The sequence below is a fragment of the Festucalex cinctus genome, chromosome 1, assembly GCF_051991245.1.
Source record: "Festucalex cinctus isolate MCC-2025b chromosome 1, RoL_Fcin_1.0, whole genome shotgun sequence".
NCBI classification, from domain to species: Eukaryota; Metazoa; Chordata; class Actinopteri; order Syngnathiformes; family Syngnathidae; genus Festucalex; species Festucalex cinctus.
The window spans coordinates 30,956,621-31,017,568 of NC_135411.1; the positions used below are offsets into that span (position 1 = coordinate 30,956,621).

Genomic DNA, 60,948 nt, shown 5'->3' on the forward strand with positions numbered 1-60,948 from the left:
TTGACTGTTTTTGGTTACAACAGTGTGCTGTGCGTTCCTCTTAAAATAATGTGCAATGTGCAACAACAACAAAAAATATATTGTATCCAAAGTCATGGAACAAATACAGCCTGAACAAACTATATCCCAACATTTACAGTTGCTGGGCATACTGTAGCGTGGTTCAAGTACACTAATTAAATGTTTGAATCCAGCGTTTTCCAAGGCTGCAGGTCTGCTGCTATAAATAGACCTATGGATCTGGCGTTTCGCGCGAGCTGAAGTGTGTGGAAGTTTCACTGTAAATGAGGATGAAATAGTTGGTTGGACCGTTGTTTTCCCACTTCTAGTTGAATTTGATAAATCTAAATCTTTGTGATGCCTGCGTAAATGTCCCGTCATGTTTGTCGTGTTTCCCGTTGTTACGGCTGGCGGCTCGGGCCCGCCGCCGGCTCCGTTCCCCTAGTATGTATGTGTGTGTTTGTGTCGGCTGGTGCCCGTATAATGGTACTTCAGTTTGAATGCGCCAGCGCGACACTCTGATTGGAGGACTGTGCCAGCGCGACACTCCGATTGGACGACTGTGCCAGCGCGACACTCCGATTGGACGACTGTGCCAGCGCGACGCTATTGTGTATCCGTGTATTATACCCCTATTGGTTATTGTTGTTTCTCCTCCGTTCTGTCAGTTCTGTCAAATGCGGTTATTATTTGTTCACCTTCCACTTTCACTCCCTTGTCAAACCCCTGCCTGAAATTTCAATTAAAACTACTCAGATGTTAAAGTCGACCCGTGTTTATCTACTCTATATTTTCTGTTATTGTGTTACTTCCCTTCCCCTTGACGAGCCGGGCGTAACACCGTGGCCGAGTACAGTACGCGCACATAGCATATCTTGCAACTGTGGTCTTTTTATCGACAACGTGAACGTTGTCGACATAACTCACCGGGAACGCAAAATGTTTCCAAACTGGTGACGAGAGAAGCGGGAGCGGCTTGAAGCACCATTGCTGTGTCTGTCCGCGCTTGCCATCATGACTGCAGGAGAAGTCAGCTAACAAGTGCCGTTAGCTAGTAGCTGAATGGCTGCGTCTCATTTGCTTTCCTGGGAGGTGGCGGTGGCGGCGGGCGCGGGGGGGGGCATCGAATCGTGTGTCCTCTCTTCTATTTCGATGCTCGAAATCGTGACGTAATTTCGATCGATTTCGATAAAAAATCGAAATCGTGACACCCTTAGTAATCACCATTTGAAAATGCAGTGTGGCACCGTGCCACAGGGTGGCGCTTCTTTATTTTTGTGTAGAAGTAGTTTTCTTTTTCCTTTTGAAATGTTGTTTTGTATGCCGTGAACGGCATTGTAACGCGCGGTGGCATCGAGCCTGCACTGTTCTTTTCTTTTTGTTTCTTTGGATTAAATGTTTACTCGCGGACTTCAATTTTTTATTTTTTATATTTTTTTTTTTTTTTTTGCTGTCCCACTACGCATGGCAACTCAGCCTCCGCGTATTACAAGTGACATTGAGCGACAATTGAAAAGAAAGGAGAAAACAAGCTTTTTGTAAAAAAGATACATTTTCTCCACAACAGGGACTTAGAAACTAATATTTTTTGTTTAGTGGTGCTCTGTGAATTAGGTTTAATGTGACAAAGCCTTTGATCATTCGGGTCATCCTTGAAAATGTTCTATTTCATCAGATTCCGTCATGTTTCATTGTAATTTCATACACTGGCAGCCAATTGAAAAGAGATACAATGCTGCCATCTGTTGGCCATAGTTAGTGGGTGTTTTTGATTCCACAAACCATTGACCAGCATTGCTGCACTTAGACGTTGCACTGCCATTGAGTTTAAAAAAGAAAAACATAGTTGACGTCATTTCACGTTTATGGTGGCATACATCGTGATTTTAGTAATCGTTATTAAACGTTTTTGGTGGTCAAAGAGGGCAATAACCGCCCAGGGTAATAACGTACATTCTAGTTTGGGATTATAATATGATCTGCTTCAGCCATTCAAGGGCACACATTAACATTAGCGAACAGTGTTAGCATCTGGTAAGTCACAGTTATATTTGATAGCCTGTTTGGTGATGGTTACATACTGCACATGGTGTGGTATATGAAGTGATGTCTAAATAAGTGAAAATGATTTGATTTTCTCTTCAGAAGCATTTCCTTACACTCTGTGTGCGTGTATGTGTGGTACTTGCATCCCACTCAGCTTGTTGTGTAACAAATCTGCTGCTCCATTCAACCAAATAACAATGCCCTTATTGTTTTGCAATGACAACAAAAAACAACAACACACCCTCCATCCGGCCCATTAGTGGCAGAGATTACATGGATTTATCACAGGGTTGTGTCATTTCCACTGCCAACGGAACGTCCGGTGTCAGGCTTATCGAGCCCATGTATGCAAATGACAGATCACATCGCGCCTCACATGGCTTTGCCACTGGCAACTGCCAAAACACACTTGCCACGACATTAGGTACACCTCAGCTGTCTTTCATGAGATCCAGTAAAAACGCTGTGGCATAGAATCACTTTTGAGTAAAACAAGGCCTCATAATTATCTGACAAAAATGTCAGACACCTTTTAATATGGTGGGAAACCGAACATCTATTTTTATATAGACAGAATTTCTGATTTGACCATAATATGCAGCCAGGTGTACCTAATTAAATATCTTTCCAACAACTCACAATGGCTTCAAAATGTGCACTGTTTATATGGTCATTACATAGATTATTATTTCAAGGCACTGTGACTACAGGATAATGTGGCGTTCAAGGAAAATGAGATTAACAACACCATAATCCTACAAAGGCCTCTTTCCTCACAGCAAGTACATTTCATAACAAAACACAACAGCAAAATCATAACCTCATGATTGTAATAATCCAAACTTGTGAATAACAACAAACAAGAGAAATGTTGAACCAGCTGAATTGAATTGCTTCAAGTGGTAACACAGGTTTGAATTAAGTTACTCCAAGTCAATATATTAAGTTTAATTAATTAAGAGGTCATTTAAGTTTCATCATTTTGAGTTCATTAAACTTCAATTCAGTTGGTCAACATTTCTCTTTTTCGAGTATTAACTGCCATGCAGCAAGTCCTTGGTGCCAAAAAAAGATTTCCCACTTTGGGATTTTATATATATATATAATATAAAACAAACAAACAAAAGAAAACCCACAACAAACCACAGAGGAGATAACCATCTCGCCAAGCTGGTGAAAGCAGGCAGGCTGCTGTGAACTGCATCCGTGCGATATGGTTGCTAAGAGGCCAAAGAGCCCGCCGAGCGATCCAGTGAGCCGCTGCTGCTTTCGCCGGCGTTCAAAGAGGCGGCCGAAGCGCGACGCATCATCGTGTCCTGGTCCATCTGTGTGAGCACAGCCGAGTGGTTTATTGAAAGACAAATGCGGGCGTTGATTTTCAAACAAAAATCACTTACCTTGGTCAGACCTTTGGCAATCAGGGCGATTTCAGTGGGCTGGTAGACGCAACTTCGCAGCTGGCCGTTATAAGCGCCGTATGGTGACACCGGCTTTGATGGTACTGATGATCGATGGGAGCAGAAGGAAAATGTGTTTAAAACAGTCCATTATTAAAGTCAAGTCATCCTTATTTATATAGCGGTCCCCAAACATCTATACAGTGCCATTTTGGGAGACTCCAACTTCTGCCACGTCTTTCAACTATTAACTTAAAAGATATTTCCACTTTTCAGTTCAATCTATCTATTCACCTATGAGAACTGCCGGGCAAAATGAACGCAACAAAACAATCTGTTGTTAAGCAGGCAATTGCATTGCAGTAAAACTAACATTTAATTGAATTTCCCACAAGGCTCACATTTCCCAAATAAAGTAGAAAATGATTTATAAAATGAACAAGCAGGGTTGAAAAAGGCTAGAATATTTCTGGTAGACATGGAAAATTTATGGTAAATTTCCATTGGAATTTAGTTGTGGAATTCCGGTATACAGTATACCAATTTGGGAACTGGCAAATTTAAGGGGCATGGAATGGGGATGAAAGGAAATGGTGAAAGGTTTATTCAAGCTTAAAAATAAACATTGTGTTTTGTCACGGTGGATAATTGGTTAGCACGTTTGCCTCCCAGTACTGAGTTTGCATGTTCTCCCCGTGCCCGCGTGGGTCTTCTCCGGGTACTCCGGTCTCCTCCCACATTCCAAAGACATGCATGGCAGGTTAATTAAACGCTCTGAATTGTCCCAAGGTGTGCTTGTGAGTGTGAATGGTTGTTCGTCTCTGTGTGCCCTGCGGTTGGCTGGCAACCAGTTCAGTACCCCGCCTACTGCCCGAAGCCATCTGGGATAGGCTCCAGCACCGCTGCGACCCTTTTGAGGAGCAAGCAGTTAAGAAAATGGATGGATGGATGAGTACACCCCTTTTGGCTATTCATGGAACTACAGTGAAGTAAAAGAATTTTGAGTTAATTTAAAGTTCCTTTAACGCCACAAACGCGTGATTAATTGCCGCTGCTTACTTGGAAAGGCTGTACTTGGGGAATTCCAGTCGCAACGCAGAAGACATGTCCATGTCGAAATTGAGCATATATTTGTGGAGACTGGGGTCAAATTGTATTTTACAATTTTAAAAACAGATGCAGCCATATTTCTATTTAACATTTTTTTTTCACCTTTATGTTAACAAGATTATGAAAACTTAGAAAAAAAATTTTTTTTATTGTACATGTAGAACAGATAGAAAATTTTAGATGAATCATTAATTAACTATTGAAGTCATGCGATTAATTACGATTAAAAAAAAAAAAGATCGCCGAATACCCCAAGTCAAAAGCAGACAACCATTGCTTAATTGCACTAACATTACTAAAAATCGGTATTGTATTTGGGGGCGACTTTGCGATCTGTCTTTACACAAGATGTGTTTAATAGCTACCAAAGATGGCAGTCGCAAATATTTAGGCTTTGTTTGCGTTTACACATGCATGCATGCATTTGACTTTTGTCCAAAGACACCAGCCATCAAGAAAACAAAATTTTAGCAAGTTCTGCAATCATGTCATCAACCCGTTGCTATGCTAGCATCAAGGTTATCGTTAACAAAAAAAAGTACAAAAACTAAAATTGATTTTTTTTTTTTGTTAAAGTGCATTGCAGAGTTTACAATGTTAATTTTTTTCTACATCATGCACACTTCACCAATGCCCAAATGAGTACAAAGATTCCTGACGTTTTAACTGCGACTGTGCCTACCAGCTGCTATCTTTCTGTCCGTTCGTCCCTACAAACATAGCGTACGACACAAGTGGGATAGAATCTGAAAAAAACAAAAGGAGGCCGGCTTCGAGCACAGCCCAAACTCCAGCTCAGACTCCAAGAAAGCCGACTTCATTCAAATGCACGTGCACCATGCACAAGATTGACAAAGGGCTGCAGTTATGCTTTAGGCCAGATGTGGCAGTCATGAATAAAAAAGTGACAAACTCCATAATGCATCAACAAAATAAAATAAAAAGAATAATTAAAACCGAAAACTAAACTAATTGAAAATACATTCTAATTTTATAAAATTAGCTATAACTACAGTGAAAATGTCCGTTTTTCATTTTGTCAGTACTATACAAAAGCTTTTGGGGTTCATTTATTGTATTTTATTTTGGTATACTGTTTAGCTGGACACAAGAAGGAAAGTCGAACAGTTGTCTGTTTATTGTAGTTTACATTATTACAAATTACTTAGTGACCTTTTGTTTTATCTTTCACTACATATAGGCCACATATTTAAAAGAAAAAAGCTAAAACTAATACTAAACTTAAAATCTAAACCGAAGCATTAAAAAAAATAACAAACTTGCTAATTAAACTACTAATAATTAAAAGTATGTTAATTAAAGAAATCAAAAGTCAAAACGAAATAAAACTAACATTAATAATTAAAAAATAATAATAATCCATAACTACTTTAACTCCTGTCTAGCATGCAAAGGAAGCCCGCTAACCTGTTTTCTGGGTTTCGTCACGTGATTTTACACTCTTAGCAGTTACTCCTTATTTTATGTTTAGTTTGACAGTACAGTAAAGCACAACTTGTGGGAATAAACAATCTGAAGGCTTGTTTATGAAGAATTGTTCACCATCTGTCAAACTTCTGCCTGATGTCAAGTGAGCTGAGTTGCGCGCCTTTCCAACATACAATGGTTGTATGTCAAATTCTTGCTTGCAAGTCAAAGGAAAAAAATCCACCGAAAAACTGAAGTTGAGTTATTCCTATGTCAAGGCACAAATGTATCTCCAAAGTACTTCAAAATTGAACTCATTCATTCCCATTCATTTTCACTAAAGCAACCCCCTTCGCGCAACCCTATTTAACTGGATTTTGACTGTTTTTGCAAGGCCCACAGAATATTGTGTTCTATTGCTATAAAAACATGAAACCTACCAAAATAAAGATTAGAGTCTCTTGTTTCATCAGGAAAAAAAAATATCTTTGTATCTGTTTCCGTTTTGAAGCAATTAGCATTAGCATATAGCTAAGTTTCCTCATTATTCATAAACCTGTTGAAAACACTGGGGGAAATCAGCTTGTTTTCAACATGGGCCTGGTTGATCTCTTATACACTGCTGTTGCGTTTTGTTTTGTTTTGTTTTTTGTTTGTTTGTTTTTTTGCAATAACTACCATTGCTTTAAGCGACCTCTTGCGGTCAGAGGCTGCATAAAAGCCTCTTCTGTATGCTCAAGCATTTAAAAAACAACAACAACAAAAAACAAAACAAAACAAAAAAACATACAAATATGGTTTTGGGACCACGGCAATATTTAAAATAGAAGGTGTTTATACATTTCTGGGAGCAAGTGAGTAAGCGCTCCTGTTACCTGTTGGAGGCTCCTCCATTGTGAAGGCTTTATTTTCCATGTACACCGTCTGGTGGGGTGGCACCTGCTCCTTGTGAATGTTGTCGAACACCAAGCTCCTGGTCGGATAGATGTGGTCGCTATCGTGGGGGGGCTCCAGGTCCGGGTCCTGCTGCGTCAGTAAGCAAATCTCCGGGACGGAGTACAGGAGAAGGAACACCCAAGCATTGACCACCACGGCCACAGCCATGGTGGGATCGTCCCAGCTGACGTCTCCCACCGCTCGGTTGCCGCCGACGTACATGGAGATCCAAGCCACCCAGATGGCCGCGGTGAAGAGGCCCGAGACCAGGATGAACGCTCCGTCTCGGCGCCACCGCTTGTGCTTGTGCGTCAGCGAGGGCACGACCATCAGTACGGCGGCGAGCAGCAGGACCATCACGTAGATCAGCGCCATGACAAAGTCCTGGTTGGCAAAGTTGCAGGACAGCTCGGAAGCGTCCGCACCGCTCGGTGGGTTCCGGACCACGGTGATGAGGAGCCACTCCGTGTTGATGATGATCTCCACCAACCAGAGCCCGAGCGCCCCCAGGCAAAGCATCCAGCTCCTGGGGGCCCGGCCCCGCCTCTGCAGCAGGATGAGCCACAGTCCGTGCATCACCAGGCAGGCCAGGCATCCCGAGAACAGGACGCCGAAGAGGAACCTCCGCGCCACGCAACTGGTGGAGTAGCGGCCCACCACGAAGGCGAAGGCGAGACCGAAGAGTCCCAGGGTGAAAACGAGGACGCCGGCCTGCAGGGCCACCATGCCTTTCCTCTTCTTGTCCGTTACCAAGGGCAGGCAGGCCATGAGGATGACGAACAGGACGAAGGAGGTCACCACGCCGGTGGCGGCGATGGCCTCCACCACCACCCCCCACACGGCCGTCAGGTCACACAGGTTGTAGTATATTGAGCCGATACTGGACCCGCATCCTTTGGGCGGGCCTGTCAATGCCATCGCTGGTAAAATGCTGCAAACACAACACTACTAGTCATTTATCCAATATACTTCCAAGGGGTTAGGGTCACTAATAACATTTTTTAAAACACTGAACTACATTAACCCTGAATTCTAATATTTGTTCCTTCACATTTGTATTAATTTATTTTTATTTTAGCACATTTCTTCCCGTTCATGTGAATGTGAGATTTGTTTGTATCCAATCAGATTTCAGCGTCTGTGTTGCCATCTGAATTCAACTATCCGGGGCCTTCAGATTCAGAAGCCCATGTAACAGACTATATTCGCAAGTCAACTGGCTTTTTATTTTTTATTTTTTTAACGAATCAGATTACTGATGTGTCCTCGCAGGGTAAATCTGGCCTTCCATTACATCAGAATTTTTCTGTCCTCTAATTCATTGGTCAGAGCAAAACTTGTTTGAGCCAGCCTTGACTAGCAAACTGCGATTATCGCACAATGTGACAATAGCACGGTTATCGATATAATGGTCAGGAAATAAATCCACGATAATCTACGATAAAACTACTCAAGACATAAACTGATGTTTTTTTAATTGAGAAAATACTTTCTTTTTGTACCATCACTGAAACACAATATTAAAACTGCTGTCTTCTTCACAGTATTTAGTGTACTTTTAAAAAAAAATTAAATAAATACAAATGTCTTCTTAACAGAGCCCACTTTCTGTGAACAAATTTGTGTCTTTTTTAAACACTATTGTCATGCAACATGTCAGTCAGTCACATGCATAGTCAATTGTTTCATTTATAAACTGTGACAATTTGTTGTATAACATTGCAAAAGTAAATAAATAAAATGATTGAATCCAATTAACTCAATATTAATATTCCTCAGAAATTGTGTGTCTCAAAAGCCGAAACAAAATAGATTTTAAAACTTTAAAACTGAAGATATAATACACATTTTTCATAGAAAGTATGCAAAACTGAGTCTGTTGCTGGACAGATAAATGTCATACTCAGGTAAAAGTAAGCTCATGAGTCTTCTTCCCCTTCCATACATTTCCCTGCCACTCTTATCAGGTGCTCCCCCTAGCGGCCCGCCAAGTAATTGCTCAATAAGTAATGATATAGCCATTATAGCGGCTGTATATTAACTAAAAATATCAATACTTGGCGTAGGGATATCAATAATCTATCGGGAGACAAAGTAATCCCGATTTATCAAAATATTGAGATATCGTCACACTCTTACTGCACACATGCATGAATCTCTGGTGAGTACTTTATGTATTTTATTGAAATTGTCTTTCTTCATGTTGAATTTGTCATGTTATTTGGTAAATATTTTCATTCTATTTTGCTCAAGAAGGTACCAAATACACAGCCCACCACTGTATACTACTATATTATAGAACTACAGGGAGGTCCTTGGTTTACAAAGGTCCTGACATATGACATTTGGAGATCATTAACAGCATTAGAATATGCCATTTTTTGTTTTATATTTGCCCTAAACATGTTTTTTATACAACTGTTTACTGCAATTATGACATTAATACTGCATTAGCGTAGGTTAGAGATAGATTACAAATTACGATGCATACTAATTGGCTGTTGATGGGCACATTTGTACTGAGTATGATATCAAGCTCAAAATACTTTAAACAAAGCGGGTTCTGGTGGTATCCAAGTTCTAAATGTTTTTTTTTTTTTTTTTTTTTTTTTTTAACCCTATGGGATCTTTTCTTCAATGCCAATCAATCACATTTTTATTGCGATGCCAGTCTCCTAAATGTCAACATGCAACATTTTGACATTTTAAAATACAAAACCATAATCATCCTTGCAGACAGTGTTGCACTTACTCATCATGTGCATTCTGAGAATTGTTGTCTTTTTGGATTTTAAACACACATCTATCAGAAATTGTATTCCATGAATCAGAAAGAAAAAAAAGGGCAAAATATTACGTGTTTGACAAAACATTTTAAATTCCTATCCACTGTTGATTTCGGGGGTGAAAAAAATCAAGTAACATTTATAATACAGTAAGTATCAATATATGTTTTTAGAACCATATAACATGTAAATAACATTAGGAACATCATTTTTGACCAATATCGTCCAAGAGGAATTAATGAAGCCACATTAGTTAGCACATTTGGTGTCCTACCTATGCAGCTCCAACAGGTGATCCAGGTAGACGTTTGAACCAAATGTCTGAATTGTTTTTATGGCAAGTCCTGAGCTTCTCAAGCAGATAATCCGACCAATTTTCTGCTCACTGACTCACTTTCCCGGTGGAATCGTGCAGCAGTGCCCCAATCCGCCCACTCCTTCCCAGCGGCTATTGCACCATTGTGTCATCGGCCCACTGCTGGTCCCGAGCAGGTCGCGTTCCGTCAACTGGAGCCATCCGAATAGACCTGCACTTCACCACCAGCGCCGCACTACCGCCACCCTCTTGTTAAGCATCCGACCTCTCCTTTGTTGCTCGCAGCTTTGCATATTCTGCAAGATTAGGAGTCGGCCTGCTTATTTGTTCCAGGAGGTTTATGGGGCCAAACAAAGAGGCCACTCAACTCCTTTCGAGTGGGTCGTTTCCACTCGAGTTCGCCCTGCACAACCTGGGTCAGAATGCATCGTTGTCACACACAGACTGATGCTGATTAATGGCCTTTTATTATTAGCCTGATTAGATCACTTTTGTGATGTGACTTCTCTGCTGATGCACACACTTCAGGTATGAAACCTAATAAGTTGTAATTTTGTGTGTGTGTGCGGGGGGGGTTGGGGGGGGTTGGATGAAAATATAATAATAATTTATATTTTATATTCTATACATACATAGAATATGTATATACATACAGCACTGTATATACATACACATGCTTGCACTATTGTTGGATACTATTTGGAATTTTTCACTTTAGGGTGTAGTCAGACCCGTCACCAGAGCCCAGGCTTAAGGTGGGCACATGAAATGCATGGGGGGCGCATTTATTATGAATACCCTCTAGACAGCATTAACTTGCCCCATATATTTGGATAAATTCACGTAACACTGCCCTGCATCTATCCATTGAATGGCGCCCACTGACAAGTATTATCATGGACAATCATTGGATTAATAAGGAACCATTACCTTTTATTAATTTTACTAATTATTTGCTGATTTAATGGCTAATACAGTTGCCACATCCAACATGGCGGATGCGCTGACATCTCGCTTTGAACGACCCACCTGTTTGAACGGTGTCTGCAGCAGAATTAAAAAGAAAAACGGAAAGGAAAATCGTACCTCATTTTAGATGCCCAAACGGTATGTGGCTCCCGTGATTTCCATTATTCAAGTGGCTCATTAGTTGCCGCCACGAATGACGTTTGTTCCTCCTCCCTTGCCGTACGCTGGTCATACACGCCAGCGTCCTTGGAACTCCTTATTTATACAACTAAGTACATGTTCTACAGAACAGACGTGTCTTTCCACAGTACATAATAGCAAACAAAAAAACTTGCAGCTTCACTTTGAAAAATGTACATGACTCTCATACACCAACATTGACTAATTCGCTGTGCATAATCCAGCGTACCTAATATTATTTTGGATACAGCCGTGATGACTGTTGCAGATAAGACTGGCCATCAAGCAAACAAAATCACACCACTGTTTCTTCTTCATATTTTTAAATTCTTACTGATAAACAATTCAACATTAGTATTTTAAAACACAAAATTAGCTTCTATGAAAAAAAATAATAAAGAAGTTTATTTTTTTTAGAGATCATTGCCTCAAATGGGGTGGCACAATCATATTGGTGGGTCGGGACATTTTCAACATTTGTTTGGTCCACTGCACACTCTCATCCTCCTTTTTTTCTAATCAGTTAATTACTTGCATAATTAAAAATAGACAAAAAATGACCCCAATATTTTGACATAAGTATTCAGAATGTCATGCATAAACATATATTAAATGCTTTACTTTGATGCATGTAGTTATGTTTAGTCATGAAACACAACCTGTGTTACCTTTAACGTAACCATCCGCTGTCAGCTAAAGGATCATCTGTGGTAAAAATAGTGTTGTTCCGATCTTGATACCAGTATCAGGAGAGGTCCCGATACTGCATTAAAATAGTGGTATCGGCATCGGCAAGTACAACAAGTAACATGCCCGATACCATTATTTCCGACGCTAATATCAGGCTATAAATGCACCATCTTGTGTCTTGCTTGTGCACAACCTTCACTGATGTGACGTGTTCACTGCATGCCCAGCCAAGATATCCTATTGGCCCTTGAATGCTCTGAACCAATGGCAAGGCAACTTTTCATGTTAAAAAACAAAAACAAAAAAACAAACTAGTTATCAGTATGGTATCGGCATTAGCCGATACTGCAAAACTGGGTATTGGAATTTTGTATCGGGGACCAAAAAATGGTATCGGAACACTATTTAATAGTGTGATTAATCTGCGTTAATACATGATTAATGTGATTTATTTATTTATTTATTTTTGTGATTAATTCATTAGTTAACAACTTTTACACCACTAATATTGCTCTACAACTGGCTGGCAACCAGTTCATGGTGTACCCCGCCTACTGTTTGAAGCCAGCTGGGATAGGCTCCAGCACCTCCGCGACCCTTGTGAGGACTAAGCGACACATTAATTAATCAATTAATCAATTAATCAATTAATCAATTAATCAATTGATTTATTTATTTATTTAATTGAGACTGCCATACTTTAAAAAGAGACGACAGTCCTGTACTGTACAGTACACCCTGCTCTGCTGAGTACACCTAATTTAGAGTGCCACCTAGTGGACAAATACTCATAATTGACCCTTGTCAGTGTGACTAAAAGGGATTATGCAACCAAATGGACGAGGTTTGATTGAGCTGTTGAAAGGCAAGCCACTCACCCACTATTAATAATATTTTAACGCCCCCCCCCCCCCCCCCCCCCCACACACACACACACACGCACACAATAACTTTCCAATGAAGACAGAGGCATATTCATTTGTTGTCAAATAATCAGAAAATGTTTGTGATTCAGTCATAGTGACATCTTTAACACACGTTTTTAATATGTTGTCACTGTCCAACAAAGAGCATATTGCTCCAAAATACAATAAAATACAAAAACTGCAGCTCAAAAGTAAAACAAAAACACACAAAAAATATTTTTCTGTAACAAAAAATACTTTGAAAAACGTTTTTGCATATAGACATTGACAATTTAACATCTATTTCCAAAATAAGCGTAATGTATGAAAAGCATATTATGAGTGTTGTTTTGCAGTCCTAGTTTGGTGTGGGTTAGAGTGGAGGGGGCACATCCCCCCCAGGCTCAGTGCAGGATTAAGGTCATCCAGGACACCTTTTTTGTCTGAAGCTAGCTGGCATTTTGCCTGCACTAAAAGTCCTATTTAGACTGCGTGATGGAGCCCCCTGTGGTGCATCGATCTCTTGCTGGTCGATATACAAATCCAGCAAATTGACAAAATTTGCATTCTTCTACATTCTTACGTCCTTGTGAGCTCCTGAAATGTCATCAGTCGTAGCCCATGTCACGTTCCAGTTGACAGTACAGATAAAAACAAACCCGGATGTTGTTTTTGTCTTTACTAGCTTAAAAGGAGCCCTGACTGTAATGACAAGTTTTTGCTATAGGATTTATTTGGTTTCTACTAACATAACTACTGTATGAGTTTCAGTTTTAAAAAATAATTTCCAGTGTAATGCATTTTATAGAAATTTTATTTGTGCGTATGCCGCCATTGTTGTTTACGTTGGAACCCATTCTGCGTAGTTACGTAGAAGCACTGCCAAGCAATGCAAAACGGGTATAAAGAAAGAGATATAAACATCGTAGCATTCCCAAAGAAACGACATGAATTGAGAGAGCTCTCTAGAGCACGGTGTAGGGGAGGGTAACTCTCCCGATCTCATGCTGTTTCTTTTTAGGAACGCTTCAAGGCTATTTACCTTGCTTTCTTTATACCCGTTTCGATGTAAACAACAATGGAGGTGTACGCACTAATAAAGTTTCTACAAAATGTATTAAACTGGAAAGGATTTTTGAAAAATTAATCTCATAGATATGTTAGTAACACCCAAATCACATATGGAGCAAACTTGGATGGATGGATGATGACTTGATGACTTGTGAAGACTTGGCTGGGAATATATCCCAAGATGCATTTCATGATGCTATCAAAACGACAGAGCAGAGGGCTCATGTTTGCAAGTTTTTTTCCGCCCTTTTATCATTTTACGGAAATGTGTCAGAGGGACGGGGGTCTACAAATACACAGACTAGTGTTCTTAGGAAGTACGTAAATTCAGGATGACCTTACTTTCTTTCTTTCTTTCTATCTATCTATCTATCTATCTATCTATCTATCTATCTATCTATCTATCTATCTATCTATCTATCTATCTATCTATCTATCTATCTATCTATCTATCTATCTATCTATCTATCTATCTATCTATCTATCTATCTATCTATCTATCTATCTATCTATCTATCTATCTATCTATCTATCTATCTATCTATCTATCTATCAATCTATCTATCTGTCTATCTGTCTATCTATCTATCTTCTTATCCTATCCTGTCCTATCGTATCCTATCCTATCCTACCCCATCCTGTCCTATCCCAGCCTATCCTATTCTATTCTATCTCATTTTTAAAACTGTGTAAAATTACACCCAATTTAGGCTCAAAATAAATGGAGAGGCAAAAAAACAATAGAATACAAATGTCCACAGCCATGTGAAGTTGCAGGATGCTGCCTCTCTAAAACCTAAATAGAATGGAACCCTACAACAGTTTCAATTTATATTCATGATCCCTGTGAAAATGTCCTGGGGTGATGGAAGATGGCCCCATTTATAGTGTCACTTCCATACAGACTCTGTAGTCCAGTCTTGTCGGAGTTGTCTTCATTAAGGCCACTCCAGCTCTCCTCTGGGAGCCTGTCAGGTTATTCATAGCGGCGGCTAGGGTTTGGGGTCTCACGCTTGCATTATTTATTTATTTATTTATTTTTTTACTGTGCTGCCCCCCACCACCTCCCCCTTGCCTCCCTCAGGGCAACCCATTTCCATCTAAAGTGATGCTATCTGTCTCCAACTGGACATGGCGCATTGTAAAACCCAGCACATTTCACATTTGCATTTGATTGGACTAATGGTTCAGGTGGTCGATGGGTCATATGAGTACAGTTACAGTGCAGTATTTAGACAAGGATTTTGCCCTTATTACTCTACTGACAGGACTGTCTCAAAAAATTTGAATATTGTGATAAAGTCCTTTATTTTCTGTAATGTAATTAAATAAACAAACATGCCATACATTCTGGATTCATTACAAATCAACTGAAATATTGCAAGCCTTTTATTGTTTTAATATTGCTGATTATGGCATTTTTCTTTTTTACTTGGTCTGAGGAAATATTCTAATATTTTGAGATAGGATACTTGAGTTTTCTTAAGATGTAAGCCATAATCAGCAAAACAAAACAATGCACTGTATGTCAGATTTTTGCTCACAGCTTATAGCAAAAAAGTAGCTCATATCTCAAGGTTATATTTCTTTATCGCCATATTTAGTAAATTGACAACAAAATAGTCCTGCATGTCCTTGTGGTTGCGCTACAAAATATCAATCTCGGCGAATGACTTCACGTAAATGTTACTGAAACCTGAAGGTGACTATGAGCAATCCTGATTGACACATTCAGTTTCAATAAAGCGAGGTTTGCGTTAATTGAAATGAGCAGAGCCCACACAATCAAATTATCCTCCCATTAGTTTGGTAAACACTGGGATCAGAGAAAGTAATTAGTTAAAACGCACACACACACACTGGAGGCCCCATAAATGGATTATGAAACTTGATTGACTGCCACCAGCTGAGCAAATTAGAGCGTTAATTGTATTTGGCAGATAGTCTCAGTGGCAGTCTGCTGTGATTGAAGCGCAAATGTCGAGAAATAGAAATCTCACAAAGGGCATTTAAAAAAAATATCCAGATATTGTATGTGCGGTGTTGCGTGCGTGTGCCATTAAAAGATGAATATCGATTGTTGAAAGTGCCTAAAAAAATAAATAAATAAATAAATAAAAACATTAGGCCCATGCAGTCCTTAGCCGACTATACTGATCGATGCAATGTAGCATCCAAACGAGAGGAATTCAAAATCAAAGCCGTCGCTATGGCAACGCCCCTGCCAGATTCCACCAATCAATGGAGTCGGCCTGGGTTTGCGAGATGCGCCAGCGAAAGGCCGGCGTCCTACATAAAGCGTGCGGGACGGGAAGCCGGGCAGCGCACACGCACATACACACGCGAGGGGGCAACACACCTCTGTGCAAACAATACCGCAGTGAGAGGACTGTTCAGGAAGCGAGATGATGCCCTCCCATGATCTAGGCTTGCTTCTCAGGGTCTCTTGGGCCACCTTGATCTTCTTCAGCCACTTTCAAGCAGTTAGAGGAGGTAAGAGCTTTTTTTTATTTTTACTTAACTTTGCCTCTTTTCCCTAATATTCTGAATTATGGGATGTGCTGTGTTGCTCTTTGCCAGTCCAGCATTCCCCATCGTGTCAGCGGGTAGTAGGGCTTAGCCCCAAGGCAAAGGACTGATGGCTTGGTTGTCTATTCCACTCACGCTGCCCGCATCCAAGACACGAGAGTCCATTTGCTGGCTGGCTTTGTGCCCGCCCAACAATACATTAAGGAAGCTGAGGGGGGGAAAAAAAAAAGCTTCCCTTGAAGAAGAGGCCACATTCTATCGATTTTGACCACATGCATCCACATTGTTCTCAACTAAAAGTTCATCTTCAGGGTATGATTCTTAAGTCTGAAGGTGGACTATCATATTCTGTTCGAGTAAGATTGACTTTATGGCGCTTGTGGCAGAGCAGAGATACGTTGCGTTTGAGGAATTGTGAAATAAATGTGTCGCTATCAACTTCAAGGTTTCTCATTATTCAAGAAATTTGCCTTGAAGCAACGGACAGTTGCCTATATGAATACAAAAAGTGGCAGGCTGCCTTGTATTTTGGGCAATGTTTAATTAATGGTGACTTGTGATATACGAGTAAGGTTGAAAAATGTAGCAAATTCTAATCAAATCCCAATATAATAAAATGTAATTTCATTTAGTAGAATTTTGTGAAGTCTTTGTAGTGAACCCTAAACATAAAAAGACTGCAAGTCAAAGTGTTTAGTAAGATTACTTTCCTCAAAGTTGATAAACTGTCTTGTCTTCACCTTTATTATTTAGCTTACAAGACCAAAATATGTGTAATTAATCGGATATTGTTTATTTGAATAATACAGATCGATTTACTACTCGTGTTGGTTGAAAAAATTGAAAGAAGACTTTGAACAAATAATCACATATTAATTAAATCACAATCGTTATTGAAAGGGGTAGGGCATTGCAATATAGTTATTTTTCGAAACCATTCAGCCCTGGACATAAATGACCTGAGATATGAGCTCATTCGGCCATTTTTTTTTAATTTTATTTTATTTTTGCTTTGACTGGTAAGCTCAAACTTCATGAGTACTATATGTGGCAGTGAACTCAACTATAACAGTGAACACTTCTTCACAAAAGAAGCGTCAGTGGTTTCATGCTACTCCTAGTTTAGTCAGTACAAGTTTAATCTCAAAGTAGGTATACTGCACATAGTGTATTTAAAACAAGCACACAGCTTAGTCGTTAGTTTACTAACTTAATATTAATGCTATTGCTACACAAAATGGGAAATGCATAATAATTCTTTACACTAATCAGTCATATATTCTTTATCCTCTGTGAAGAGCTGAGGTGTGAAGGGCCTTTACCCGTTTGTCCGTCTCTTACTGCCCCCTGGTGGCCAATGCAGGCAGCAGCATAATGGTCATTTAATTGATGCAATTTGCAGAAAATACGGTTTCATTCTAGTTGTGTCATTAATGTGTGGTTTTGTTAAGCGCAATATTATAGAATGCTAATTTTATCAATAGGAAAAATGGTCTGTAATGTGGGAATGATGATTTGAGATACGAGGGATTTGAGTTACAAGTGTGGTCATGGATTGAATTGAACTCATCTCAAGACATCACTGTAATTCCTACTCATAGTTCAGTACATGCAGGGGAGTCTGACAAGATTTTTTTTTCCACCACTTGTTCCAATATTACTTGAAGCGGGTTCACATTTGTGTCCGGGTAACCTTCCTCGCTATATTTACCAAAAGATCTGATGCTTAATTTCTCTGAGCTGGCAAGCCCATATCTCTTGACAGAAACTATACTTACTCTGTAAAAACTCAACTTCATTCTTATGAAGTGTATTCGCTGATGTATTTTTGTACAAGCACTTTGTGTTGTTCGTGCCAGTGCATCTCCGGATCAAGTCACACTTCCACATTGCACCTTACCTATAACTCAATAGCGTGTATGAATTTGTATCTGGTCCCCTCACATATGGGATTTGCTATAATCTTTCAGTTTTATTTGCATTCTTTTACAAGTGTTCATCACATCAGTGTACAAATCTTTGAATTTCAGATGTACTTTATATGACCTTCATTGGTTGATTTTTACTTTAAATTGGTTGTTTTAAGATGACACATTCCTTTTTGAACAATGTAGATCACAACTTATCTGATCTTTTCTAGTAATGCTTGCAGTATCATGTTGTCGCACACAATTGTATGTTGTCAGTTCAACACACAAATAGTCATTTAATCCAACATTAAAGGGGGCATATGATGGAAAATGCTGTTTATGTAAGTATTTGTATGAAACATCGATGTGTCCACTCTCCAGAGTGTCTGTCCACTCATGTGTGAAATTAAACAAGCAAGTAAATGTTTTGTTTTCTACTTGCTGCTTTTGTTGTAATTATCCCAAGGTGGTTTTGCACCAGGGGTGGCTAGAGTAGCGAGCAGTAGCCAAGATTTGTATTTAAGAGTAGGCTACTATTACTTTAGAATAATATAGTTAAAACAAAAAATAAATTTGCAAATAATTACTTAAGTAAAACACTCAAGTACTGAGTAACTATAGAGTCACTTTATTACTTTTTTTTTTTTTTTTTTTTATTAAGACAGGGACAAATTGGCTAAAATAGGGAATAATCAAAATGAGAAAAATCAGTTATTGCCAGCATTATCGCTTTAACAAAAGCACTAATAAAGCTTAATAATAATAATAATAATAATAATAATAATAATACTAATAATAATAATAATAATAATAATAATAATAATGATAGGCGGCATGGTGTATGACTGGTTAGCACGTCTGCCTCACAGTTCTGAGGACTCGGGTTCGAGTCCAGGCTCCGGCCTTCCTGGGTGGAGTTTGCATGTACTCCCCGTGCCTGCATGGGTCTTCTACTCCGGTCTCCTCCCACATTCCAAAGACATGCATGGCAGGTTGATTGGGCGCTCCGAATTGTCCCTAGGTGTGCTTGTGAGTGTGGATGGTTGTTCGTCTCTGTGTGCCCTGCGATTGGCTGGCAACCAGTCCAGGGTGTCCCCTGCCTACTGCCCAGAGCCAGCTGAAATAGGTGCCAGCACCGCCGCGACCCTTGTAAGGAATAAGCGGTCAAGAAAATGGATAGATGGATAATAATAATAATAATAATAATAATAATAATAATAATAATAATGATAGGCGGCATGGTGTATGACTGGTTAGCACGTCTGCCTCACAGTTCTGAGGACTCGGGTTCGAGTCCAGGCTCCGGCCTTCCTGGGTGGAGTTTGCATGTTCTCCCCGTGCCTGCTCTACTCCGGTCTCCTCCCACATTCCAAAGACATGCATGGCAGGTTGATTGGGCGCTCCGAATTGTCCCTAGGTGTGCGTGTGAGTGTGGATGGTTGTTCGTCTCTGTGTGTCCTGCGATTGGCTGGCAACCAGTTCAGGGTGTCCCCCGCCTGCTGAGATAGGCTCCAGCACCCCCTGCGACCCTTGTCGCGCTAAAGAAAATGGATGGATGGATAATAATAACAACAATAATAATAATAATAGTAATAATAATAATAATAATAATAATAATAATAATAATAATAATCATAATAATAATAATAATAATAAATTAGGTCAAATCCAGCCACAAGAAATGACTTTGGTACTTTGTTTACCTGTGAAACAGCACAATTTCCGAGTGCAGTTTTTGTAGGCTGAAATGTGCACATTTTTTATGTAGACACAGATGACAGTGCATGACATAACTGTTCTTTTTTTGTAGTCTCTAATGTAAAAATACATTGAACCTGTGGCCAGGAGTGTCTAACTGTGAGTTGAATACTGTTCTTCCCTTTGCTTAACTTGCATAACTTCAAACACACACAAAATGTGAGTACATAATAACACAACTGTACCTAATGTATTCTCTTTTCTTGTTCTCTTCTGTGGGGTTAAGGGATGGACAATTGGCAGCTTAATGTCGCATCACTGCTGCCACCAACTGATAATGTTCTTCCACTCCAAGGAAGCCAATGTCAATTGGATAGATGCCACGGATTTCCGGGTTTCACACATCAGTGCGTTTCCCCCCGATTCAGTACTTAACGTAAAAATATTCATTAAAAAGTGCTATCAAATCATAATTACGCAACATAAATTGGCATTTTTTTTTTTCAGGGAAAGTTGAAATGATCCATTTCACAGAATAGCTGGTTAGTTTTTCATAAGCCTTGTGTTCCTTTAACCACTTACTCCTCACAAAGGTTGCAGGGGTGGGCTTTGGGCAGTAGGCGGGGAACACCCTGAACTGGTTGCCAGCCAATCGCAGGGAACACTGAGACGAACAACCAACCACACTCACAAACAGGCCTAGGGACAATTCACCAATTAACCTGCCCTGCATGTCTTTGGAATGTGGGAGGAGACCGGAGTACCCGGAGAAGACCCACGCAGGCGCAGGGAGAACATGCAAGAAGGCCGAAGCCTGGACTTGAGCTTACGTCCTCAGCACTGGGAGGCGAACGTGCTAACCAGTCATCAACCTGCACACGTCGCAAATAGGAAACGGAAACAAAGCTGATATGTGGAAACCCGGAAGTCGGAAGTCCCGCCTCCTCCGTGGGCCATACCCCAATGATGATGGCTGGATGTTGTGCTGCTGCCATCTAGTGGCAGGGGTCCAAAGCACGGTCATGTTGCTGTGGGTGCATTTCAGTGCAGTAGGGGGAGTAAAGAAGAGGTGAAATAATGCACGTGACAATACAAGATTTCCTGGTATTGAGCCAGGGAGTTTTTTTTTTTTAAATACATGTTTGCATTCATGTGTTTGTAAATAATGCATGAATCCTAATGACACAATTAAGGCACACTGCAGGAGGTGGTTAATTGGATGCTCAACCAATTTAAGATTATTTTCCCTTCAGTTGAGATTCACACTCATCAGGATGAGTAAAAGAAATGCTAAAATCACATTATTACATTATATATTATTTATTTTTGTAATGTGTGATATTAGTTAGCAATAGCATGTCTGCCTCACAGTTGAGGGGTTCCAGGTTTAAATCTTGTTGAGTTCCGTTTTCTCTGGTTTCCTCCTATTCTAACAAATTAATTCTATTTAGGACTCTGATTTGCTTCCATAGGTGTGAATGAGAATATGAGTGCCCGTCTATATGTGCCCTGTGATTGGCTGGTGATCAGACCAGGTTGTTATCAGTCTCTCGCCCAAAGTCAAATGGGACAGGCTTCAGCTCACCCATGACCCTATTGAGGACCAAAAATATATATATTTGATTCATTTTGCTCCCTGTTGACAATGATTGTCTTTGTGCTGCGACTAACACTTATGAAGCATCGCTAGTAGCCAAATGTGCACTTTTTTTTTTCTCATCAAAACCTTGTGGTCTCAAATTAGAGTTATTTTTTTATTTCTTGAAGATGTGGGAAAGCCCCTATGGCTGTAGATAAGATCTTTGCAGATGAATAAGACATATTTCAGGTCCACCATCTCTTCTCTTCTCTCTGTCCAGAGGCGCCAACTAGATAGAAAAACTGACTAAAGCATAGAACTCCTTAAAAAAAAAAAAAAAAAAAGTATACCTCTGAAAAGAAAGACGGCATAAATGGGGAAAAAATATTATCTGCACAAACAGGAACAAAGTATTTTTACTTGATTATTTTTTTCCACCACTTGTGTGTCGACAGCTCCCCTGAAGCTGGAGGCGCCCCCGGACATGGGGGCCACCGTCCTCAATCACTCCATGGGCCTGGTGCAGCGTATGGAGGGCCTGCTGGCAGCGGGCAACGGCAGCGACGTCACCCTCCGCGTGCACACCATCAACACGGACGAGGTGAAGGTGATCCAGGCCCACAGCCTGGTGCTCACCATGCAGAGCGACGTGTTCGAGGAGCTGCTGCTCAGCCGCAACGGCAGCACCGTGGTGCTGAGGGAGGCGCCCGACTGCGCCGCCGTCTTTGACAAGTTCATCAGGTGAGGAGGACTCAGCAAAAAACAAGATTCACAGACATAGGTGTGAATGTTTTTTTTTTTTTTGAGGAAGTGGATCATGAATTGACTTTTCTGCTGCTCGGAATAATGGCAGAGAGATTTTAATTGATGAACCCTGTGACACACTATGGTCCAGATTTACTAAGGTCCCAAATAGTGGATGTAAATTGCGTGCTCACTCACTCTCACAAAGTGTAAAAGTGACCACCGCACTTACAAGAGGGTTTTGCATTTTCGGTAGTGTTGATGATTTTCACCATGGAACATTAGCACAAAATAAAGTTTGAAGTGATGGAATTGGAAGACAATCACTAACTACATTAAAACTGTGCTTTGTTTGATTTAACTCATCCCGAGTGGCCATCCTGCATAACATTGCATTTAAAACTTGGGTTGGAACATCTGAAAAACTTCTCTTGCACAGACCATCACCAAACATATGATGCAGTGCACTGAAACAGTCCAAATGCAAGAAAGTCATTCAAAACATCCAAAATTGTATTCAGGAATAGACAATATGTTGCACTAATTTTGGTTCCTGTCATTTCAAAAATGCTAAAAACATCTGTTCTGCCTCTCATTTTGCCTGCACCTCCTCGTCATGTTTATGCACAGTGGTGCTGTTTGCAATTCAACTGAAAAAAGGTTTTTGCATATCTACACAGTAAATTCTGCATAGAGTAAATTGGACTCTATTTTGGGTGAAACCAATAGACTCAGTTTTAGAGTAATATTTACACTTGGAAAGGAGTAAAATAAAGAATTGGAAAAAAATAAAAGTGACTCAAGGTAGGCTTCCGGTTACGCACGGGATAACGTCATCACGATCACGATATTTTTTTTATGCATATTCGAAATAAAAACTCAAATCAAATCTCAGGTTTGACCAATCACAATGTGTGCTACATTCATCTGTTTGTATGATCAAATGCACTGAGTGGAAATTTAGCATATTTGGCATGGCCGCAATTCTGGCTTCGCCCTCCTAGTAGATTATCTTCCACGTTTGCAATTCGTGTCATGTCTGGGGTCACGCCAGGGTTAAGTATGGGTTCATGACCTGTTAAGTTGGGTTCGTGACGGTGAGGTCAAGTGTCTGTTATGTACTGATGTAACAAGTGTCTGTTTTGAACGAATGTAATTAGCATCTAGTTTCAACTGGTTTTAGGCTATGTGATGTTATGTGATGTCAAGGGCTATGTAATGTCAAGAATCATTAATCCCTTTACCTGGTCAACAGCCAATCAGATAATTCCATGTCAGTCCTGTTACCCACATGTCTAGCCACACCCAATCAGATCGATTCCTTGTCTGTATAAGCCTCCTGAGAAGTGTGTGTCTTTGTCGGATTATTACTTCTGTTACTACTGTCCTCTGTGCAACTCTCTTTGTTTCTCGCCTAGTCAAGTTTGTTCCACGCTTCTCGATGTGAATAAATAGTTAAAATATTATTTGTGTCTGCGCTTTGGGATCCAACCTCCAGCTCATGACAGAATAATCCGACCACATGGATCCCGCAGATTTAAATAAGATGTGCCATGCCCTAGACTCCCAAGGCCAATTGCTTGGACGTCAGGATCCAGCCTTGACTAGTCTGAGAGATCCGCTAAAGATTTTAGCCAACCAGTCAGCCTGTCCCAGCACCGATCCCCAATGCTGATAAATCAGACTCCGGGATGGGAACAGCCCTCTCGCAGCGTTCCCCAACCGACCAGAGGCTTCACCTCAGCTTCAAGTCCCCGAACCTCGTCTACCACGGCTTCAAGTCAAGTCAAGTCAAGTCAAGTCAGGTCCATCGTTATCAAGTCCAAGAACCTCGTCTGCTATAGCCTCAAGTCCAAGAACCATGTCCGCTGCGGCATCAAGTCAAGTCAAGTCAAGTCAAGTCAAGTCCATCTTTATCAAGCTCAAGTTCCCTCGTCTCTGCAGAGTTGCCGTCATCTCAAGTTCCCTCGTCTCGGCGGAGTTGCTGTCGTCTCAAGTCCCCTCCTCGCAGAGACTCTGCGCTTTGGGATCCAACCTCCAGCTCATGACAATTTGTGCCCATTTTCAAAAATAAGTTTGTATGTGCTTTTCCACTGTCTTTTTTTTTTTTTTTTTTTTAAACATTGCCTTGTATTTGAGGCTTGCAATCTAAAACAGGACAGTGTGGGCTTTTGGGTGACTCAGAAGGGAAAACGTCAGAGTGCTGTTTTCTCTCATTTTTCAATGTGTTTCTGTTCTTTCCGCAGGTACTTGTACTGCGGTGACGTGTCTGTGCGTCTGGACCAGGCTATTTCTCTGCACAAGCTGGCCAGCAAGTACCACGTGTGGAGCTTGCAGCAGGGCCTGACCCAGTACATGACCCAACACTTGTCGAGCGACTCCCCCACAGGCCATGTAGTTGGTTGGTACAACTACGCGCTGCAAACGGGCGACGTGGGCCTGAGGGACAGCTGCCTGCAGTATCTCTCGTGGAACCTGTCGTCGGTGTTGCAGAGTCAGGAATGGGGCTCCATCAGTGAGGAACTGCTCCTCTCCTTGCTCCAGCGCTCGGACCTCATCTTGCAGACGGAGCTGGAGCTCTACGAGGCCCTGGAGGCGTGGATCAACCAGAACCAGCCCGTCGGCAAGACAACGGAGACGGCCCTAAGATTGGTCCGCTACGGCATGATCCCCCCTCAGTATCTCTTCCGTCTCCAGAAGCAGTCCCCCCTCATGCAGAAGTATTACGAGTCCATCCGGGATCTCCTCTACCTGGCCTTCCAATTCCACTCGGCGTCACCCATCACTTTGGCCAAATACTTCGACGTCAACTGCAGCCTTTTCACGCCCCGCAACTACCTGTCCTCCTCCTGGGGCTCCCCTTGGATCATCAACAACCCGACGCGTGACGACCGCAGCTTCAGCTTCCAGACGCAGCTGGGCCCCAGCGGCCACGACTCCAGCAAGCGGGTGACGTGGAACTCACTCTTCTCCCCTCGCTGGCTCCCCCTGAGCGCCAGGTCCACCTACACGGAGATGGGAGCCATGCAGCCCACCCGCACCGACGGAGGCCGGCCGAGGATCATCGTCACGCCGGCCACGTCCAGTCCGGACTTTGCAGGGGTGAGCTTCCAGAAGACGGTGATCGTGATGGCCAGGCAGCAAGGCAAAGTGGTGGTCCGCCACGTCTACAACTTCCACCAAAGCACGGAGGAGGCGGGAGACTTCCTGGCGGGCGCGGACTTGCAGCGTCGCGTTTCCGAGTACCTGATCGACAGCTCCCTCTATCTGCACATTGTGATAAAACCGCTCTACCACACCTTGCTTGTTGCGAAGAAATAGTTGGCAACTGTGGGTGTCTGCCCTACACACACACACACACACACACACACACACACACACACACACACACACACACACACACACACACACACACACACACACACGCGCGCGCAGTTGTCCTCATATTGCAGCATACACACATTTTTCAATACTTTGTGCTGTAATAGTCTTCCAATTATTTACAAAATGTTTTATAGTATGTCATGCACATAACAAAAATCATTGTACTGTATTTGTTCAGGCAATGTGTAGTTTGTCAGTTTTTTCTTTTTCCTTGAATGTCTTCCTTTTATTGCTTAGAATTCGAATATAATCCCACACGACTGTAATTTTATTTCATAGCTAGTCAGGTATAGATGTTTAGTTCATAGAATATGAAATTACATTTAGATACATGATGATGGAAATACAAAGCCATTTGAGCATTCCTTTTTGTTCAGTAGTTTCTATTTATAATAATTGAGAATTTAATTGCAGCTTTAGTATTCCTCCCTATTTATTGTGACGTACATTTTAGCAATATTTAAATGAAGCTCCACCATTGGGAAAATCTGAGTAAAAGTCACAGATGGTTCAACATAATGAACAAAACGGAGTATTAGAAAAAAATATATAGTAGAGTTATTACAAAAAGTTGTGATGTTTCCAGAATAAAGTTGTTTCATCACCATAGAGTCCACACTTTCTACTTTTTTCTCATATTGGAAAAAATCAAAGTTGCAAGAATTGAGTTAAATATTTACTACAGTGAAAATATTAAAATGTTACTCCTGTTGTAATTTAATTACTGTTGTGAGGATTAAGGCACACATTTGTGATAGTCAAACTATGGACAACTTTATTCTTGTTATGAGAAAAAATATTTTAAGAAAAATGTATTAATATGTTGGGGGGAAATCTATAAGAGAATATCAGTCGTAATATGACAACTTTATTTTCGTTATACGACAAGAAAAAAAAGCTGTAATTTTACTGAATAAAGTAGTATTATTATGACAACAAAATCAAAATATTATGCATACATTATATTGCATGTACAATAATAAAATTGAATTGGGTTAGCAAGTAGAATATGTATGGAAGGAAAGACGTTAATACAACTTGAGTCTCATTTTGTTATAGCCAAAAGTTTTACTATTCCAAAAATAAAGTTGTACATGTTGTGAAAATTATGATGGAGTCAAAATATTACAACTGTATTGTCATTATGAGTCATAATGTTATGATCACTCTACTGAGACAGCCCTTGCTAAATTAATTATCTTCTCCTAGCAATGGACTCCAATACCTCGTCAATATTATTATTGCACGATCTTAGCGCTGCCTTTGATACCGTCAATCATAATATTTTACTAGAACGCCTCCAATCATGTATTGGCATTTCAGGCTTAGCACTTGCGTGTTCGTTCGTACCTCTCAGAGAGAACGCACCGTTGTAATCCATGGCAATGCGACCTCTGAGCTTATGTAATGTTACGTGTGGAGTCCCACAGGGGCCAGTACTTGGCCCTCTCTTGTTTAACATCTATATGCTTCCGCTTTGTGATATTATACATAAATATAACAAACTTTCACTGTTATGCTAACAATAATCTATATTTGCCTCGAGAAATAACAAACCCGCACAACTGCTGTAAACTGGAGACGTGCCTCGCCGACATTAAACAATGGATGTCGCTAAATGTTTTGCTCCTTAACCCCAATAAAACTGAGATGTTGGTTGTCGGACCCGCACGTCATCAGCATCTGTTTACATCTGTATTATTCTCTGGTCTTCCCATGACCAGTTTTAAAAGTCTGTACTTGGTAAAAAATGCTACAGCTATACTTTTGACGCAGATGAGAACGTTCGATCATCCATCCATCCATCCATTTTCTTGACCGCTTATTCCTCACAAGGGTTGCGGGGGCTGCTGGCGCCTATCTCAGCTGCCTCTGGACAGTAGGCGGGGGACACCCTGGACTGGTTGCCAACCAATCGCAGGGCACACAGAGACGACGTTCGATCATATTACCCCGATATTAGCCAACTTGCATTGGCTTCCGGTCCACTTGAGATGTGATTTCAAGGTTTGGTTACTTGCATCTAAAATATTACACGCCTTAGTGCGTTCCCATCTCATCGATTTCATAGTCCCGTACGTTTCGACACGAAACCTTTGTTCGCAACACTCTGATCTTTCGGTGATTCCAAAAGCCAAAAATAAGGGGTTTAAGAGCATTTTCGATTCGGGCTCAAGTGCTCTGGAATGCCCGACCCTCGGAGGTCAGAGCTGCTTCCTCTGTAGAAATGTTTAAATCGCGCCTTAAGTCTAATTTTTATACTCTTGCATTTGGCTGAATGATGTGGGCCTGGTGATTGCCGTTGTTTTCTTTTCCTCCCTTCTTCGCGGCCTGGAGGGGGAGTTTGGTGTCAATGACCAATTTTGATGCTGCTTTATAAGTTCTGTACTGGTTGACCGGGATGAGATGCGGGGCGGACCATCACCTTGGAGTTGCTGCCATGGAGATCGCTGCCTCGACCGGTTTGGATGAGGACCCACTTGCCTGATGACGTCTTCTTGCAGTGCTTCGACTTCTTACATGGACTTTCGCACTATTCTAGTAAATATTGTTTAGTATCACAAACTATGTAAATTGTTGCTCATTCGGCATCCATTGCAGCCTGGTCATCCTGGAAGGGGGATTACCATATTTGTGGCTCCTCCTCAAGGTTTCTTATTTTTCCCATAATGTTTTTTATTTTTTTTATTTTTATTTTTTAAGTTTTTCCTTGCCCTCTTGTGGTTCAGTCAGGGGATGTCGTGTATATTTGTCAACTGTGGGCATGTGAAGCCCTTTGAGACATTTTTATGATTAAGGTAACCTGAGAATAGCCAGATGGATATGCGCTTCACTCAAGTGAGTTCTCCACAATATCCATCTGGTACCTCTCCAAAGTAATTTGGTCGGGAAAGACGGGACATTCTGTACAATAATTCGAGCTGATTGGACGATGCGTTTGTTTTAACCAATCACGGCCATGGCTGAACATTTCATCTTCGTTCTTGCCGAAGGGGGAAAAAGCACGGACATCTTACCAGCTAGAAATGCACGAAGCGCCCCTCGCTGTTCAACATTCATCAAGGAAACAGTTGAGTAATTCTGCGAGAACAGAATTAATTGCAGAATTATTTGGTTCACTTTTTGCGTAAATCAACAGGAGCGGTACAATATGTATTCTCCGCCGTTTGTGAACTCACAAATACCGTGAGAATTCATCTTGCGAGAGCAGGGTTATGATTAAGGGCTATATAAATAAACTTGACTTGAATGTTATGAAAATTAAGTGGTAATGTAAGGTGATAACTTACCATAAAAAGTCATGTTCATCCATCCATCCATCCATCCATCCATCCATCCATCCATCCATCCATCCATTATCTGATCCGCTTACCTTCATAAGGGTCACAGGTGTATTGTTAACAATAATGTAAAAATATTATAGAAAAAACCTAATGTTACAAGAAAAGTATTTTACAGAAAAAATAGTCATAATTTTACACAAATTACGTTATTTTTTCTGTCTGGAAAAAAATGTCAGGAATAAAATCATATTATGACAAAATGCATCAGCCGTAAAATTACTTTATTTTTGTAGTATGAAACAAACATTTTAATATTGAGTGAATATATTTGTATAGTCACAATAAATATTACAACATTCATGTTGTTACAGTTGTGCTCATACATTACACAATCATAATTTGTGAAATATTTACAATAAAAAAAATATCACTTGTATTTTTTTTTCTGGAATGTCTTCTTTAAATAGAATACCATTCATAATAAATTAATTTGTGTTTATTTTTTTAACGACTAGTACACATCATTCCTATTCTGGCACTGTGCAACAGACAAGTATCAGAACAAATATAAAGTTATGTATAGGCAAAACAGTAATACTACAATAATAAAGGTGTAGAATTTCAACTTTGTAAAATGTTATAGTACTTTATTCCCTCACTATGACATGGTTAACTTTTCGCGGTCTTGCTGTTTCGCGAAAAAAAAAAATTTGTGCAATTTTGCATGCATTTTTTTTGTTACAGTAATGTACCTATTTTATAAAAATTATGAAGGTTTGAACATTGAGAATGTTTAAACAGAGAAATGTGAGAACATGTAAATGCCTCGATGAGAAAAGTGTATGAACTGTGTGGTGAGGGGTTTTAGAGCCTTAAAACATTTCTAATAAATGTAAAACATAAAGCTAACTACATCACGGATTTCATTTATTGCGGGTATTTTTTGGAACCTAACCTGTACTTTTAAAAAATGTAATTAAATACTCCTGTGTACTTGTTGATTTGAAGTACAACCTTTGTGTGCATTGTTTTCTATTTGTTGTACATTAATAATTTAAGTTATGAGTATATGTTCCTCTTTATTTTGAAGTGTGCATTTTGTAAAAATTTTACATAAAAGACTAATACAAGAACCTGGATGGGTTTTAGTAAAAGAAAACTACAACTCCCGGTGTGCTTAGCGGTGTAGCCGGAAGTACGTCATCACGTTGTTGGCCCCCTCAGCTGTCAGACTTTGGCCACCCTAAAAAGTGCAGGTTTTTTTTTTTCTTTTCTTTTTTTTTTTTTTTTTTTTTAAAGCAAACTTACTCGAAGTGTGGAGCCCGCGCAACCTTCAATCCAAACCGTGCATCTGCTTCCTAATCGCCCGGTGAACGCTTGGGTTAGCAGCCGGAGGCGTTCGGAGCGCGCAGGGGCGAGCCATTTTTATTTCATTTTTTGCTTTCATCGCTGCTGCTAGTTTTTTTGTTTTTTTTTTCCTGCACGAGCAGCCTGCGATCCTGAGCGGGCGTACGGGTTCGATGCGGGGAGGGAGGGAGTAGAAAAAGGCAAAAAGTCTTTGTGCTTCCCTTCCCCCTCATCAAAGCAAAGGGGAAATGTCTCTGTCCAAAGCAGGTATGTGTGTTTTTACCCCCCCAACACTCACTCGTGCTACTTTTTCCCTTAGGAATGCATAAATATGTATGTGCGTGCGGAAGTCGTTTTTGTAAGCTAGCAACCTTTTAAGAAATGAAAGCACGCCAGGTGGAAAGCTTTGCACGGTGCAAAAAAAGCAAGAAGAAGCTAGTCAGCATGCCTCATAGACTGTATTCTGCAAGTGCAAAGAGTGTGTGTTCGGAAGCTAGCCCCCCCGCTGTTGACATGCTAAATAACATTTGCACTGCAACTAGCATTGTGGCTACGTTCTGTACTCGCGTCTCTATTGTCTTCAAATTGTAAGTTAACGTGATTTTTCGGAGTGAGGGAAAAAAAACATAAAATACACTTTTTGAGCTTGATGTAAACACGTAAGAGTGATTTGTCTTACAAAAAAAAAAAATACAATGGCGACTACAGGTGTTCGTATTTTTGTCGTCGTGACGTATGACTCATTGGTTGTGATTGCTCCTGTACATCAAAACACGTTTAGCCTCGCCTTCGTGCTTTTTTTTTGTTTGTTTTTTTTACTCAAATATTCTCTATTATTAAACAAAAACAAGTAATGCTCCGTGTTGCTGTGTTCAACGTTGGGAAAAATGGACATCGGAAAAATCAAATAAAGGTGCTTCCTCTGCGTCACACATGCACACGCGCGCGCGCGCGCACACACACAGGATGATGATGTCGTCAATTTACATTTCAAGTTCACCGCTTGTGCTGTTACACAATCATTCTAGCGTTACCATGGTGGGGGAGTACACATACTGTGGCTCTCTTTGGCCTACCAAGGCATGTTTTGACTTGTGCTGTAGCTCTTATGTTGACAGCCGGCTGGATGCAAGCAGCTAGCTGCTGCACAGGTTCTCTGCTATGAGCATCATCATGATTACAGGTGACCCTCAGCGAATAGTAAACACCCCTCCAAAAATGCTTAAACCCTAAGTTTACCTCATACTCTGCAGATAAATCTGATGTATTATTATTATTATTATTATTATTATTATTATTATTATTATTATTATTATCACCACATACATTAACATCATTTCATACTTATAACGCTTAAAAAATGGAGAGAGCTAAGAGCTAAACATGTACAATATACTGCAAACCCTCAAACTTTATCCTGATGCGGATTGTGAGAAAAAAAAAATTGATGTCCCTACAAAATGTTTAAAATTGCCTATGTTATTAATTTGAATCGTAAATATACCGCCACCAGAGTGTGAATGTATGAGTGAATGAATGATGCATCCATTGTAAAGCATCTTTGAATGTCCAAAAAAGCACTATATAAATCTGATGCGTTATTATTATTATTATTATTATTATTATTATTATTACAAACTTAAAATCTCCTAACGCTTCAATACAATGCTTCTCAGTTATTTTATGTTTTATTTTTTATTTTTTGTTATGCCCCCCAGGAAGAAGAATTAATTTCGCGCTTTAGTTGTCATTTGGCTATATATATTTTTTTAGTACACCACTACAAAGGAGATAATACTCCCTGTGCACTCTGACAATGTGACACTGCCGCCTACGATAGGGGATATGCAATTACACTTTATTCTAGTATGGCAATAAATAAATAAATAAATGTTCGCCCCTCTCTTTGAGAAGGACTGCTTTAATATCCTGTCAAACTCATCTTCCAACATTTACCTTAAAAACAAAATACCTACATGATTGGATTTAATTTTTTTTTTTAATTCACCAGTAGTGTGCATGTACACAGCACTGGGCGAAAGCTCTGCGTTATTGCAACTAACAACTCAGGTGAAACTTAACCTCTCCCCAACATAAAAATGTCAGTCTCCATTTTAACTGTTACCTTCCCCGGTATGTTTGATTCATGACACTTGGATTGGATTTTGAACCTATTCAGCATTATCCACTGAAAAAGTCACCTATTCACGGTTTTGTACTCTCTGACGTATGGAGAAGCAAAAGTGCCAAAATTAAACAAATTAATACACCATTAAATAATAAAATAAATGTCTCATGAAATAATTAAATGCCATTTATTAATTAAATATGGAATTAAATAAACCAATGATTAACTAATTTGCTCCCAAAAACGTATAAATACGTTCTATTTTAAATGTTTTAAGTGTCCCAAAGACGTATTTGTTATTTAATGTAATTTTTTTTTTTTTTTTTTAAATGCTAGCCCATACAGAAGGCTTTGATGCAGCCTCTCAACTGCAGAGAACGGTTGAAGAAATGACAAAAACGGCCAGCAGGTGGCAGCAGAGCAAAACAGATCAACCAGGGCCATGTTGAAAAAAGCTAAAGGCCTCAGTATGCTTCTGCGAGAGGCTCGCGTGGAGGCGTCACGTCGGAGCTCCGCTCGTGCGTTTGCCTTCCGACTTGTGCGCAATACACATCGGTGTCTGCTGGAGTTTCACACCAAGTCCCGCTGTCGCTATGGCTGGGCCTCCACAGAGTGGCGATTCCTCTGCATTTTATGACGGATTCAGGAAGTTCAATTTAATTCAGAAACACGAAACAAAGCCGGGGGGAGAGTAAGTTCATCACCGTGGCAATTAATTATTGCCAATTTGCACCGTTGTCGGCCGTAAACTAGCCAAAACACAACAGCCATGCGCTTAGCGAACACAGTTTTGTTTTTTATTTTTGTTATTGTTGTTTTCCGCCTCTCGTCCCAGGCACGTATCCACATGCACAGCCGTGGTCTCCGAGCAGGAAGTCGATTTGCGCCGCCAGTTGCCTTCACGGAAACTATCTGGGCGGGGGGCGGGGAGAGAGAGAGAAAAAAAAAAGAAAAAACGCCATCAAACGGACCAATCAGAAGCGAGCTACGCCCCGCCATCTACGGCGTTCAAGGATTGGCGACGTGTGCACCGCAGCCGGCCACGAGCGACGCGCCACTTAAAATTCATGGCTCGCGTCGATCATGTGACCTACGGCGATAAAGCTTAAATTTGCTCACAGTTCTAAACAGATTTGTGAATAAAGATGAAACTTAGCTATATTCCAATGCTAATTGCTGCAAAACGGAAACAGATAGACATATGCTTTGATGAAAGAAGAGACGCTAATCTTTGTTTTGGTAGGTTTCATAGCAAAACACAATATTCTGCGAGCCTTGCAAAATCAGTCAAAATCTAGTAAAACAGCCGGGAGCGAAGGGAATCGCTTCAGTGAAATGAGCATCATAACCACAAATAGGTGAAGGTACCACAGGAAAAAAAAAAAAATGTGATTAGATGAATTTGCGAATGGTGAACCGAGTATTGACAATTCCGAGCTTGCGTCAAGTCAAAATGGCAATCTTCCTCGGTGAAATGATGCCATTCTGTTGAAAACCATTGGACTTTGGATTGTTGTAATTTGATTTGTGAGGTTTATTTTGATATCAAAATGTGATGAAATGTCATTTGGCTACTCTATTTGCTTTTTTTTTTTTTTTTTTCATGCTCGTCAGGCAAAAGCAATCCAATACGCCATGTAAAGGAGCATTTGCAATTGCATTGCATTGTGGAAAATAGAAATTCACAGATGTTCGGAATTGTGGAAGTTCAGTGTAATTACAACATTGAGTGCATTTGGATCACCATGTTAGCGGAAGAGTAGCTAGCGTTGGCCACCGACTGATAGTAAGCCGACTTGATAGCGAACAGCAGCTTGATGGATGATTCTAGTAGAGGTCTAACAAACAGATAAAGCTCCTTTTGGGGTTGTAGACTGTGAAAGCAGGGTGGTAAACTTTTCAAGATGATTCAGAGAAGGGGCCCGATCACAACTGGCGGTAGTGGAAGTTGAAAAATGATCAGCTGTTAGCAGAACAGCTCAACAGAAAGTACAGTAAGTGTTTAGGTGTTTGTGATATTGAAAAAAAAATGGTGCATTTATCACTATTTGTGCACTTAATGAGAAGATTAATAGTGTGTGTATGTTCGGTCTTGCTATCGTTATTTTGCTCTTTTTATATCTATATTGTGTGGTACTCTCGTTCACGCCATAATTTGCGGGGTCTTAGGGCATTATCGAAAGAGCCCAAAATTACACGGACAGGCGTAACTAGGTGCATTTTTCAGCAAATAGTTTGTTCTACACAAAAATTTCCAAGTAGAATAGTGATTCATGATTCAGCAGATGTTTCATTTTCACATGAAAGCAGCGTTCAATTGTTTTTTTTTCCTTTTGGCAAGCCTTTATTTAGTTATTCCTAACTCATGAGTAACCCAAGTTACGAATTTTTGCAATACGAGCAGTCACTTGGCTGAAAAATTCTTCAGAAAAAGTGTCTCCAAGCTGTTGTTTGCCACTCCCAGTTTGTTTGCGGTTAAACTAAATATAAAACAAAGATAATTATCAGTTGTTTGTTTAAAACAACCACATAACTGTTTTACAAGCAAGTCCGCTAGCTAACATACAAGTAGTTAAAAAATATAATACAAAATAGGGCTGGGCGATATGGCCAAAAAATAAAATCTCGATTTGTTGCAGTCATTCAGGACGATTACGATTTTAATCGATTTTAACCTAATAAGTCCAACAAACGTTTACTTAAAGGTTTCATTTATTCAAAAATAATTCCTGTGCAAAATGTTCAGACACCAGTAACGTATACTGATTCTAGATCAGTTTTAACACAAAATTACATCACATAAAAGCATTTGGATGTAACAGAACATAAGAACAACAGCTTTTAATCATCCAGAAGACAAAATTCGATTTCACGATTTAGCAAATTTTCAACGATTCGATTTTTTAAAATGACGATGTATCGAATTAATTCGATTTATTGCCCAGGCCTAATACAAAATGTAAATAGAAGGGCTAACGACACTAGCATCGTTGTTGCTATGCTTATAAACCTATAAGTGATGGATATTTGAACACAAATTGTGCAGCAACACATGTAGACCGATAATATAACAATTTTCTGCTGCGACAAACGATGATTGATACCGCAGCTTAATGAGTCCGCTGCTCTTTATGTATGTGTATGTCTATACAGTGTTTATCGCGGGTTCATCTTTCACGGCCTTGCTGTTTCACTGATTTTTTACAGCGTGCTTTTTTTTTTTTTTTTTTTTTTAACATGCTTTTTGGTTTGTTTATTCTTTTTGGTCTTTGTGTGGCCGTGTCGCTCGAACCCTACGTCCAACTGTGGACATACGTGGATTCGCCTTGACGAGACCTTTGCAACGATGTTTGTCCTATCGCCCCACGACATTGCATTCCGAAGATAGAAAATATATACTGTGCTGTATAACAAGGAAATTAAAAACATGTACTTTGAATGAAAAAAAAAAAAGACTGTAAATTAAATAAAAAAACATAAATGATGAATGAAAAATCATTCATAATAAACTAAAAATCATACAAAAAAAACATATACAATAAATGAAAAATATATATACTATGCTGTATACTGTAATAAATAAAAAAACAAAACATACTTTTAATGGGGAAAAAAATAATGTACATGGAAAAAAGAACATATGTTGAATGAAAAAGCATTTATAATAAAATTTATAATAAAAATCATACCAAAAAGAAAAAACTTTATAATAAACGAAAAAATATATTTATATAATTAACGGAATTAAAAAAAAAAATGTTTATTTTTATTTTTTTTAATTAGCGCAGATTTCCATTATCGCGGGTAGATTTTAACCTGCAATAAATGGGGGAACACCGTATAGCTGCCCCTGGTGGCCAAGGTGCCCAATGCAATGCCCAATGCAAGGAATTTGTTTATTTCAGTGGATAAATATGATTTAAAGGAATACAAGACTTATGAAAGACGAACCAGCTGTTCTGTGAAATGGTTAATTTCAACTCCTCCCTGAAAAAATTGTCAATTTATGTTGAGCGATTATGATTTTATAGTACTTTTTATGAATATTTTTGCATTAAGTACAGTATCGGCCATTTTGGACAGTCACGTGATCATTGTGACGTATCGCGTGCATGAAATACAAATTGAATGACATGGCTGCCAAAGAGACTCACGAGGAATTATTGCGTCTGAAGAACTTCTTCAAAAGCAGTACAGCCACAGAGGACTCGCCAAAGATTTGTGTCCAGCCAAAAGCCGGATGAAACTGGCCGACTCATTTAGCAGGCCGGCTCATAGTGAGTCGATGGGGACCGTCTACAAGTTGCGTGTTCCAGAGCCTCAAATTACCAGTCAAGTCACCATTGACATTGGTCACTCTTGGAAATGTAATTTGTGGGCGGTCCCCAACCTTGGCGGTAAACATCCGGGCCACTTTTACTCTGACAGGCCATGCTACATGTTGTGTGCTAAGCGTATGCTTTAGCTAACATTAGGAGAGGCCACCCCCCTACTGCCCCAGCCCCACACGGAATGACATGAAACCTGACGTGTGGAGGATTTTACTCTGATCAGAATTGGCGCAGGGATAGAAGATGGGATTTTTTTCTTGCCCATCACGTCAACAAACTCCCATTGAAATGAATGAAGGCGGCTTCCGTTTACGCACTGCATATGTCATCACGACAACGTGTATTCACAGTATTCTTATTCTGATACTTAATCGGTTTGAAAGAATATTCAGGGAATAAGATGCCAGAGATATTTGCACTTTTATACTTTATACACAATGCATAATCCAATACTGGAAAATGAGTTATGTCTTGTATTGCTTTAAGGTACAAATGTTTTGAGCTAAGAGCCTGATCAAAGAATGAATTATGAAACTATTAAGTCAAGACATTCCTTTTTTCTGTATATTTTATTTTTGGTAGCTAGCATGTGCCTGGTATTGTTGTGGCCTGTTTGGACACTTTGGGTTCTCCCACACCAGCACCCTTGACAGGGCGTGTGGAAGATTATCAGCACATGAGTCATCCAGTGTGGATGTGTAAAAATCCACTCTGAGGAAAGCTTCCTGACTGCGATTTGCCGCACGGGGTCACGGGCCATTGACACTTTAAACTCGAAGCAATCCAGATATTCTCTTTGGAGCGACGTCGCTATCAAGCCACCCAGGGTGGTTTCCGCTCGCCGGCCTCGAGACATTTGACCCGTGTTGCTTATTTAATAGCTTAACTGTGAAGGATTAGGGACACACTGAAAAGAAAAATGAAATATGTGAAAAAAAAGTTGCAATAACAACGCTGAATATTTGAGGAAAAAGTTGGAATTAGTGTTGTCACTAACGACATTTAAAAAAATCGAGTCACCTATAAATTCCATCGACTAATCGCCACCCCCCCCCCCAAGATTTTTTTTTCAAAAAAACAAATTTTTGTAATTAAAAAAAATATATATTATTTTTTTAGTCCACTAAGGTTGAATGTGAGTTGAATTTAGTGTTTCTAATCTTCTGCACACATATGCACCTATTACACAAACACCAACAAAATTAGCCTATGCGCGATTAGCATTAGCCCTGAATAAACTTGAAACACTTACTTATTGTACTTCATAGTTCAACATATGAAAAATCCAATTCAGTAAAAATATTAAATGGTAAATGGAGTGAACTTAAATAGCGCTTTTTCTTCATCATATGTTTACCTAGCCTGACATATTCGCTTGTCTCATTCAAACATTTTGAGTTGTTGAAGCCTACAATGGCCATTGATGCAGCATCCTAACGGCACAGAAAGGTTTTTCAAATAACTTACTTTTATACTCCTGGATCTCGCGCCCTTACCCTGGTGTTATTGTTTGGTTCCATCCCATTGTAAATTCATAAACGTCACGAGTACTCGCTATTGTAGCTTCATACTTGATAATGCTACTAGCGAATGCTAACCTAGTCAATGGTGTTGCGAAGTGAGTTCGTTTCTAAGGTCCGCCAGCGTTTGCGTGTGCAAACTCCCTTGCGTCTGTTGTTTAGTGCATGGTGGACAACTGGGTCGATTTGGTTCGGTTATTGCACATTTGGTGGCGTAAAACTGTAGCAATAGTCCTTATGGCAAATGCTGGATGACTGTACGCTAGTTGGAGAAGTGAAAAAAAAACACTTGGAGTCTGTATCGGGAGGAGTCTTACTCTGTGCTGTAGTTCGATATAAATACCACCTTCCTATTGCTGACGCACATAGGGCCACTATCTTACGTTTGGCTCCAATAAATTCATTAGAAATCTTTTATTTATTTAGCGATTTTGACGCAGATTGTTTTGTTACCAACATAAGACATGTCGCAATGCTAATTTTCTCCCTTTTCAGTCTAAAGAGACTTAGTTTGTAGTGGTGAATAATTGGTGATAGCCGGTGGGAGTCCGTCAGCAATAAGTGTACGTGCGGAAACACAAAATATTTGTTCTGGCAACTTCCTTGGTGCCGCAAACTTTTTTTTTCTTTCTTTTTTTTTAAATATTAAAATAGCTTTGACGCATGCAATTTTGTGTCGGACAATTTTTTTTGGTCGACTTTTTTTTTTCCCCAGCCCTAGTTGGAATACTTGTAGAGAAAAGATGTAATGTGGCGAGCAAAAAGTTAGAATATTGCAAGAACAAGAATATAAATCAAATTTTACAGGGGGAATTTGGTTTGACTCCTACATTGGCGACATACCCCAAATTGTTTCTGTATGCGTTTGTTTCGGATTAAATGAGTGATTCTCGGAATACTGTAACTATTTTGGTAAAATGACTATAAACATTTTCCTCCGCTTGTAAAATGTAGTTGTTGTTTTTTTTGTTTATTTTTAATCTGAAATCTGAAATGATTAATTGAGTCACTCAAATACTGTAATTGGATCGTAAAAAGAAGTCGAAGCAAAACATCTGCATCAATGCTTCACAGTGATCGTTTATCCTCGATGACTGTTAACTCTTGCACCACTCTGCTGTTTAATCATGAAAAAAAAACCAAAACATTTTAACTCCATTAATTGATGTGGATAATCAGTGCAATAATAGATGCTAAAACTATTCAATATCTGCGGACCTACATAGAATGGTAACTTTTTAAATTTGTCAATATTGATTCTTGACATGTCTGCATTGTCACGTTTTACTTACAGTAAATCAACTGCAGCATCTGTGTCCCCTCCGGTCTGGCGCCGCTCCTCTGGCAACAGTTAGCAGTACGCCAAGTGTGCGTGCTGACATCACAGTCCCCCAAAAAAGTACCCCGACCGACAGTTGTTGCAATTTTGAGCGGATGTGTCACGGCGTATGCACGCGTGCTATGCGACAACGCCGGTATAGTTTATGCTTCGCATGCAGCATATGGTGGGTCACAATATTTGGTGCATTTGCACAATGATTTTGTAAACAAAATGGGGCTGCTTTCAGTACACATTGATAAAATTAGTACAAGTGTCCTTGATGTTGCGGCGTGTGAGTGCATGCATTGTCAAGCATTTCTGCAGCAGTATTTCAAAGGCCAAAAAAAAAAAAGGTTTGGTATGCGAGTTGTTTTTGCATGGCATGTTTTTTTTTTTTCTTTCTGACTAAAGGCCGACATATTTGTCAGGTCACTGCAAGCAGTTTGGTGCTACTTCATCCTGCACAGAGGAAGCACAGTCTATTTTTAACAGTGCACTCGGCGAGGACGCGGTGGCCCTATTTTAGGCTTACGGCTCAAATCTGCCTAGCGTTTGGCTGCAGAATCTCTGAAATATTTGTAAAACGTGTTTCTCTCCCCCTGCTCCCACTTGATCCGGCCAGTGGGGGGTTTACTGAATCACACTTCCTCCTGACTGCTGTGGCGTGACTCACTAACTGGCTGCGAGAGCCAGTCGAAAGTCTTAACTGTCCCACTGCCTTTTTTTTTTTTTTTTTTTCTGCTTCTGTCGGCGAGAGAAGGTGCAGTTGCACGAAACTAGTTGGTCCGAGCAATTGCACACCTGTAGAGTTTAACTCGTCATCCAGTGGCAGGTCAAGAAAGACCTGAAACCCTCGCAAAGTGTGGAAAGAACCAGCGTCCGTGCCAAGAAGCTGTTCTTCCTGTGCGAGGCCACAGGTTGTGTCATTCTGTTAAAGGGAAGTCCCGGCGATGGCTGCTGGTAAAAGAACGTGTTTATGAATGAACTCTTGTCACGGCTCCAAACGCAGAAAGCCCCTCGTGGTAAATTTCAGCAGTTCACTACACCGCACGCAGCTGGTAAATCACGCCAAATGCCCTGATAAAATAAAGACGCGTTGTCGACGGCGTATCAGAAAGATGGATTGATTTCCCTTTCCAGCACCCCACCACCCACCTCCATTTGGGTCATCATACCAGTGTCGGTTAGTCATTAGTCCGCCCTTCTCCTCTTGCAGGTCTTCTGCTTGTTGTTCACCTAATCTCCACTTAGATAACACGTCATTGCTGGAGTTTCTGTTACAAAAGCAGTACACCTCGGTCTTTTTGCTGTTTTTTTGTTTTTCACATCACAATAAAGCCGTCAAAGATCCTTTGAAAACACAAGAATCATCATCATTCACAGACAAATTTTCAGCATTTTAACTGCAGACCGCCCGGCCAATAATGGCACATTTAAAATATGCAAAAATAACCTGAGTTGTTATTTTGTTTGTTTTGATTTTGCAGATTGTTTTCCTTTTTTACACATAACAGGACAAATATAGCGACATCATACCACCCCCCCAAAAAAAACAGCAAAAAATCACCAATTATGCCATTAAAAAAAAAAAAACTGTTTCAAAGGTAAACACTAAATAACAAAGTATTGTAAAACTGCTAAATGTTCTACTTGTAATTCAAGTCTTTATTGATGTAACCACAAAAAGTTATTTTAATTGTTGTAATTTATTTGAATAAATCAGCTGATTTTTTTTTTGTTTTTTTTTCCCTACCAAGTAATCAGAATTGGCATCTGCCTCAGAAAAAAATCTGTATTGGTCGGGCCCTAATTTTAACCTATTTTTAAAACGTCGACAATCGAGTGTCCTGTCACCAAGTAGATGTCTGTTATAGTTCCAAGATTGACCTGTGAGAGGCAGCATGGTGCCACAGTGCATCAAGACTTGTGGGAAATGAAAACAAGAAAGAATAGTAGTAGAAGAGGCAATACAAGAAGCTAGGCTTTCTGTTTTCTCTTTTGGTAAGAGCAGTAGGGATCAACATTTTTAGAATTGACTATTCAAATAATTACCCTGTTTGATAAATTGAATAATCCACAAAAAAAAAAAGATTTTCCATAACAAGCAACATGCATGTGAGGTGCAGGTTGTCCCCTCTGGGTCATTATCCTCACATTATACTATAGTATCTGTGTCTTTGCGTGCGTATGGTTTTAAAAGATGCGTGACATGGCATGATGAATGTGATTATTACTTGTTTGGTCAGTAAAACGATTATCAGACAGTAGTTGACCACACACACAAGGCAACAAGGCAATGTAATTGTAAATGTTGAACAGGTTAGCATTTCAGATTGTCCAATGGAAAAATAACAAAAAACAAACTTATACGGGCCTTTGCTGACTTTGATCGAAAGGGGGGGAAAATGCTGGTTGGGCCTAATTATTGGTATGCGTAAGGTGATGTACAGAGCAACCAATTAAGTTGATTAATCGTTGACAATGTTGATGATTGTCCATGAGTTGCACACTGCAGTACTTTGTTGCATAATTCAGCCGTGCTGTTGATTTCATTCTCAACTTGTTTGTGGTCAAAACAAAGTGTTGCCGACACTGAACACACATTGATGTGCATGCCAGGTCTTTCATTGGTGATGTCACTTTGCTTTTCAATACCTTTTGTCGGTGTATGTGTGAATAATTTTGATGTCACGTAATGTATTTCGAGAGAGAGACTGAATCGAAGTACCGTATTTTCCGCATTATAAGGCGCACCTTCAATGAATGACATATTTTCAAACTTTTTCCATATATAAGGCGCTACAGTAGAGGCTGGCGTTACGTTATGCATCCATTAGATGGTGCTGCACTAAAGGAAATGTCAACAAAACAGTCAGATAGGTCAGTCAAACTTTATTAATAGATTACAAACCAGCTTTCTGACAACTCCATTCACTCCCAAAATAAATAAACAGCTGTTTTATTATTTTCTCTGAGGTAAAGTATTAGTATTAGCTAGCGATCCAAGATGGCGGGATCTTCTGCGCATGCGCGTCACCGGTTGTGCAGGGTCACCGATAGCGTCTTGACAGCGAGACCTGTTGCGGCTCAATATTGATCCATATATAAGGCGCACTGGATTATAAGGCGCATGGTCAGCTTTTGAAAAAATTCAAGGCTCTTATGTGCGTCTTATAGTGCGGAAATACGGTACTGAAGTCAAAATCAGTATAGTTTGATTCTCATTGTCCCACGAGATGCAACAGAATTGAATAACAGCTCCAAATTGTGAAAACAGACAATACTATAAATATAAAAAATATATATATGAAAAATACTGCAGTTGGCTGGCAATCAGTTCGTGGTGTACCCTGCCTACTGCCCGAAGCCAGCTGGGATAGGCTCCAGCACCCCCGCAATCCTTGTGAGGAGCAAGCGGTTAAGAAAATGGCTGGATGGATATCTGAAAAATATAAGAATACATTATAATATGGAAGGTTGTTTTGTTTTGTGTTTTTGTGGAAGTCTGTAACATTGCAAATAATGAATGGCTTGTCTTGTTTCTCAGGGAAGAAGAAGAACCCTGGGCTGAAGCTGGCCAAAGAAGTCTTTGCGCAGCCCCAACCAGCAGTAGCAGCGTATGTATATCTCATCTATATCTAAAACTGTATATCAGTCATTCTATATCTATGCAGAGAAACTTGCAGCCAGATCCAGAAATTCTACTTTTCTGGGCAAGAAATGCATGACAGTTATTTACCAGTTATTTAAATCTATAACTATTAATAACACACTTTCATGTTAATTGAATACATCTTTGACTGTCAAATGAAACTGAACTGATTGTTATATTTGTAAGCACGCTTAAAAAAAAATTTGAGGTCTTCATTTCTCGACATATGGTCAATTTGACCTCTAAACTTTTGAATGCACATGTCCAAATATTTCAGCACTTCTTGCACAATTTGCTGTTCTCTAACAAGGAAGTGAATGACAAAATTCACAGTAGGCGTTTTTAGGGATACTTGACTTATTGAGCCATTTTCAGCAGTAAGAAGATAATCTTTTGTTTATAATTCATGTGATAACTTCATTATCCTTCATGAACAATTATCTTTAAAAACAAAATTTTCCACATGCTGTCACCTGAAGATGACAATCATGACATCACCTGTGCTTACGAAATGGGGCTCAGTTTGCTGAACAAACCCAGAAAACAGGTGAGGCGTGATTGGTTGCTACCTATTTCCTCACCACACATGATGTCATCTTCAGTTGACAGCAAGTCAAAAAATGTGTTTTTTAAATGTATTAGTTGTATATGAAAAATAATGAAGTTATCAAATATCCCTTTAACTTATTTACTCCCTGCCATTTTCACAGAAGCAATCCCCTTCGCTCCCGGCTGTATAACTGGATTTTGACCCACAGAATATTGTGTTCTATTGCTGTAAAAACATGGAGCCTACCAAAAGAAAAATTAAAGTCTCTTCTTTCATCAGGACAAGTTTATTTGTATCTGTTTCCGTTTTGCAGCAATTAGCATTAGAATATAGCTCAGATCATTATTCACAAATCTAATTAGAATTGTGAGTATTTGAGCTGTTTTTCAACATGGCCCTGTTTTAGCTCTTATACTCTGCTACCACCTCCTGGCCGTTTGTGTAATAACTGCCATTTCTTCAACCATTCTTTGCAGTTGAGAGGCTGTATCAAAGCCTTCGTTCTGTATGTTCTAGCATTAAAAAAAAAAAAAAAAAAAGTATAAATACTGTACATCTTTGGGACACTTAAAACATTTAAAATAGAACATATTTATATGTTTTTGGGAGCAAATGACTTAAGGACATGGACTTTCATGCCTTTCCGTGACTGTTCCAATGTCAATGTCAGTGTGATTCTGTGACACTCGCTAAGTGGTCACTTTCATCCGAGAGCATCCTGTTTGAAGCCTCACAATGGCAAAGTATTGGTGATCAATGGTTTAGGCATGGTTTTGGTCTCATGATGTCAAAATGTGAACAACATGACGAAGAAGACTGTTTCATTACCAATTGTAATTGAATCAGTTGTGGAATTTGTCGTTCAGTGTCTTGTTAGAGAACAACACGTTGTGCATGATGGTCTGAGATATTCAAGGTGGACTCACATGTGCATTCATGTTTACAGAAGGTCAAAATAAGCTGCCCTAGAAAGATGATAGTCTGCAGCCAAAAAAAAAAAAAAAAAAAAAAAAAGGACATGAGCGCCCAAGACAGGATTTCTATCCACAGTACACGATTAAACGATTCCTCCTTGTAGGCCCCCTCGAGATCTCGACTCTAAAGCGTGCGTCACAATCGGAGACCAGGTAAAGTCCTCTCAGATTTCTCCCAACCGAATGCATGTAAATCTTCATACGTGATGACTTAACACGATGTCTGTCCAGAACTTTGTGGTGAAAGCGGATGACTTGGAGCAGATTGCCGAGCTGGGCAGGGGAGCGTATGGCGTCGTGTACAAGATGAGACACGTGCCCAGCGGCGTGATCATGGCTGTCAAGGTAAGCCGTGTTGGATGGCTCCCGGGTGGAATTTGCAACATTCGGACCGGACGGAACGTGAGCTTCTAACGATGACATGGCTTGTCCTCCGCAGAGGATTCGAGCCACCGTCAACACACTGGAGCAGAAGAGGCTCCTGATGGACCTGGACATCTCCATGCGGACGGTGGACTGCTTCTACACAGTCACTTTCTACGGCGCCCTCTTCAGAGAGGTCAGCCAATTGCGCCAGTCCTCGTTATTTTGGCGTCGTGAGGTGCTCGAGTGACTTTTTCTCTTCAGGGTGACGTTTGGATCTGCATGGAGTTGATGGACACCTCGTTGGATAAGTTCTACAAGAAGGTCATTGAGAAAGGCATGACCATCCCCGAGGACATCCTGGGCAAGATCACCGTAGCTGTACGTAATCAGAATCAGTCACTCAACACATTGAATTCATTGCGACTGTCACTCGACGATGGTCTTTGTCCCACCTCTCACTTCCTCCTCAGATTGTAAAGGCATTAGAGCACCTGCACAGCAACCTGTCAGTCATCCATAGAGGTAAGCACAGAAAAGAGAGGTCCAGGTTCCACTTTGTCGTCACTTTATTTTTACTTTTGTCTCCTTCCCCCGCATGTCTCTCTAGATGTGAAGCCCTCCAATGTTCTCATCAACACTCAGGGCCAAGTGAAAATGTGCGACTTTGGCATCAGCGGCCACCTGGTGGACTCCGTGGCCAAGACCATGGATGCCGGCTGCAAGCCCTACATGGCAGTGAGTCGCCATCTCACCTAATGCTTCATTTAGTACACTTGTTTTAATATTTGTGCATTCAATGAATGATCATTTGCTTTATGTGTTTTTCAGCCTGAGCGCATCAACCCAGACCTCAGCCAGAAAGGCTACAGTGTCAAGTCGGATATATGGAGTCTCGGTATCACCATGGTGAGGCCGCTGCAAAGAACAACCACAAAAACGGAACAAATTAAATGAATACAGGGAGTCCTCGAGTTACGCCGGATTTTCGTTCCTAGGCTAGCGATGTAAACCGAATTTCGACTTAAGTCGAATTTCCCCATTAAAATCAATATTTACATCAAAATAATTTGTGTAAAAAAATCTAAAATACATTAAAATAAAGATATAAGATGCTGTATTTACCATTACGGCTTAGAGGTGGATGGAAAAGAAGAGGGGGAGGCTTATGTGGAAAAAAAGAGGGTGGGGAAAAAAAACAAAAAACAGATACTCCCACAGTGCATAAGCGCTAGCACTAGCTAAGGGCTAAATAGAGCACGAGGGGAAAACACAGCTAGCTGTATGGCGGACGAGGAGCCAAAATGGCGGACGAGGCCCAAAATGGTGAACCAGGCGTAAATGTTGTTAAGTCGAGTGCGCCTGAACTCGAGGACTCCCTGTACCTTGATGATAGTGACCAGCAAAAGTCCATGGCAACATTTCTGTTCATGGAATATCGCTTGTCTTGCTGTTTGCAAACCAAGTGTAGAAGATGGCTGTCACAATATCTATTAGCATTCATAATTTGGTTCATTAAAGATCGGTCAATATTCAGGCATGAAAATCTTTGAAACCAAAATAGGTCACCGATGTGAATTGTGGAGATCATTGAGAAAATATTTTGGGGTGGGGGTTGGGTGGGGCCGTTGGTGACCCGAGAGTCAGTTTATCAGTGAACACCCTTTGGGATGGGCACCAAAGACTGTTGTGAGTGAGCAGTAGTCGATGTTGGTAATTTTCTATGCACTTGAACGCAGCGGGGTACGCGCAGCCCAGCGTACTGGCGTCACGCACTCGCGTTGGATTTCATTCACGCTACGTTTCCTGTTTTGAGTGGGATCAAGCGAGATTTGACAGCCGACAAGCCAAATGAGTGAAGCGTCACGGTTCCTAGTATGTTTTGGTTGAGCCTGTTTTTTTTTTCTTTACTTCATTATCAGTGGCTCACGTGTTTTAACTTCATAATGTTTTATTATTTTACAGATTTTATTTAATGAAAAATGTTAAATTGAATGTTCTATTTCAAAATTATTATTTGATTGTTAAATAAATTAACATTTATTACAACAAACAGCAGAACAAAAGTACCGAAAATTGGTACTGTTCGGTACTGGTATTGATAACCCGATACTAACAATTTGAACCGAACCGGTTCAAATGCGAAAGGTACCCATCCCTACTTGAACATGCTGTTTTTTCAAACATCCATCCTTGGTCCAATAAATGCAGCAAAGATGTTCGCATTTTCCCAAACTGTTTTTCTTGACACTGTAAAATTTTGAACATTTACATATGCCATCCCTTCGTCTACCGCATGTCCCCAAACCGTTTGACGAGTGCCCGACAAATATTAACGGGCAAAATTTTGGTCCAAGCGCTTCTCACCTTTTTCACCCCTGACCTGTTTTCATGGCTGAATATTACATTATGAGCAAAACCTTCAGGAAAAACCTACTACAAAATCTCAAATGCGTGAATGGGGCGGCATGGCTCAGTGGTAGGTTGTTTTTCATCCGTGAGGTTGGAGGTTGGATCCTCACCCCTGGTGACCATGTCAAAGTGTCCTTGAGCAAGACACTGAACCCCGATTTGCTCCCAGTGGACCTGGCAGCGCCTTGCATGGTAGCAGCCGACCACTGGTGTATGAATGGGTGAATTGTAAAGCGCTTTGGGCACCATAATGTGTAGTTAAAAGCGGTATATAAATAGCGGTCCGTTTATCATACAGATTTGCCAATTATTGGCACATTAACCCATTCAGGCTGGGAGCACGTGACTGCTCTTCTCCCTTTCAACCCAGGAGAGCGGATATGTCATTTTATTTTGTTTTGAACACAGCCACACACCAGTTATAAGAGGGTGTGCACACTTATGCAGCCACATAAATTCATATATTTTTGCTTCTGCCTCTCAGATTTATTTTTAAATCAGTTCACTTGCACAGGTTATTGCTCACATGAAAGTAGACTTTTCCTATCCACTGAATGGTGTGGGTGTGTGTGTGCATATGCTGTGTGTTTGCCAACCTAGATCGAGTTGGCCATCCTGAAGTTCCCCTACGAATCTTGGGGTACGCCCTTCCAGCAGCTCAAGCAGGTGGTGGATGAGCCCTCTCCCCAGCTCCCTGCCGACCGCTTCTCGCCGGACTTTGTAGACTTCATCTCCAAGTGGTGAGCCTCACTTCCCAAAGGCTCTTATCCTTCCCATTCCTCCTAGCTCATTCAATGTCAATATCAGGATTTTTACCTTCAAAGCAACCTACTCTATGTGTATGAATAATCCATATTTGATTTGATTTGATTTGATTTGGTTTGATTTATTGAAAATATAAACATACAAACAAAAAGCAGATAAACAAAGAATTAAAAAAGAAAAGAAGAACCCCATAAAATCATCAATTAATCATAGTTTACATGTTCAAAAGGGAGTAGGAAGAAGTTAAAATCTTTAGTCCTACCCTTTATACATTATATATTTAGACTTATCTCATTATTAATACAATACTAGGTTAATATTTTTAAATATAAAATGTATAAGCCTGGTTATGAATACAAGTGCACTTGGACATCTGTGCATTTGCCAGCAACATATGTATATGCTTTATTCATTGAGTTTTTTTGTTTTTAATTTTATTTTATTTTATTAAATGCTGCAAAGGTGGGAGGGAAAAAAAAGCAAAAGCCGCACTTTTTGTTGGTGGTGGTAAAGCAAAAAATGGGCAAGTGTCCACCAGGGGGCATTGTTTTCCACCTTATTGATTTGAGCCTTCTCGTGTGTCTTTCCAGCTTAGGAAAGGAGCCTAATAAGAGACCAGCCTATACAGAATTAATGGTAAGTCTGTTTTTGCAAATTGTTTTAATCACTTCTTTTGAAGGTGACTTATTGAAAGCAACCCTACATTTTTTTTGTATCAACTCCTTTAGGTCGTTAGCATTCACATATATGGAAAAACAAAGCATATTTTTCTCCATATAGTGATGTTTTAAGAAATATAAACAACATACAGTAGCTATATGTTTAATATTTACTCACCTTTTAATTATACTATATATTTTTCATGTTTCCTTCCACATTCCAAAATCATGTAGCATTGAAGTCTAAATTGTCCGTAGGTGTGAATGTGGCAGTTGATGTACGTGTCCTGCGATTGGCTGGGGACCATTTCAGGGTGTATCCCGCCTCTCGCCCAAAGTCTGCTGCAATAAACTCGAGCTCGCTCGTGGCCCGAATGAGCACTAGTGCAATAGAGTACGCATACATGGATTGATCATTTTAGCTATGTATCGATATTTCTGGAATCAAAACTACAAATAATAAATCCATGCAAATGTGTATATATTTTTAATACAACAATTCATTAAGCTTTACAATTTCCACTTATTAAGTTGCAAGCTATTGGGATGCCATATGACTGAAAAATAATATGTCGCTAAATCAGGGTTCTCCAAACTACGGCCCGGAGGCCATTTGCGGCCCGCCGTCCATTTTTCAGTGGCCCGCGACATATGCTAAAAATGGCATTTGACTCAGTTCAAATAAAATATACAAAATGAAAATGTTTGGAGATGGTCAAAGTAAAAAACTGGTGCCATTCCAGGTTATTTTAGTTAACTAAAATTAATGAAAAAATTTAAATTCAAAAAACAATATTGTTACCGAAATAAAATAAAAATAAAAAAACTATAGCAAACACGTCCTTCTTTTAAGTCTTTGGTAATTAATTTAATGCAAGAGCCTTTGGGGATGATTTTAAATGTGATTTTTAGTAGATTTATTTTTTATATAAACCGGAATAATGACGTTTGAAAGTATGTCACACAGAAGTGACGTCATCTAGCAGCAGCCAATAGAAAAGCACCTTCAGATGATGTTGCTCCCAGTTTTGTTGTTTTTTTTAAAAATATTGCACACAAGTCATACACATTTAAAAAAAATAATAATAATAATAATACTGAAACGAACAAACTGAACTAAAACTAAGCATTTCTTAAAGAGCTAAACTAATACAAACTAACAGAACCACGCTGAAAACTAATAAAAACTAATTAAAATGAAAAATTGCAAAATTATAATAACCCTACTGCCATATTACAAATAAATTGGTCTATATACTGTAGCATTTTTCTAAATATGCAAAAGCACAAATAATTTATTTGTGCAATTTTTAGAACTAAACACAATTTCTCTTCATAACATTATGTGGCCCTTGCGTCCTTCTGATTTTCTGTATACGGCCCTCAAATGAAAGTTTGGACACCCCTGCGCTAAATGTATGTATTAGGGGTGGGAATCTCTGACATGAGGCCGATTCGATATGTATCTCGATACACAGGTTGCGATTCGATTGAAAAACAATTATCTTTCAGAACAGAACGGTTCGATGCGGTTCGATTAAGTTTGGGAACGATACGATTTTCGATTCGATACGATTCATTTCAATATTCAAAACTTATAGTGACATTTGTTGCTTGTAAACATTAATCTTAAAACACCACAAATTTTTACAGTATCTACAAATGTGTAAAAAAAAAAAAAACAACAACAAAAATGTCTTCTATATTTTCATACATTGAATCAATTGTTTAATTAGACCGCAACAAAGGGCTGGGCGATATGACTGAAAAATGTATCAGGCTAAATGCTTATTAGTCGTTATTGAGAGTTATAATTGTTTTTTATTATTTTTTTATTCAAAATAAGGATCAGGAAAAAAAGGCTGATAATTCAATTTGAAATATAAATATTTAACCTTTAAAAAGACACCAACACAATTAAACAGAATATGTGCACATTGTGAAGTATTTCAGAAACATAAATTTAAGACATGAAATAAACCTACCGTCCAGCCAAAAGAAATATGAAGCCACCTTATGGAACAATAAATCTATCAAACACATTTTAACCACTTCATATATCCAAAAATATTTCCAAAAGTGCCCTTCCCTTTTTATTTACAATTTTTGTTTTTAACAATATTTGTTTTTCTTTTTCCATCATATTCATTTTTGGTTAATGTATGACATCTTTTTGTTTTTTTTTAATCTGAGACAAGATGATGACCACAGAATCACTACTGTTTATGTTTTGTTTTTTTGGGCTGTCGTTCATTTTGCGTTTGATGTCGTAATCGCGGGCACGTCTCAGTTCTCCTATCTGCTGCTCATGCTAGTTGTAGACATTGACAGGGAGCCACAAACTGAGAAATGAGATACTTGCAGTGTGCTTTTAGCATAGCTGGTGTGTTGGGCTGTGGGACATACCTGTGTGGTTTGAATCCATGCATTGGATCGTCACGGGAGTTATTCTTTTTGGCTCGCGCGCAGTACCAACGCCGGCCCGGGACATACAAGTGCACCGAGAGGACTCGATAGCCATGGGAAATACCGAGATGTACGGCACCGGCTTCTGCTAACTGTTGCATGTTGTCACTCGTTGTGCGCCCGCGCGCCGTGTCGCGAGCACGGCGTTGACGGTAGGCTCCTCCCCAAGGTGCGTAACGTCTTTGCATTATGTTTACAACATCCGGGGAATGAAGCGTCTCTGAGCGCTACTTTGCTAGCTTTCTGTAAACAGGGAAGTAGCTTGAATAGTGATGCTACTGAAATGTAAACAAAACAAGTAGAGCACGGCGCAGAACTCTTGCTATTGTTATGAAAACCATAAAGCCTCACTCGCAACCGATTCACAGCCACGCGATATCCGGTCCACAGCTTTACAAGCAATGTATCTAAGAATTCCCGGCGGATTTTGTATCGGTTGACAAGTCTGCTACCGATACGGTCGTTTAGCTCCCCTTGACGACCGATGGTTCGGTCGAATCGGTTTTTTGTCCCACCCCTAATGATAATCTGTGGTTATGTAATAAGTACATGCAATAGTTCGAAGGCAGTTCTTTTCTAGGTCAAATTATCATCAAAGGTTTTTACTTTTTATAAACAAGGAGATTAACTCAGTTTTAAGTTTGAGCACGATTTCCATGTTGTCACAATGCGTTTATATGCTGATGGGAAGTTAACATGCCACCTTACACCTACAACACAGAAGTGAGTCAAGTGTGTTATGACATTAATACTGCGTTTAGTGTGTTATCAGATAGATATGTGATAGATGACTAATTCCGGCTTGTTTACAAACTGGGTTCTGTTGCTGTAGTAATTGAACACCATCGTAAACTAAAGATTTGCGTGGCTGTTGCGCGGTTGCACTAACTGTTAAAAAAAAAAAAAAATGGAGAAAACAGTGTAATTTACAAAGCACACACGGTAAAATGTGTCACTAATTGAGATGGTGAGCAGAACGCACCTCGGTGCACCAGTACTATTTACGTGTATTTAAAAGAGGTAATATGCATTTATTTGGAGAGAAATTGTCCACCTTTATGCAAATGAGCCTCACTGATGCACAATATCGAATTAACTAACAACAGCGCTAATTATATGCAGTTTGAGTGACGCATAACGTATAAAATGCTTGTGTAACCTTGGCGCTCCTCTGTGGAAGCCTCGTTTTCATATCAGTCAAACAATTGCATCAATATTTTGGACACTAAATGAATGACTGACTCTGTCTTAGGCACGCTCTACATCAGGGGTGGCCAAGTTGGGTCCTCGAGAGCCCCTGTCCAGCCTGTTTTCCATGTCTCCCCCCTTCAGCGCAACTGAATCTAATGATCAGCAATCAGCAAGCTTTGCAGAAGCTTGTTAACGAGCCCGATCATGAATCAGGTGTGTTAGTGGAGAGAAACATGGAAAACAGGCTGGATAGGGGCTCTCGAGGACCCAACTTGGCCACCCCTGATCTACAGCTTAATCCATAAACTCCAAAATATTGAGGCGATTGTTGTGATATTTTCTGTGATCAAAGTGGGCATACGTCGAGGTGTCCATGTGAATTTTGTTGACGACTGATTACACTTTTCTGACAATCCCGTTTGCATCTCCTTGGTCAGGACTCTAAGCTCGAGTTCTGATCATTTCATCTTTCAATAATCATCATAATAATACAAGTTCTTTGTACTTGAGAACTTAATGCAAAATGTTAAGTAAAAAAAAAAAAAAAGCGCAAAGCCAGCATTTATACTTTGCCATGTGTGGCAATCAGGGAGAAAACAAGTGCAAACTGCACTCAGCGGTCAAACTTTGTGGACGTGTTTGTGCTGGTATATCATTTGCACATGATCCTTTTTGAATAGGACGTTAACTCATTTACTCGCAGCCATTTTCACTGAAGCAACCCCCTTTGCCTCCCGGCTCTTTTACTGGATTTTGACTGATTTTGCAAGGCCACAGAATATTGTGTTCTATTGCTATAAAAACTTGAAACCTACCAAAAACAAATTACAATCTTTTCTTCCATCAGGAAAAAAAACTATATTTCAATCTGTTTCTGTTTTTGCAGCTATTAGCATTAGAATATAGCTAAGTTTCATCATTATTCACAAATCTACTCAGAATTGTGAGGAAACAGCTGGTTTTCATCATGGCCCTTGTTGATCTGTTATACCCTGCTGCCACCTACTGGTAGTTTTTGTAATTAGTACCATTTTTCACCTGTTCTCTGCAGTTGAGAGGCTGATAGCTTTCTGTATGCTCTAGCTGACAGGGATGAGCAAACTCTGTTCTCGGGGGCCGGAGTCCTGCAGGTTTTGGAGGTTTCCCACTTCCAATGCAAGCTGACCAAAGATGTATTTATACCCTTTTTTTATATATATATATATATATATATATATATATATATATATATATATATATATATATATATATATATATATATATATATATATATATATATATATGCTAGAGCGGCTCTAGCATATAAAAAAAAATGAATAAATACATCTTTGGGACACTCGATACATTTAAAATAGAACGGGAGCAAATGAGTTAAGACAGAACAAATTGTGGGTGCAAATGAAATGCAACAAATGGCACTGCCAGCGCACGCAGCTCATTCATTGTGGATTCAACTGTTGCTGTAAGGTTACATGGACCCTGTTGTCTTATAATGACGCAAAACAGCTGTTATTGAATATTTCTCACCAAGTGCTTGGCCTCCTCTTTCCAACGCAGAAACATCCGTTTTTCACCCTGCATGACTCCAAAGAGACAGACGTGGCCAGTTTCGTCAAGGTCATCCTGGACGACTGATGGGTGTGGTGGGGGGAGTAGGCGCGACCTCTCCGTCAAAGCTCCGATGGCCTACCTTCTTTTTTTTCTTTTTTTTTTTGGTTGTTTTTGTGAAGAATGAATTCAAAATTAAAGCGAATCCCCCTGGCCCCAGCTACTGGAATGACAGACTATCATGCAGCCGCACTCAGCAGGGCGCGGCCTGACGACTGACGGCAGCACCGGAGCAGGAGAGCGCTCAAAGCAACTGGAGAGGTTTGACGCAAACTAATATGAATTTTTTTGTGTTTTCTTTCATTTGTTTGCCCCCACCTCTTTTACAGAACCAGCCATTTTTTTTCAATAATTTCAACCTTTCATCTTTTATCAGAAGCTATATTTACATTATCAGCATCTCTTCATACTGTATATTGTCAACGTGTGTATGAAATTTATTCTGATCGTATCGGCGCATGAAAGGCAACGCTGACGAGGGAGGACGCATCTCTTTGTCAGGCCCGTCAGAGCCCGACTCGGGTCCTCCACTGTTGCTATGGATACCACCTGGAAGTATTGTGGTCCACCCAATCGAGCTCACAGTTACTCCTTCTGTGTGCCAGCAAATTGTGTGTGTGCTGTTGTTATTTTTTTTTTTTAATATTCTGTCCTGCATTGTGATTTTTATTTTGGGTTGCATTTAAAGAAAAAAAAATGTTTTTGCTTCTTTTTTCTCATTTTTCTGGAATCTTTACATATGAAGCACTGGCGTGATGTGACAAAGAAGCGAGTCTGAGGAATGCATGCTCATAGCTGCTTATGCTTGGTGTTGAGCAACACGTATCTTGCTGATATTCTGCGATACTGTTCACATTTCCAAGTCTGGGCCTCTTTTTTTTTTTTCTTTTTTTTTTTTTCCTGCTTTGTGTCGCAGAATACTACACAAACGTCTGAAAAGGAAGTACAGAGTGAGAGATGTGAAAAATCATGGCAGCCATGATCTTTGCAAATGCCTGAACGAGACCACAAAGTGTGACAAAGTAGTATGCGATACAAAAACCCCTGAGAAAACAAAATGGAGTGCTTAATATTAGTTGTGCTCCACAAATGGCTGAAAAGAAGCACAGAGGGCTTCAGAGCGCTGTGCTATGCAAAAGCCAGAAAGAGGCCCGTAAGCAACATCGTGTCCTGTGCAGGCATCCAACTGGCACTGCATCATGACCACGGCTGCCTCAGTCTCGTTTCTTTGTTTTACACACACCTGTTTGCTTGACCTTCTTATGCCTTACACACATATACACACACACAGTATGTTAGGGGAATAATTTATATGTTGAAGATGTAAATACTGTCTACCGTCTGTTTTGTTTTTGTTTTGTTTTTTTAAATGCGACACTGTCTATGACCCTGACAGTGCAGCTGAGTGTCAGAGTGTTTGGTAGTAGTTTTTGTTTTAATGCAGTGTGACATGCACATACAGTACACACATAACACATATTCTCGCCGGGCCAGCTGACTGACTGGCCTATTTTGGATGTGCTGCTCAGGTTTCTGCGCTCTTTCCTTGAGAGCTCGGCCCGCGTCTATGCAGAGTCACGCATCAAGAGGGCCATGTGGTCTTCTCACTCACCCACAAGTGTTCAGACTGTGATCATGTCAGGAGTGTTTGCTCTGGTTTACACTGTAGTGCCACTTCTGTCAATATAATACATAAGAAAAAGTCCAAGAGTATTTATGAGAATAAGGGAAAGTTAGCAACACCGCAAACAAGCTGCGGTTTATTTTTCCTCAATTAAAAAAAGAAAAAGTGGAGTTCTTGGACAGCCCTTCCCTTGTGTCAACGTGTTTTTTCTTTTCTTTTTTCTTTTCTTTTCTTTCAACATGGATCACAAGAATTGAACACTTGCTCTACCTCTTACTCCTTCACTCTATTTGCCACCTCTTCATTTGGTGGGACTGACAAACTTGAACTGTGGAAAGACAAAAAAAATTAAATCAATAAAGGCTTTATTGTTCAGTATGTGGTTGCTTTCATTGAATGCAATTGTCTGTTGGAGGATTATCAATGCAGAGTTTAAAATGTTAATGTTAAAGCTTTTTCAGCATCATGAACATCAAAAATCTCTGACTTTTTAACTGACTGCGCCAATCAGTTTGTATCGTACCTTTATTGTGGAGTGTTCCGAGCAAACGCTCCAGTTTCTTGAGGGTTGGCAGGGGTGGAATTTGAGGTCATGCTCGTCCCCATGGACATGTAGTGTTATATTAGCTAGCGAACGACTCAAATGGGATTGAACAAGCACAAGCTTGACAAACAGGCTGCAGTTGCGCTTTTCGCCAGAGGTGGCAGTCGTGAGTGAAATGACAAACTCCCCAATGCATCTTTAATGCATTGCTAACATTTTTCTTTTATATATATTTTTAGATGATTAATTTCTGGTGATGTTGGGGTTTGTTGGCATTAAGCTATAATCATAATGATGAGTTTCGCCTTTCTCATTGAACTACTGAAATGACATATTTCACGATGCAGTTTAAAAAATGATTCAGATGAACATACCCAATCATTTAAAAAAAAAAAAAAAGTTTAGAATTTTTTTGACCCTTCAATTAACAATTGCTAAGTCACTTTTCCTGTAAATCTCTGAACTAATAGTCCCGTAACTGTTTTTGAAAGCTACTTCACATCAGTGTTGCATGGTACGGAGCCCCAAAGGTGACATGGTAGAAAAAAAGAAAAAAAACTTTGCGTTCCCTCGCAAAACATTTTTCGTTCCCTCTCAAAGATTGCGAACGCAATCTTTTCGTTCGAACGCAGTTATTTTGCGAGGGAACGCAAAGTTGTTTTATTCGCTTACCATGTCACCTTCGCTGCGCCGTAAACACTTCCGGGTCATCTTCCATGTGACCAAAAGCGATGTGTAAACAAAGCAGTGGAAAAATACATGCTCCATCCTAGTCGCTTTGGGAAAGCTTTCCCACTGTTTTGTTTCATGCTTACAAACGTTCCATCCTCGTTGCTTTTGTTCACATGGAAGATGACCCGGAAGGGTTTACGGCGCAGCGAAGGTGACGTGGCAGGCGAAGAAAACAACTTTGCGTTCCCTCGCAAAACAACTTTGCGTTCGAACGAAAAGATTGCGTTCCCTCGCAAACTACGCAAAGTTTTTTTTCCTACCATGTTACCTTAGGGGCTCCGTAGCATGGAGTCCACGACTAACTTTTGTGAAATTCTTTAGTAGAGTTACTCAACCCTCTTCCTCGGCTGCCGTTGGAATAGGGAGACATGGAAAACCAGCGTGCCCCAAGGACCATGCAGGGTTGAGAAACACTCTGGATTGGACATCCGATTAACCTGCTCTCACAGAACCAATACAAATTAGGCTTCTCACAAATATCGTCTCTTGTAATTAGTTACTGTATTCTTGTATTTTCTTTCTTTGTCTCAATAATGCCGGTCTTCTTCAACCAACCAAGCATCACTAATTGATCATGTGACTCCAGAAAAGCAGGAGATTGCAAACATGGAAGTTACTTCTTCTGCGCTTTATGGCCATAGATGTCCAATAGATGACCTCATGTGAACGTTCTGGCTTTAGGTGAGTGTGTATGCATGTCTAGATTGACTTATAATTGAATTTGATTGGCACGGGTGAGTGTTTGGCCTGAATGCATTGCGTTTGTGCATGTGGTTTGTACCTTTCCATACTGTATTTCATTTAGGAATGGCAGCTATTTCATTTATTTCGGGCACAATATTGCTATAAAATAGTGGTGAATTTTCCTTTTTGAATTATCTATCTGTCTGGAGTTCTAATAGTATTTTACTCACTATTGGTTGTGCAAGTGGCAAGGCAGGATTACAAATGAGTGACAATTGTGTGCCCTTTGTAAAGTCGCTCAAGTGTCTTTGTATCCTCAATGAGATTATTGAGCAACCAGAATGCAACCCAACTAACATTATCTTGATTAAAATGATGTAAGCCTGCGGATTTGAAAATGGCTGGAAACATTTTCGATGATTTAAAGTACACGAAAATGACTAAATCTTCTTGTTTAGATATTTTAAGATGGAAAACTGTCATTGTCACTAACATTTCTGAGGCTGTTTTTACCCTCTGTCACATCACGCTCTATTCCTGGTGGAGACTCCTTATTAGGTACACCTGGACATCCTATAAAGTGGGGTACATACCGACAGTCAGTATGAGTTAGATGTCTCTAAAATATTATCCTAACCAGATATTATGGGGTGTCTCAGTGGTATGGTGGTTGTCTCCCAACCCAGAGGTTGTGGATTTGATCCCATGCCCTTGTGATCATAACAACGTATCTTTGAGCAAGATACTGAACCTCCTGATGCTACATCATCAGTAGGTGAATGAGTACGTAGTCAAATGTAAAGTGCTTTGAGGGCCTTGTAAGGTGGAAAAGCACAATATAAATGAACTAGCAAAATCGCTAGTGTTAGATTAACACTGAGTAGGTTCAGATTTAACACTAGAAAAGTGTATATGTGTCCACACCAATGAGTCTAAATCTGACACTTTTCAAAGTGTTACTTTTTTGACACTCAACCGGTCTTACTGCAACACTGTTTAGTGTTAAAAAGCTACACAGGTAAACTAAGTAGTGTTGAAAGTGGGGATGCTCCGATCGATCGGCCACCGATCATAATCGGCCGATATTCGTGAAAAAGTACGTGATCTGAATATTTGATCAAAGCCTTTTATTCCCAATCAAAAATCCAATCACCCGTAGTTCATACTTGGCAGCCTGCCTGAGAGAACAACTTGAGGTCACAGTGTGGCGGCAACTTCCTCATCCAACCCGCCCCTCCCCCTCGCTTGTGTCTATGTGTGAACATAGGTATACAATAGATATGTCTATGGAGCGTCCTCGTCATTCGCCCCTCGGGCCATGAGGTGTTCAGACAGTTTTACGTAAATGTATTAACGGTCGACAAATTTGCGCAAAATTTCAAACAATTGGTGATTAATGAAGGCTACGTTGCACAGTAAGTTTTTAATTGCGAATTTGGAAAAAGATCCCTCGCCATACCTGAAGTTTCCACGAAGTTTAGGAACTGAAAAGAATCAACCAGAAAAAGTGTTCACCAGTCGGGCGATCGCTCACTATGATGATGTTTGCCTTGGACACTTTTGAAGGATTATTTAAATAAATAAATAAAAATCCTTGGATCAGTTCTTTACAAAACACCAGGCAAAAAACATTCTGAGAGAGAACATGAACCAAAAAGAGGCCAAAAAACAATGAGGACATCAGTTAAAAAGGTAAATGACCATCTTTATTCTTTACTCTATTATTTGTTTTTTACATTATGCACAACTCTCATTTATTGTGCAACAATCTAATTGTAACGTGAATTTGTTACATGTTTTGATGCATTTTTATACTTTATAAATCATGTCTGATTTTGGGGAGGCTTGGAACGGATTAAGGCATTTACATGGCCAATGCGTCTCTACTTACAAAATGTTCTAGTTAAGAACTTTCTTCCAGAATCCGTTCATTTCGTATGTAGACGTACCACTGTATGAATCTCGGACGTCAGTCCTGTTGAGACTGCTGATTATTTACATCTGTTAAAGCTTAAAGCTGGTCATTTTAAGTTTTGGTTTTTTTGTTTTGGTTTTTACTGAATAGTTGATGCATTGTTCCAGAAAGCATTTTGTATTAATTCTCTTGAAAATGTTTTTGGCTAAAATTAAGGTGATTATATGGCCTTACTCAATGATGATCGGCAGCATAAAACCCTGATCGGAGCATCCCTAGTTGAAAGTCCTGTACACTGGTGTCAGTGTTAAAAATTTAATTCAAACTATTAGAAAATGGTCAGGTCAGCAGTTCTACATTAAATCTGTTCAATATTTATGATGGCAAAATCCCTATGTGTCACACCGAGCTGTGACGCGAACTGGTAGCAACAGCCAATCAGGAAGCGATCTCAAAGCTCAAACAAGATGGGTAAAAGTTGAGGCGCAAAAGAGTCTCAGTAGTCATTCACCACAATTCAAACAGCTAGCTCATGAGGCCACCTGGTAGCCACACCCTTTCAGGGCACATATCCAAGTTCCAAATAACCCTTTATAATACCAAGTCATTTTGTTTTCCATCAAACGTTATCTCCTTGGTCAAATCAACTGTAACTCATCAACTTGGCCAACTGTGCTCACAAATGTGCTTTCTGTACACTTTCGTATTGGAAAACATCAGAAAAGTCACTCGTTCCTAATGTTAAGGTTTAAAAGTTGCAACTCTGTCACTGTATTCACTTATTTATCCCTTCGATTGGGGCCGTTACATAAGCGCGCACAAGTCAACACGCAATTCTCGATTAGTCGTGATTCCTCACAATGGCAACCAAGAATTTTGTCGCATGACTCGTTCTTTCTTTCCTGTGAGAGCTTCGGCTCTTTAACAACAGCAACAACAAAAAATCCACTCAGAGCGGAGCACTCCTTGGATGACTTCACGCCACGTTGAGGAAACTCAATGGTGGGTACACAATTGAGGCCGAAAGTAAAAGAACAGCAGTCTTACTTTGGGAAAGAAGGCCTTGGATGAAACCTTACATAATGATGGACAGCTTAGGAAATAACAGACCGAAAGCAATCCAGTCCTTGCATGGACAAATGGATGGAAATAGTGCAAAAAACAGTGGGTATCAAACATTTTTCTTCTCAGGAGAATTTT

General features: G+C 39.9%; 3 protein-coding genes across 3 annotated transcripts in view; 2 read left to right on the plus strand and 1 right to left on the minus strand.

The window, feature by feature from the left end:
- The window catches only part of LOC144023222 (G-protein coupled receptor family C group 5 member C-like), a 10,894-nt gene extending 586 nt beyond the window's left edge, over window positions 1-10,308 (minus strand). Inside the window, exons 1-4 of the mRNA XM_077528454.1 lie at window positions 9,978-10,308; window positions 6,857-7,848; window positions 3,444-3,547; window positions 1,212-3,371 (exon numbers count right to left, since the gene is read on the minus strand). Coding sequence (XP_077384580.1) covers window positions 3,267-3,371; window positions 3,444-3,547; window positions 6,857-7,835 — 1,188 coding nt within the window. The 5' untranslated portion in view covers window positions 7,836-7,848; window positions 9,978-10,308 and the 3' untranslated portion in view covers window positions 1,212-3,266. The remainder of the gene's footprint in view (window positions 1-1,211; window positions 3,372-3,443; window positions 3,548-6,856; window positions 7,849-9,977) is intronic.
- Window positions 10,309-16,143: 5,835 nt separating this feature from the next.
- On the plus strand, window positions 16,144-25,666 carry btbd17b (BTB (POZ) domain containing 17b). Its single transcript, XM_077528461.1, has 3 exons — window positions 16,144-16,327; window positions 22,006-22,291; window positions 24,541-25,666. Exons 1-3 carry the CDS (start codon window positions 16,240-16,242, stop codon window positions 25,613-25,615), a joined length of 1,449 nt encoding a protein of 482 aa, XP_077384587.1. The 5' UTR covers window positions 16,144-16,239; the 3' UTR covers window positions 25,616-25,666.
- Window positions 25,667-30,168: 4,502 nt separating this feature from the next.
- Window positions 30,169-56,251, plus strand: LOC144023302 (dual specificity mitogen-activated protein kinase kinase 6-like). The gene is made up of 12 exons (XM_077528584.1): window positions 30,169-30,576; window positions 43,157-43,226; window positions 44,890-44,938; window positions 45,017-45,130; window positions 45,225-45,344; window positions 45,413-45,529; window positions 45,622-45,673; window positions 45,759-45,886; window positions 45,980-46,057; window positions 48,161-48,300; window positions 48,916-48,961; window positions 54,199-56,251. Exons 1-12 carry the CDS (start codon window positions 30,558-30,560, stop codon window positions 54,274-54,276), a joined length of 1,011 nt encoding a protein of 336 aa, XP_077384710.1. The 5' UTR covers window positions 30,169-30,557; the 3' UTR covers window positions 54,277-56,251.
- Window positions 56,252-60,948: the final 4,697 nt, after the last annotated feature.

What these genes read in the sequence shown, in the direction of transcription:
- btbd17b (XM_077528461.1), top strand. Translation starts at nt 16,240, where the DNA reads ATGATGCCCTCCCATGATCTAGGCTTGCTTCTCAGGGTCTCTTGGGCC. An exon ending in CTTTCAAGCAGTTAGAGGAG is followed by an intron (nt 16,328 to 22,005) that starts GTAAGAGCTTTT and finishes GTGTGTCGACAG; the next exon opens with CTCCCCTGAAGCTGGAGGCG. An exon ending in GTCTTTGACAAGTTCATCAG is followed by an intron (nt 22,292 to 24,540) that starts GTGAGGAGGACT and finishes TTCTTTCCGCAG; the next exon opens with GTACTTGTACTGCGGTGACG.
- LOC144023302 (XM_077528584.1), top strand. An exon ending in ACGGCGCCCTCTTCAGAGAG is followed by an intron (nt 45,345 to 45,412) that starts GTCAGCCAATTG and finishes TTTTCTCTTCAG; the next exon opens with GGTGACGTTTGGATCTGCAT. An exon ending in CCTGTCAGTCATCCATAGAG is followed by an intron (nt 45,674 to 45,758) that starts GTAAGCACAGAA and finishes ATGTCTCTCTAG; the next exon opens with ATGTGAAGCCCTCCAATGTT.